Source organism: Achroia grisella, unplaced genomic scaffold (genome assembly GCF_030625045.1).
Source record: "Achroia grisella isolate CSIRO2021 unplaced genomic scaffold, CSIRO_AGI_Agris_v1 utg204, whole genome shotgun sequence".
NCBI lineage: Eukaryota > Metazoa > Arthropoda > Insecta > Lepidoptera > Pyralidae > Achroia > Achroia grisella.
In genome coordinates, this window is record NW_026712703.1 from 3226866 (window position 1) to 3298954 (window position 72089).

The following is a 72089-nucleotide window of genomic DNA, read 5'->3' on the forward strand; positions in this document are numbered from 1 at the left end:
GGGTGGGTAGAGGATAGTTCATAGTAGTAGGAAGGTAGGTGGAATGAAATTTATGGTACTAGTATTATAATAATTAAGAGAAAGAGATAGGAGAGATGAGATGAGGTCCGAACCTCTAGCGGTGTTCTTAGACTAAAGCTGTATCCGTCAGGCGGGGTTGCCATGGAATGCCATGTCCACTCGCCCCTATTGTCCGGTGAAGCTGTAAAGGCCAACTGCGGCCAACAGCATAAGGATAGTCTCAAAAAAAAAAACAATGTGTAATCATACACCGAGCTATACCACTTAAAAAAATAATTTAATTAATTAATATTATACTGTGACTTATTAACAATCACAGTTTACTAATGAGTATAGAAAATATAGTTTTTGAATGCTGTAGTATGTACATGTATGTTGTTTTAGTAATATAGAGCTTTGTGCTACTAGGTATATTGGCCGACTAGACCCCAAATGTGCCCTAATTATGCCTAAAATGTCTAAAAAGTAAATTCACTCTAATGATACGCTAAGGAAACAATATACCTTATGGGTTGCTCCTTGCCATGTTGGATTTCAATATACTAAGCAAAATGTGGGCTTTTGACTGGGGGGTGGGAATTGTTCGTAATAGAGACTAGTGTCTCTGTGCTAGCAAAGTTCCGTGTCAGTAGTAGTAGTATATATGTACCATTAGCGCAGGTAGATAAACCGTACCATTCTCGTCCATAACCATGCTCCATCTGGAATGATAAAAATGAATATATGTATATTTATCACGTACTCAATATCAACGGTATCATTGATATAAAAACTGTATGAATTTTAAGTAATATCCGAAATGAATGTAGACTGCTTTACGAAATTAAAGTCTGCTATCGAATTCAAGTTTGTGCAATGAGTAATACAATATGGTGCTCTGTAATCACGTCTTGATAGACAATCCTTTCCCTACGCGGCGAAATGACCGTCGCAGCGTTGGATCTTGCGTCACTGATGCACGTATAATATTCAAAACAAGTCAATACCAAGATGAATGAGCTCAGAACATCATCTAAACATTAAAAGTAATACAACTATGCTAATTTATAAGTACGTAAACACTTAAAAAAAGATTAAACTTAGGAATCTTCAACTTTTAGAATTTTACTCTATGCAATATTTTTATTTGTCGTCTTGAAGGCCAAAATGTTTCAAATTTCTTCAAAAAAATTCAAAAATTTCACTTAAAGGAAAAGAGGAATTAATTGAGGAAGATGTTCGAAAATATTTAATTTAATTTAAAGTAGATAAAGGAATATTAATAGATATCTCATAAAACAATGCAATAGTATAAATTAATGCAAAAATATTTAGTAGATTTCTAGATCTTCGAAATTACACAACAACTGTTTAATTTTAGCTACGAAAAATCACATTCATAGATAAAAGGTAATTACTTTTATCCAGAGCCGTGACCTCTCTGTGATTGCTCTACAGCATGTTGCGAAACTGAGCATGGTACTGCACTATCCAACGCGAGTATAAAATCAAGTTCGTTGTTTTGTTACTACGGCTTTGTTATATTTAAGGACACTGGCTGTGTCCCACGGTTTTACGTGCCGCTTATATTTAAAAAAATATCGGACAGTCACGTCCCGCGGAGTGAAAGGAATTTTAGTAAGGGCCTTTAGTGGCTTCATAGCTAGTATAGTACCTCGTTAAATCGACCTCCACATGGTCCCTGGAAACGCCATAAATATAATATGCCATAATGTCTGACTTGCCTTCATGCTCATCCTATCATCCACCACTGGTGCCCCGCCAGCGAATAGCTTTAGCGAGTGTATCATTATTATACATGAAAAACCTTTTCTTCTGGTTCACTCCTTCGGTTCCCATATTACTAGTATATGGCCTGCTCGATCTATTATGGTATTTCTACGCTTAACGTTCGATTTTTTTTTTTTTGCGATTCATAAGGGCTTAAGCGTGAGCGTTGTTTATTTGTCTACTAATACCTTTTTTGAGAATTGGCATATAAAAAGCAAATAGGTTTTTCATATAGTAAAAACAAAAAAATAAACAAACTCATCATTTTTATATATGAGTAGAGATTAATATCTACACTTAATCTCAAGTACACCGGCTAATACCTACATTATGGCTACATTTCAGTATCGTATATACAGATATATGATTACCTTCTGCCTTTAATTTTGCAACTTTCCGGCCAACTTCTATAATAAGTAGGTGTTTAACTTACTCTGGACTGGCTGTGGCTCGCGCCTTTGTCCTCGTATACATTTGTAGTTGCCCTCTAATTAATGAAAGAACAAAAAGAAATAATGCGTTTATATTAATTTATTAATAACTATTCACCGTGTATTATTTATGAATAAATTAATCAACAATAGTAGACGGCGTCAAATTCATGTATTTATCTGGCTACACATACATACATATTTATATAGATACATAAATATATATAAACTACATATATATATAGGACAAACACCACGAAAATCAGGTCATCATATGACTGCTCTGGTACTACTCTGATGTTGCCATTCTGGTGGATTAAAATGTTATGCCTCTCTGACTTGTAATTTTATTGCTCTATCTCTATTTTTATTGAATCGAAATACAACTTTAAAAACAAACTTGACGGCTGAAATAGGCGAGGCAGAGTTACCCACGTAGACGGTATAGTCATAGTTAATCGTAATATTAGCCAATTTTATCTTTATTTCAGACGACCAAATCGCATTTATATGTAGGTACTTATTAGGCTGGCCGTTTCTCAATAGATTTAAGTAGCTAGTTACCTATTTACTAAGGTGCACGAAGATAAATGAGATGTTGAAGATTTCGAATTAATATCGTCACACCATTTATTTAATACAGAGTATTATTATGTACTTACCTCTAGTAATTCTAGTAGAAGGTATCTACCTAAAGTAATAAAATACAGAGTCTGTATTTTATGTTTGCTATTTAAATTTATTTTAACCAAATATAAAAAAGTATAATATAGTTATTATACGTTTAACATGATTTGAATTGATTTGATTGATTGTTTGATCCAAAACAAATCTGTATGTGCGTTGTAGTACCCAAACCGTAAAATGTGATATTTTTCATTCGGAATCCGTGATGGTTCATAGTTTTGGTTGATGGTTCATAGTTCATAATTTATGAAAATCTCTACAGTCGTTTGAAGACTATGAACGCATTTTTAAGTTGACGAAGTCATTTCATTAATTCATGATTTTAGGATTTTCCTTAACTTTTTATTTCGGCGATTCTTAACTTTTTAGTAATTGTACCTACTTATTAAACTTACTAGGTACTTCTTGTGAACAGGAATGATTGTAACGAAAAGTGTGTATATTATAAAGTAAATAGTTAAAGAATACCAATTTAAATAGGCATATTAATTCCAGACATGGCAACACAAATATTCATAAATTTTTCTATTACCTAACTGTTTACCACCTACAGCACCGTAATAAATAATAATAGTAAATATAAATATTCAGAACGTGCATCGCAGTACGCTCAGCTAGTGCTGGGTGCGCCCTCACGCACCTGCCTCTGTCATCTCATTCGTACACCTATCTCATTATGCATTTATTTATAATCACCACTTTATATGTGTTCCACAATACCATAGTGCCGTACCTTCGCTGATTGCGTTTGCACAGAATACTTCACCTAAAAGCAGGTTTTATTGCCAAATACACTGACCAATAGGTGCTGCTCTACAACGCCAGGACCATCAGGCTGAATAAGGATGAATGTCGCAATAGAATCAGCCTCCACTTAATGAGTTGGGTCTGAGTCCCTAACGAGGCCATCTCGATATATTCCTACAATAATAAATACTCTACTATATCTATGGTTCTATTGATGGTTTATTGTTATTCCTATTTAAAATTTTCTTTCATCACCTCTATATGCAGAATGTAAAAATGTATTTATACTAACACATAGTTATTCATATGTACCTGGAATGTAAATAATTTATTTGTAGATACCTAATTGTAATATATTCTGGTATATTATTGTATTTATGTGTATTTCATTCTATCTATCTAATAAATTTATGTCACTGATTCAACGTTGCTCGAGGTCAGTTTATAATTTGTAAAATTCCTTTTTTTAAGCCCACCATGTTTAACACATCATGAGGAATTCTCCATAAATTAACGAATATAACATTCAAAGCCCTTGAAGGTTGACTGATAGGTTCTGTAATGGAAGACTTAGACCGCTATTATCCTATCTATATATATCCGCTATTATACTATCCCTATTACTCCATTCTCTGCCCTGCTTCTTACCTGCGGATTGCTTTCGCATTCTGTCATTAGCTCAGTGGCTGCCGTCCGTGTGTGTGCTTCTCAAGTGGATCACCGGTACATTACCATTGATAATAAATATACAATAATACTCAATTAACCTAATTATCATTTAATAAAACGTTGGATCGGTATACTATCGTTAGAATAGTAAATCTAACATTTTGTTTATATATGATACCACTTAGGTACTACTATTGCTACTTGCATTTATAATACCATTATTATAAATGCAATCGATTAAATTATTCCTGTTTGTAGCACATCTATCGTGGTCTTCTTCTAGTAACTAAAATGTACTACCATATTTTTTATGTTATTCCTGAACGTTACATTAATTTACCACAAAGAATGTATAATAAATACCCTCTCGAAAGTACGTATTTGTAAAATTGAAAGCATACCTATTCATCACAAAGAAATCGCAACCATCCTCTAAAATTTCTTGCGTAACTCCCTTTTACCTCAATAATAATGCTCCGAGATATACGGTTACCGATGTGAACTTTATTCATAACAGAACCCAACTTAACGATTGCAACTCTTGACTAAAAAAAAGCAGAACAATACCATTATGTGTGTTGCGTAATTTCCTTTATAATATTTAAATAAAACAAAATATAACATCCAAATATATTATTACCCTTATTTAATCTGTTTCATTGGCAATGGCACTTATACGGACTCGCGGTCTCGTTATTATCTACATGTAGGTACCTATTGAACATAGACTTATTTTTATTAGTAGGTATATAAGCAATTTTTAATGACTTCACCTTTCATGCTTTCTTTCAGATACAATATAGCCTAAGGTCCTTTTCGTGTTTCGCGTTTACCATATAAAAAACAGACAGATCACACTTTCGTATACATAATACGAATATGTTGTTTTTGTTTATGTGACTGATATAGGTATTTTTTTACCGAGATAAATAAAATAATAAAAATAGCTTTCAGAAATTAACTATGCTTCCCTATATTACAATCTTAATTAAAATCTAGTATTTTTTGTTATTACTACACCATTAAGTCTAATTAAACACATACAAGGCGACTGATATCATCCATAAATATGTATTTAGTAGTTTTATATATATAGTTAGTAAACGTCCATAACGTACAAATTTTATAATGTAAAGAAAATAGCTGATCAATAGGCTCTTGAATCAGTCAAAGTACTTGAATGGACACGCTCAAGTAAATAATCAAATAAATATCTCCAATGTCACAGAGCTGCCCAAAACGCGTCTAATTACGGCTACCAAGTATGACATAACGAGTTTGAATACTTTGAGCCCAAGTTGAAGGTACTCGTAATTGGCAAGCTTCTCGAATAGATGAATAAATATAGAGTACAAATCCAAGCATTTAGCGATCTGTCTATAGAAATAGAAAATAAGTAACACCTACTTATAAATAATGACTGTCACGACTGGAAAAACCAAATTAGGGAAACAAAAAGCGTTAAACAAATATTATAATAAAAGTTTTTGGGTCCTAAAACAAATTATTTTACTGATAACACAGTTTATCATATTTTTTTCTGAATTTATTTAAAACTAAAATAACAGTACGTATGTATATTGTATGCAGTACGTTGTGTTCTATGTTTTTATAAGATTGGCATTTGGTAAGTAAGTACCTACTAGGAAATTGCAATTGGTTGTTAAATAATTATAACATAAGTGGTTTTATATATCAGTACACACATGTATTTAGATAGTAATATGTCTGCGGTATCTGTCTTACCAAATGTGATTTCGGTGATCGTCAGTAAAAGTATAAAATAGTCAGTTGTATAACAACATCGAGGTCGTACTGTCACTCAGCAAATCCTGGTTTTTCTTTTGGGCAACCACAAATATCACACGTTTATAGATAATACTAGAATATACTATATATACCAATTTTGTACCTACGTGTTCACTATCCCAACTATCACATTCTATATCCAACATCCAAATCCCACTATCCAAATCGTGGTGATTACAATGCTCGACATGACCATATTTTGCCGGGTATTTTCTTTTAATATATGTATATGTAAATTGCCTTACAGTCATAAAAATAGAGATAGAAGACGTAAGTACTTGAATATATTTAGGAAAAAACGTTAACATACGGTACGTTAAATTACTTTGATGTCAGAAGCCATTATGTTTTATTGATAAGAATCCTACTGCATGTTACAACATCATCAAATCATTTTCAATGCATATTTTATATAAGAATTACGATAAAAAATTCCTAAACAGTTGATAAAGCGGTACCTACTTTAAGATTTTAAATTTACAATCAACAGGCACAGGAATTGTAAACATTTACGCGAAATTGTAGTTGTATCCATATTCCTAATATCCTTGAGCTGCTATCATAACAAGTAGATATCAATAAAATACTTTTTATGTAAAAAAATCTTTTTAGAATGGTAGTCCCATATTTCTAATTCTTCAATCGTTAAACAGCAAAAACCAATGACAATGACATCAACATATTATTGAGAAATATGGTGTCCGCTGAACTGGTATCATGGCTATGATTGCCTATTTGGTTATTTTTGTAGATATTGTCGCTGTACATATTGAAATATGTGTCTTTCAAATTGCCCCCTCAACCGCACAATAATAGCCCTCAACGTAACTTGCATTTAGATTTATAAAACACTAGTAGTCAGTGGGACCTTGATCTCCTTTGTTTGAGATAAATGAGGGTTTATGTCCATCCTCGTAATCTATTTTTACACCAAATTTTATTCAAATTTGTTCAGCCATTTAGTCGTAAAAAGACAATGAGTCGGGAAAAATGTAACGGCCTAACAAACCTGTTTTCGCATTTATAATATTAGTATAGTAGGATTAGCCATAGACGGCGCGTTTCTGTAGCCTTCCTCATAGAATACGTAAATTATTTACCCTTACCTTACTTTAAATTGTTACCAGTCTACCCACTTAAAAGTCGTTGTCTCAAAATTACAGTGATAACGTTATGTAATGTAATGAAATAAAACTACTGACCAAATTTCATAACTAAATAAACATAAATAGCTTCAGTAACTCAGTCAATCGGGATATTAATCTTGATTACGTCATAAATAATTAACAGAATAAAATTCATAAAATAAAATCATAACACAAAATGCGTTTCGTATAAACATGTTTATGTTTACTACATACAACTGCCTCACCTTCCGATGATTGCGACAACGCAAACATTTGTTACAATACTAACATTTGTATTCATAAATACGATTGTTTGATCCAAAACAAAATGTATATACCTCTACAGCTCTTGCTTTCTTTGGACTTTGTAGCGGTATACGATGTTCCAATTTCTACCTATATCTAGTATAATGAAATATAACTAAAGTAAGTACTTCGAAATAATGCTACCTTGGGTACCATAGATTCAGTATTACATTTATAAACAATTTTATTCACAAATAACCTAACACGAAATATGAGATATGAAATTAAGTTATCAAAGTCTATTTATGTACGTATGTTTATTTAGAAAAATATTTAATTAGTTCTACGGAACCATCGGCTTAAAAGTTAAGCTTGCGCCTAACTGCTTTTTTTGTTTTAATCTAAGCCGTCTAATTCACTTTTATACTACCTTCCCACTCTCATACAATCACCGGTTGTTTGCACTACCTAGAACTATTATTTTATGATCAAAATAGATACCTGCAAACTGACGTACATCCGATCTAACTGGATTTAAGGTATAAGTACGTAAGTTACTGAGATGCGTAGAGATCGACCTGTCATGGTTGTCATCTCTAATCCCCATTATTAACAATCTCTCTCCTCTTTTTTGATGGTGTTAATTGTGGGTAAAAGAAAAAGAAAATAAAGAAGTTAGAAGAAAGTATGTAATAAAATAATAGAACTATATCAAATTGGGTTCATTGACTTTTATGGTATATTATATGCATATTCAGTAGGTCTGAGAATCAACTACTATCTAATTTAACAAGTGGCAAGGGTTTTCCACCCCTAACATTTATTTTTTTATCTTTTGGACAAATTGTTTATTTTTGTATAATGTGGCATTAAAGAATACATACAACCCTAAATTTTCAGCCTTCTATCACCAACCCCTATTTCTTAATAGCGCTTTAAATTTATATGGCAAAACAGTTATTAAACTCTTTGCTATAAATTGACAATTGTCTATAAATTCTCTGTTATACTTTTTCATGCCGAAGGTATTATTGTGTTAAATTAAAAACAATATATTACTTAATTAAAAATCGAAATGATAAATTACAATACACTGGGGATTATAACATCGATCTATATTATTGATTAGTCTATTGACCTCACGTTTCAATTTGTACGGAATTCACATTTATTAAATTCAAGTAATTACAACATCTTAAGCCAATTTATTATATTTATCACAAATAAATGTTTAAGTTAATTCTCAATAAAATTATTTTTATACGACAATAGGCATTTAGTTTTGTTTATTAATGCTTACTGATCGAGTCGTTTACCTATTTCAGTTATCAAAATATAATCTACAATTTAGTATTTCATTAAGTTACTTGTTTACTAATTAAATATATTTTTGTATATATAAATAAACACGTACATATAGGTAATTGTCTATATATATAAACAATATTATTATGCAATCTTTACTTAGTAGAAAATAAAATCGCTTCCTCTGTCTGTTCGCTTAGATCTTTTCTGCGCAACGGATTTTAATGCAGATTTTAGCAATAGATAGAGTGATTCAAGAGGATGGGTTATATGTACACTCGTACAACCTCAGCTAGTATAATAATAAACATGCAGTAAAAGCTAAATGGTTTTGGATAAAATACTTGGTTCACATGAATATAAATTAAATATACTTTTTATATATCCACATAATATTTGGCTTTATATTAACGCTTGTATATATTATACGTATTAATCCTCATTAAAGTAGATCATTGTGGAAGTTTTAGAATAAGCATTCACTATTCTGGTAATATTTATCTGATCTGACTAATTATTTTGTTCAATACTTTTATTGTATACGGCACCAAAATGAGTCTTAATAATGATCAGTATTTTATCTATATATCAGTATTGTACCTATTACTTCTGTGGATATCATTAATAACATTATTTCGTGATATTTCAATCAAATAGATAAATATCTACTTATATATGAGACGTTTATTCCGGTGTTATAACTACCTAAGTATGTATTCGATACATCGGGAGATTGTATTGCTTTATGTGCTGTTTATAAAAATAAATTCAAAAGCAATGACCTTATTGCCACATTTGTTTGGGAACCACGCGTAATAATTAGTGATTACACACCTCCTCAACCTTGTCTTATAATCTCAACTTGAACATTTGCGTTCTTTACTAGTCTTAGAGACATAAATAACCAATTGCTGATCTATAGTGCGTTACCTCAGAAAATAAGAATTGCTACATTCAGACTCATTCCAATTTATTTCGATTGTAAATTCATATATTATATTTTTTGTTTTGTTCTCTATTTTTCATTAACTATTATTTTACATACAGTATTAAACGCCAATGCTTACCTTCTCTGCACATTTTCATTCTCCGTGTAATCATATAAAAAGTCACTCAATCAATACAAGCACATGACGCGTTGAAGTCTTTTGTATGCACACATCGTTGCCCACTTATGTCAAACATTATTCTAAAGAATTTTTATATAACATTGATCGGTAACGTGCGATATGCACTGTGAAGTGTATCTTACAGTCAAAATTAAATAGTAGAATTTTTTAATATTGATTTAAACACCGTTGCAGTGACACAACCATTTTATGTATGTCGATATGCCTTATTTAAATAGTTTTACGAAAATTAAATCACATTTCGCTTCGTTTTAAAAATCGTATTTTTTTTTATAATAAACCCAATTTTTATTTATTTCAATCAGTAATGGAACCAAAATACTGCTGTTATACTTTGTTTGTATAAGCCGAACATAATAAGTTTACTTTTTTATTATATTGGAAATACAGTGATTATTTGAAATGGCCTATTTTTAAATATTATTTATTTATTGCAAATGTATGTATGAGCGCTGATGTTGGATATAATATTAGAATTTGAAGTCTGAAGTCTTAACTTTGGCTCATATTATCTAGTTCTATCCGGACTGCTGGGACCGTACCCACGATGCCCCTCGATTAGATTATTTGCAAAATGAGCAAAGCGTAGCAACATAAGGCATCATACGTAGACACGGGCCGTCCGATTCTTATCGGAAATATAAGGGAATACTTATAAGAGAGCGATTGTAAGTTTACTGAATAAATTTTATGCCTTACAGCTGAATAATAGCAGTAGTGTCATCATGTAATTTAGTATGTATCTTATGCCTAATGTTCAAATTCAAAACTGTTGTCATTTAGTTTAGACGCACTCGAGTGCAATGTTTCGCACTGAGCATAACGTTCACACAATGGTATTGTAGCCACCACATAATTAAGTGCTACTAACTGTTACGACAAAGTATTTTGACACTATATTGCAATAATCAAAGCAGAATACACATTTAATATTATATATATAACAGTTAAGAGCGCAATTACTGCATTACTACTCATTATGTATGCAAAATTCATAAAGTTACATGTAATAATGTTGTTGCAATTTTAATTAGTTGGTAAATATAAACTAGCGATTTATTATGTTTATTTTTATTTTTACCACACATAGCATCCAAATGCAACGACATGATATGAAATGCAATAAATTTACATAAGTGCTTCGGGTAATATAAATTTCTTAATATATGTATGCAAGTTAAAACAAACGTATCAACAAAACTTACAATATTAGCTTTCGTTTGATTAATATAAACTAGTAATGCCCGCGACTTCGTCTATGTAAACGGAGCATCCATTTGAATTTTATATTTAATATTTATAATTAATCATTTTATCCTTATGGAACATCATCACATATTAGGTATGATCCAAAAATTTTAAATTCTTAAATTACAGTTAAATAAAAATTCATAAAGTGAACCGTCTGTAATGTAAAGTTTTTTAATTATTTGGAACAAAACTTACTGTTTCGTAAATAAATGTTCCAAGAATGCTTAAATTAAGTTTCATTGAATAAAAATTTATACTTTAGCCAAGTATTATGTCTATACAATCTTCATTTTCCAGCATCACATGCTTCCTATGCGTTTTATTATTTAGTTGCACAGTAGTTATTTTAGAAGTCCAATGCAAACCTTTCTCGAGATAAATTGTTATTATCGTCATCGTATTATAAATGCTACAAACCGTAAATATTGCTAAGTTTCATTTCGTAAATTGTTTGTTTGTTGTGCCTATTTGTTAATGTATACTACGGAGACTAGTAAGATTATAACAATTTATTTGATTTTGATAAATTATTTATAACCTATATGATGTAGTATTTTATCCTTGATTTTACCTAGCTATTGCGGCACAAACATAGGATGCAATGTTTTATGCCTAAATGCATAAGTAACAATACTATATTGTAAAGTAAGTTCACATGCCCTCACTGTAATCTTCAACTGAGTTTCTTATTATCATTAGGTACAATCGTTAAAATGATCAGATGACGATTAAAATACCAAATTAGACGCAGAAATTATTAATTTTGTAGCGTAATTATTTACCTGTTTAAAGCTATTTTCCAAGTTCGTTTAAACATCAATATGTGTAATGGGGATACATTTAATCTAATCATTATTATCTCAGCAATATGTTAACAGACTCCAAAGCAAGAATAAGTGTCCAAGGAAAGTGAAAATGTCGTAGTCTGGTGGTACACCACCTCACCTGTCACAACGCAATCAGTTTCTGGCCATCATGAAAAAACTAAAATTATTTATTTTAGATGCCAGGTACTACATTGCGCAACCTACAGTGCTACTAAGCAGGCTGTTAGTAAGACCGCTTTTGTACTATATTTCGCGTGGTAAACTAATGCGACTATATCAGAACGCTGTCGGATTTTTCTAATTAATTGTACATAGGTATCATATTCAGTATGACCATTTCAAGATTTTGCGAATATCTCCAGTAATAATATTTTGATTTTTTTTGTTCTGACCTGACCTAAAAATTAAAAACGAATTCTTTATACGTTAACTCGTTTTTATCTAAATAAAATACGTCTCAAGAAACCACACTAGGTCTAGCACATTTCTTTCGATGATCACGTATTTAGGTACGCTGTAATCGACCACTTTTCATTCCTTGTGATCTTTTAATAATATGAAGCTTTTTAATTAGCCTATTGGCTTCTTATGATTTACTGAAATATTGATTTACACATTCAGAATACTTATAAACTTAGGTACCTGCTGTCATTTGATACAGACCCGACCACACTGAGCATTTACCCGACTCGATCTTAGAGTGCTAGTTAGAATCCACAAAATTGCTTTAGATTACACACCTAATAGCTCTACTATCTATCCACGTCTACCACTCGACTATGCAGTCAGTCCATTACAAATTGTATATCTATAACATAATACCGTGTTCTGGTCACGAAAAAAGCAACTTATATTTCATAGAATAACTCAAAACTGACCAGTAGGGCCAAATTTATATGCAGACCACATGAGAAGCAGCAGCTTCTAAATAAAAAAGAATCATTAAACCGCCGCATGATATTAATGGTAATATGTCAGTTTCACTTATCAAATAGTTTGTACCTATATTAAGTTTGAAACATTGTATAAGAACATGTTGGGAATATGGTATAGTGTAGTAATAGTATTAAGCATTTTTGATAAATTATCCCCGAAAAGCTGAAAACAATACAAAATATTTAAATATATAAAAAGTTTTGAGTAATATTATTAATTCAACTAATTAAAAGCATCTGACATTTCTGAATTTAAATGTATTTTTATATCTTATTTTGTGTAGTGACTATCATTAATTCATTCACTCATCTAACCTGATCGACACCTATATGGATTGACTTTAGGATTTTTTCAAGAATGGATTTCTTAATAGTAATAGTACGTATAGTAATTAACTACAACATGCCTATATTATATGCACTAAATAATTATTTGATTCATTGCAGTTAGGTATACTTATTCCATCTTAATAACTATATATATATATAGGAATATAACATATAACTTTTTACCTATATATTATAATGCATCGTTCACTACGTAATACAGTGATAATAGGATTAGCCTAAACAACGCTAAGCAGTCACAGGGACAATGGCTTGCATCATTGTCGGCCACGGAACAGCTTCCGCTCGACTCTTCACGGTCCTCGCGGGCCGTCGCAGCGCCTACTGGTGCTGTGCTGCATGCGCACCAAAGGTGGGAGGTGAAATCTCCCGCCATATATATATAACGCGATACATCCTAACATCAGCAAGCAGTTACCGTACAGCTTTAGAATGAAGGTAACATACTTATTACCGAATATCAATTAACATACTTACCGTGTATCCAAACAATCACAATACAAACATTAATGAATTCTAACTTTACTAGTTATAGAACTTATCATTTAATTGTAATTTAGATAGCCTTAATGATTACATAAAATAAAACTGTTAAAAATTCCTGAATTTGCAGGTCTTCGTGTGTGTATTGGCCCTAGCGGTCGCTGTCCATGCCGGTTACATTGGGGGTGGCGGCGGCGGCTGGTCGAGCGGGGGAGGCGGCGGAGGCTGGTCGAGCGGGGGAGGCGGTGGCTGGCCAAGCGGCGGCGGCGGCGGCTGGTCAAGCGGCGGCGGCGGCGGCGGCGGTGGTTGGAAACTAGGGGGTGGAGGTGGCGGCTGGTCCAGTGGTGGTGGCGGTGGAGGCTGGTCCGGCGGCGGCGGCGGCAGCGGCGGACGTAAGTGTTTAACTATATGATTAGCCAATGGAACTATATTCTGTTCACAGTATAAATCCTATAAAGATCCTTGTACCTGTGTCGTACACTGTACTTATATGTAAACAAGAATTAACGCAACATAACTAGAAGTTATATGAAATTATATGTGAGATAGATCTTTCATTACTATAGATACTTAATACGATTGTTCTGTTCCCATTCAGAGGTGAAGATTATCAAAATCATCTCTACTGGCGGCGGCGGCGGCGGTTATGGTAAGTTGCAATGTACTTTCTTTTACGTTATCTTGCTACTTATTAAAATGATAAGATTAGTAGTTCATTACAAATCATCCTGTACATTTATGTAGATATATATTAAATATTGGGTTCAATATTTAACATGTAGATACATGACCTACATTTTACCATGTGACATTTATGATCTTTAGACCAAAAATTACACACACCTCGTAGGCGTAGGTGTACCTACCTACCTACTATTAGCGTAGGCGGATGCACTATTCCATATTCATGAACATAAAATTTGATATGATTTTGAATTTGAATTATATTTGTATTTTTTATAAAAATACAAATATAATTAATCAAAGTTCTGTGAAATTTCAATAAAATTTTAGTTTATCATAATTGAAGGGAAAGGTTAAAGAATGACCTTAAACGTTGATATTGAATTTTACCAATTACCCTAATAACATTGCCTACATCAACTGTACTGTGTAGGTACTCATACTTTAGAGGTCACTAAGTCATTCACATAGGGTCATCCATTCCCCCATTCGAGCGTAATTACCTGCCAATGTCTAACGCAACATCTTATGACACAATGAAATTTACTTAATATCTGTTATTATTTTAATATTAATGTATCTTCTTTTAATTTATACGCTACCATACCTAACATGTTCATCATATTTCGAGAGTAGTCTTTTACTGATCGCATTTTAGGTAATTCTTTTTATACTGCACACAGCTTTACTTTCGATGATCTCAGGTTCGAATCCTCGCACAGTGCAAACAATCATGAATATGATTGTTTGTATCGGTATGGGTGTTTTCTTTGTACATTATGTAGGTATGTATTTACAAAAAAAATATCTAAGTATTTAAATCAGTTGTCTAGTACCCATAACACAATCTCGTCGACTCGACAAATCGTCTCGTCTCGTCTCGACAAATTTATCGTGGGACTAGATGATGCTGTGTTAATTGTCCAGGGTTAATTATTTAGTATCAAACATACCCGCAATAAATTGAATTATAAGTTCGAATACTGTCGTAATGTTGTTATACATACGAAATAATTTATCAAATTAAATAAACCTTATTTATACTTGATGCACTTCTCCTCTATAACATTTATTTATGATGCTTTCATTATTTCAGGCGGTGGTCACGGTGGATGGTCCAGCGGTGGCAGTAGCGGCGGCGGTGGCTGGAAACTGGGCGGTGGCAGCAGTGGCTGGTCTAGCGGCGGTGGAGGTGGTGGCTGGAAACTCGGCGGCGGCAGCAGCGGCTGGTCTAGCGGCGGTGGAGGCGGCGGCGGCGGCTGGAAACTCGGCGGAGGAGGCGGCAGCAGCGGATGGTCAAGTGGCGGCTCCTCGGGCTGGTGGTGATCTCTAGACATGTGATGTTAGTTTAATTTGAAAAAATAAAATTCTTACCTCCTATTTCTTTTTTATTTATTTATTTTGTTGTAATCTGTAACTAAACTCTGTTAGTGTGAAATAGTATCACTATTTTAGTTAATACCGGCTATGCCTGCGATTTCACCCGCGTGAAATTTATAGTCTGTGTTATTCTAATGTATAAGCTATATTTTCACGAAGTTTCATCAAATCAAGTACTTTTTGTGTGAAAGAATAACAAACATCTATCCATCCGTTTATTTATCCACACGTTTCCACGTTTATAATATTAGTAAGTAAGGAAGGGGGTTGCTAGTAATGTAGACTCATGATCCCATTACTAGCAATGTACCATGTCAGGTTGACCTCCACGCGGTTCCCCCTGGAAACCATCGTGATAAATTCCTGGAGAATTTGTCACGATGGGCTAACTGATCTGACTTCGTGTTCATCTTATCATCCTCCACTGGTGCCCCGCCAGAGTAAACCGTTAGCGGACCATTCCATTATCATCCATAAAAAAAAATTAGTAAGTTAATATGTTCTAATTACTCTAAATTCCTTATATTCAAATTCGATTAGTTATATTAAATATGTCTAAACAACTCACATCCAAATATACTTCGCCATTAGGTATATAGTAGGATTCTCAATACTAAACTACAACCACAGATAATATTACAAGAACTACTAACCATTATTGCATATCTACGTAACTTAGTTCCCCGCTAATATAAGTGCTAAATTAATAAAGCGGGTTTGATTGACTTATACCTACGTAGGTACTCGTTACTCGTACGACGCAACTGTAGGATCTGTTTTGTAGTCTCATATATTATTTCATTATTGTAATCAATTTAGTATTTTTCTTTCGTATAACAACGAAGTAAGTACAACAGGTAGTACGAAATTTGTATTTAACCTAAATTATTTCTTTATTATGGACAAATTTCTATAAAATTCACGATAAACACGAAATCAATCATATAAGGCGAGGCATTAACTTTATATATAACTAATACAAATATTAGTTTTTTTTTAGTATAGCACATTACATTATTTATTTATTAATATTATGGAAGTATTAGTACAAGCTGAAATTTAGATAGAACATTACCTTTAAAATTGGATTGATTGAAAAATGTTCAAAACTTAAAAATCATATAATTCTGATTAACATTACAAAAACATAAAATAGACACAACAGAGGCTTTGAGATAATTTAGCATCGTAATAATAATTAAATAAATAATATCAATATTTTTTCTTTAAATCCTTCTTCCTGTATTTATGTCTTTTGTTTCTATTAGGATCATAGTTCTCTTTGTCAGAAGAATCTGTGCTGCCTGGAGTTGTTCCACGCTCTGCACATCTTTTTCTTATATTAGAATCATTTGGAGGTATTTCGGTTAAAATTCCATAGTCCCTGTCAAAAAGAAATATTCATTGAAATATTGTGACTAAATATCTTAATAAACAAACACAGCCTTTTGGATACAATTTATTTTCATCAAGCCCTTTAGTAATGAAAAGGTAACAAATAGACAATAGAACTGACAGACACACTTTCGGATTTATAACATTTAATTATAAAAGGAATAACCGTAAACGATACAATACAAAGTTTGGACTTAAATCAGAAAGTATCATCATGTAGCAGTATATCATACTAACTGTAAAATGTCTAACCATAAGTAAAAAATTTAAGGATATGTATATATATATATATATTCAGATAGAGCTAAAACAATGGGAATATAATTTTTCAAAATATAACTACATTATATAGAGTTTATAGTTAAAATAAAACAATTTACCTTGGTTCACAAGATCTATGTACTTCAGCAGTGACATCTAAACTAATATATTTTGAATCCACATCTAAGTCACTGTCTGACTCTTCTATAATTAAACTTTTTTTTTCAGGGATTAGTGGTTTATTTTTATATTCACTACTATTAAACTTTTCTTCCAGGGGTGTAGTTTCATGTCTATATGCTGTTCCACGATCAAATTTATTTGGCTCATCTATAAATAAGTCTTGGCTTTTCCTACACAATTTTTTGTCTGTAATACCAAGTACATCATTATTTATTTGTACTATTTCACTAATGTCAGTTTGCACTGCAATAGAGTCTTTAATATTTATTGTGTGTTCTATTCTAGAAACTTTTACATCAACTACAAAATTATCATTATCAATGTGAATTGAAAAATTATTTGAGTTCCTATTTCTTGCATCTGTTTTATTTAAATCATATCTACAAAACATGCATGATTCAAAGAATAGTCCCTTCTTAATAAATGGCACATTAACACTACCATCATTTTTCTTATATATAAAGTGACTACAATTAGAAAGATGTTTATTTATCTCTGTCACATTTTTAATGTTAATTGATTTTAACTCAGGAATATAGTGAGATTGTTCTTGTTTTTCAGAGTCTTCAACAGCCTGCAATGCTACTTTGTCTTTATCAATAATTTCAGTTGGTGTATCCTCTATAATAAAATAGTCATAATCCATTACAATTCCACTTTCATCATTATCGTATCGATTTAAATTATCAGATATTAGCTTCTTACTTTTGTTTAACACTTTATTAACAGTACCTTTTCTTACTTTTGGTTTGTGCTTACTAATTACATTAGTAGATCTACTTTTATTTTCTGTAATAATGTACTTTTCTTTACTTTTTAAGTTGCTTGATAAATTTGTTTTCTTATTTTGACTTTTTAACTTATCTTCTCTTAATGTAATATTAACATTATTATTAAGTTTATATACTTCATTTGAAACATTTTGGTTCTTGATATTTAAATCTGATAATGGCTTCCGTAGTGAATTAATTTGATTATCTTGAAACCACTTTTCTATATATTGAGTTTTATCCATTTTAAACTTCCTTTTATAGGATATAGTTTCCCCACGATATACAGTCTGTCTTCTGTTTTCCTTATTATTTAATGAAGTATTAATACTTTTTTGTTTGTTATAATATTTTATAGGTGCTTGTATGCATTTAGGAAATACTTCTTTTTCAACTTTGAGCTGTTCAGATATTCTATGTCTCCTGTACACTACAAAATATAATTAATGTCAAAAATTTATTTTGAATACTATACACATTTTAATAGCAATTTACATGTATGAATCAATCATCATTGTATTGTGTAAATAAAAAAATATAAATGTAATAATAAATAAATCTTTTCATCCCTAGCAAGTGAAAAAATACGACTATGATCTAGTGAATTTATATATTGTAAGACAACTTAAACTTTTTACAATACAGTACTCCAATCCCTTTTTAAAGAAAATCTATAGTTCCTTATAAGAGGATTTAACGCACCATCTACATTCATACGACTTACATACATCCACACAAATAACTATATTATCTTTTAATATTGTAATAATTCTTACCATCTGTGTTGAAGATTTCTTGAAACACATTTAGAAGCTGTGATATATTTTCTACTTTTTGAGACAGATGCTTATCTGGGACTGAAGATTTACATGGAGTGGAGTTTGTAATAGTCATGCACTGTATACATTCCTGTACTTCAGACGCACAGGTCTCACAAACAGAAAACCCGCAGGTGTACCTTTGACGTAGTCCATTTGACTTGTCACTGTTTATAGAAAAAAAATCTTTTTCAACATTATTGTAGTACACTGAATTACTTACTTACTGAATTCTTATAGTTTCATAGGAACCAAATAAATATGAAATTAAATTTCAAGAACTACTAGATAAGTATTTATAATTTAAAATGTTTACCAAACGCCACATCGATTATTGTCGACAATTTCACGAATACATTCAACTGCTACATCTAAAAATTTGGACATGACATTAATTAAAACACAATATTATCACATTTATTTAAGTGATACACAATTACATTTCTATTCTAAACAATCTTGTATTTTATTTATTGTTTATAAAAAAACATATCTAAAAAAGGACAGAGCATATACTGTTCAATTTACTAAAGAATAGTGAAGTGACTTCAAGTGACTCGAGTCAAAAAAATATGATTTGTCTTTAGTTCGTTTCGACTCGAATTACCAAGTCAACTCGGGCCGCGGCGGTTGACAAAGTATTTTCGAGATTTTTTGTCAAAAAGTCTTTAGTCGATCACTACTTTGGAATTTAACAGGTATATGCGTAGCACCTCTTCATAGTTTGGTATGGGTAAGGGTGGATCATAAAGTATACATAATATATAACTCTATGATAAAGATCGGTGGGCTAATTATCTTACTTCGATCGCAACGATTTTCTTATGATGGTGAAAATGACGTCATCTATCAATAATGCGATTCTATTGACGTCATTTGACACTGTCAAATAGCATTGCAACATAAACCCAACTTTACATATCGATAAAAATTCTCTATATCAAATGTCGATTCAGTAACCTCGTTGCAACGTCACGGAATCGCTATTTCTGAAACTGGTTGGTCCAATTGGTTTAAAATATGTAATCGTTAATTGGCTCTAATTAGTCTTAACACAATAGCCTAAGGATTCTTACCCCGACTTGACCTTGAGCTGTGAATTCGAATTTGGCCGACACAAAATAAAACGTTAGCAATTTAGGTACTATACAATATAGGTATTATGGTATATTAGCTAGATAGAAACACCGATATTCCTCTAACCGATCTGGGATCAAGGTCGTAATGGCTTTCCCGATGGTTTTCCCGTTTTTTTAGACAAACTTCATGAATATCTGTTAATTATTACCTTTTCACTTTTTTAGAGCTATTCTGATGCTGTTGGCTTCATCTGGCCTTTACAGGATCGCCGAATGATATGCTGACGAGTGCGGAAGATACTACAAACGGGCGAAAAGATTTATAGAACGGCTGAAACCCAACTCCTCCGCCTGACGAATACAATTTTAGTCGTTAGGTCGCCACTCAGTATTTAAATTTCCTCTCAAGTCGTCGTAATTTCGATCCCCGTTTGAATGGCATAGGGAATTGATCGGAGGATCTTACCTTTTCACGACTGATCTAAATGGATCTTACACAAAATTTGAATGGATTGAATCACGAAACTGGACATACATGGGCTTATCTCTTATAAATAATAAGAGATAAGCCCATGTATGTCCATGTAAAAGAGTTTCCAGCGTAGACTTGTTACCATTTGTTTTTAAACTCAGCGTGGCCACATATACAGAAACTTCAGTTTAAATTACCACTTTCGATAAAAATAACGGCAATATGTCTGGAAAAAGTAATGCAGAGATAAGTATAAATATTTATTGTATGTCCGAAGAACAAAAATATATTAACACGTGCTATCCTTTCTTTACATATTACATTATTCAACGTAAAATTTACAATGTTATAATCAAGTATTAATTAGATTATTAATTACATACATAGAATTTCATAGTATCTTACGGAAACAACTATACGTTTCACATAATTATGTTTAAATCACTTAATTTTCGAAATTATATGCTAAAATAAGGAGATCAAAGTATTATGACATCTTTTAGGGGGCGGGTGACTGAGCGTGTATGTGATGCCAGTGTAACATACGTTGATTAGCATAGGCACTGTGCGGCGGTAAACAGAAGCGTTCATCGTGGTAGGTAGTATGGCAATAAATTTTAATAACTAGGACGATCGTATCATGAACTTGATGTGTACTTGTTATATCAACATCAATTAATCGATCTCTATTCATTGATTTCTTTAAGCCAAAAATAATATAATATTCAGTCGTATTTATGATATGGTAAGGATTATAATTTGATCACTATTCACCACTATATTATTAAATCAGAGATCTTCTAAAAAACTCGTTCAGGTTGTTGAATTTTTATGAAAATACTTACTATATTTCTTTAAATTAACGCTTGCTTTAAATTTGATGCATCTATAATCACATACTAATAAAAAGCACAGATCTCAACAACTGCTCTCTAATAAGACACCTAGTCTCATACCTAGTGAGTTCGTATTATAATTATTACGATGAATACTTATTAATAATTAATAACTATTAAAGTAAAGCTTTTTAATTAACGTAAAATGATGTCATTTACAGGTGTTGAGGATAAATAACAATACTTTGTTGGTTTACAAGGCTACTTGACCAGTTATATTAAAATAGTTACATATTATACAAATCATACTCTGGTTCAACATTAAGTTTCAAAACACGCTTCTACCTATAATTTCTTATACCCATTTATCCAGTCTCGGTGAAGAAGTAGGTAAAAAGTTTACATTAGCGAGTAATATTAAATGAAGCTTATACAATTATTTGATTAACAATCGCAGCTATAAACAAGACAATAGTAAGCAAGACTAATATATATTTAAGTACTACTCTAAAGTCTTAAAGTGCAAATAAACCTCTTCGAAATAATAGCAGCTTTTGAGAAATGAACAAGTAACTACAAACCAAATTAAGCGGTTCAATCTTACAGATAAATATGATCTAAACCAAAAAAATATATTTTAAGATTTAATTCTTATAGTTTTTCAGATTGGGAAACCTCTGTGTGCTTGATTTAATTGAATCGAAGACTGTCTATTTTATTCGTATAGCTAGGATATAAAGCTAATAATTATTGTTTATTTAAATTATATACAATTAAATTTATTATATCCATTAAATCTAAGGGTTTAGAAAGTATTTATTATTTCCCTTCTCTACTGACAGTGAAGTTCCAGATACGAATTATGATAAAAATCATAGTACAGATTGACTTGAACAGTAAATTATTTTCTAGCATCCCATAAAATTTCTAACTTTAATACATCTTAAAAATCACTATAATTATTTGAATAACTTTAACAATAAAGTATTATAAGTTGGGAAGTATTATTAAGTACGTACATATGTATTTTTTTGAATAAACTTGTGTAGCCTTCTACGCTAACGACATACGCTGACAGGGTGCCAGTGGAAGATGATATGGGGAGGATGAAAGCCGATTAGCTCTTCATGAGGAATTAACTACGAGTTTTCAGGGGGAACCGACTGTAGGTTGACCTGACGCAATACATTGCTAGCGATGGGTCCACTAGACCCCATTATAACAACACCCCGTCGTCCTAATCGGTTTGTTCAAGAACAAGAAAGAACCTAAATACTTTATATTATTATAATGTACTTATATACAATAAGTTTCTATATAATTGAACTAGTCAAGTAACAATGTCTATCTACACAATCTTTCGGAAACATCGAAGATATCGACGATAACGTCCTAATACAGTAAAGAATTGTCTTAAATAGTTTGTCATAAAGATATCAGATTAACACCCTCGACATCATTGATGTGCGTCAGTTCACAAGTATGTTTGGAACTCCTTAATATATTATATTTAGGTATCTAAAAAAAGAAAACTTATTTCTAAATAAAAGACTGTGAGTGTCTTAGAAAAATAGTGTACACTTATTTGGATTGTTCATAAAAAAAAATGAATACCTACATATTTGTAGGATATAAGACTTTTTTTTACTCACACTATAAGACTCCTCTTTTTTACATATGATAACATAAAAAAGAGAAGGCCTTTAATTTAGTGTGAGTGTTTAAAGTAAGGAGTATTGACATACATACTGTGATAAAAATATTAAAATCATATTGATCGGGGGGAAAGGGCATTGTTAGTAATATGGACCGATGATCTTATTGCTAACAATGTATCATGTCAGGTTGACCTCCACGCGGTTCCACTTGGAAACCATCGTGATGAATTCTTGGTGAATTCGTCACGATGGGGTAACTGACCTGACCTCATGCTCATCTTACCTTCCTCCAATGGTGCCGCGCCAGCGTAAACCGTTAGCGCTGGCGACTGCACCATTCCATTATCATAAACCGTATTGATCGGCAATGGCAGTACGGTCGGAATTGATGTAGTGCAAAATCTGTATATTCAAAACACAATATAAATAGTTATCATAAAATTTTAGACTATTTGTTATCTACGCTAATGGGCATAATATGGTCATATGAGACCTTTGAAAAAATAAAACCAAGCACTAGAATGGAAAGGAGTTTCATAACAGAAGCTGATATTCCATATTGGAGATAAGCCTAATATTTTCCAAAGCTGAGACGAAGTAAAAAAATAAGGATAAATTGTCCTACATGAATGAATTATTTTTGATTTGATTTGTATAATAAAAAATAAGAGCCGACCCAAGTTTTTAATTTGTTGTTAATAAATAATTTTCATAATTTAATTTTATAGAAACGTGTCTTAAGTAAAAATATTTAAAAAAGTAGATACTGTTAATTACAATTAAAAGTATGTTCTTCATAAAAAAATGTGACTCATATTAAACAAATTTTAGAGATTTTCTATCCAGATTCTAGAGTCAGTAAATAAAGTTTGTAGATTTTAAAACCAAATTTTGTATTTTATAATTGGCAATGTGTTTAGATTTATATTTATAAACATCACATTTAGATAATATACCATATAAATATAACATAAATGCCTAATGAACTTGGCTATAATATATGGCCTAAGTGGCCAACATTTTAAGAACGATTGAAATTAAAAAATCATAAAAGCTATATAGTATATTACCTTTCAATGTAATTACTCGAAGTTTTACTAAATATATACAATACCTATGTATTTACAATAGTGCCTGAGCGAGCTACGCTACAAGATAACGCTTTTTATATAAAACAATGCTTAAAAAAATATATCTTTTTATTTAAAATAGTATTTCTAGGGATATCTACACAGATAAACTTTAAAGCAAAACATTATTAAAGTACAAACTTTTACGAATTAATATCTGGGAAACGACGTTAACAAGTTACAGGGTTTAAAATGCATGTATATTAATTACGAAATTATGTTGTCATATTATTTTACTTGTATAATAAATACCATGTCTAATTTAATATTACTAGTAATAATATACATTTCAAATATATTTGTTAAACAACCCTTTATATAATTTACCTCTAAAGGAATGTATCATAATTATGAATAAATATAATGTAAAAATAATTAAGTATAAAAATACTGATAATCACCATTAAATGTTTGCTCTTAATAAAAAGATGTATCTATATACTATATTCAGATTTAATTTTCTTCTATTCAGATTTCACATCAATGTATACAGATTTAAAACTTATTTCTACACCTACTAATAACATTCGAATGTTAATACTTGAATCTATTTTAAATATATACATTATTTCAAGAACAGATATACAATAGGTTGTCAAAATGTTCAGTATCCAGCTGTACCCGCGTATATTTTATTTATCCCCGAAATGGGTAAAATATTTATTTTGTACACTATCTATTGTCAAATAGAATCAATTACTCTACATGTCAATAAATAATATTATATATTTTTAATTCTTATATTCTATAATTATGTATACAATATACAAACAGTTAAAAATTTCAAAAGCCAGTGTTTTCACTATATATATTTATAAACTATGTTCCTAAAAATACTTAATGTACAATCCTGATTTATGTTATGACTTTTATATGGAATGATTATGCAGTCACATACCGGATGACATTTATTTGCCTGTAGGTAATTAAATCTATACTAAGAATTTGCATTTTTTTCTGGGGTAAAAGCTGCGAGAACGCACCAACCGTCAGAAATTTAAGAGAGCACCAGGGAACTAATTCAACTTTGTTTCTTCTGTGGCATTTTTGCCATCGACATTAACCACTTACGTATAATTATTTTTTAGTAGTTTTGATTGGTAATATCAATAACATTTAACTTAAACTAAGCAGAGGTTGCACGTGTACGGCCGCCTGGCACAGGTCGAACGGAATCTGTGGTGAGGTCTGTGCGTTTATCGTCGAAAACAGTTGGAAGACGGGGGAGACCGGTAGGGGATCATAGTACTCCGAGCTGGTACTCTTCATTATTAATAAACACAGAACACAATTCACAAATGATGTAAATATGAAGAAACAATCTACTTGAATTAAAGAAGTGTTTCAAGGGATTAAAAATTGTAGATAACTACTATGACGTCTAGACGTGTTTTTATACGCCATAATTACAACTCCTTCATTTCACTTTTGATAAAAATGAATTGATAATAGTCAACCTGAACTGCCGCAGTGGTGGAACACCCCAGCTTGCCTTTCATAAATGAAGTCCTATATTTTATTTTTGGATAGAACTGATTTTATTATTTCTGCAGACTTGGTTCATTTTGCTTGTGGGTTGAAATTTCTTGTCTGATTAATTGGTACCTATTTAATTATGGAGGATAATGGAATGTTGTACCCTTCTGTGCTAATGGTTTACGATAGCGGACCACCAGTGAAGGATGATAAAATTTGCATGAAGTCAGGTCAGTTAGCGCATCTTGGCAAATGGCAATTTACCACGATGGCTTCCAAGGGGAACCGCGTGGAGGTCATCCTGACATAGTCCATTGCTAGCAATATGATTATTAGTCCATAGTCCATATTACTAACAATCCCCTTCCCTATTTGGTACATATTATTTCATATAATGGTGTAACTATTTGGTATCAGAATTATTGATATTTTTTAGACTAATATCAATTGTATCACATTCATGTACCTATTATACTCATTTTTTATCATACGAAATAAAGTCATCCGGTATATTTATTAGCACTTAACAACAACATAGTTATATTAAGAATGAAAATAATAAGTAATTTTATCTGTAGTTTCTTGTGAACCCCATCCTGTATGTTTACTTTGATTATAAAGTATGGTATTCATTATCACATACAAAACTTTAAATAATATAAGTAATTACTGCATAGCAGTGAAGTATCTATTTAAATGGTATTATTATTGCATAGTGGTCACAAACAGGTAACAATCATGTACCTAACTAATAAAATATTAATAATAAACCGAGAAAATAACAAGTACCAAAAAAATCACATTGGTAGACTGATTCTCGAATTATTAATAACCAAACAATGAATCATGGTAACACCACAACTCTAGTTTGCCTAACCTCTCAATTCATTAATCGAACCTGGGATAAAGTTTACGCCAAAGACCTACAATTAACTGCACCACCGCAATAGACCAAATATACATTAATTCTAAAATTAAAAACTTAACATATATATATATATACAGTACATCACAAGTTCAAATTAAGGTAGCTGAATTTGATTACAGCCCTAGAAAGCGTATTTAGTTTAACTAAACCTGATATTTATTTTACAGACGTACATCAACGCTCTCGGCGTGCTCGTTTAGCACGAGGCGTTGGTGTGCATGGACTGGGTTCGTCATCATCTCGCCTCTTTGTTGGAGCTTGTGGACGTTGTAGTTGGCTCTGAGCTGTTAATTGAAGCTGCAGTGCATGGGTATTTAGCCTCTCAGCTAACAACAGAGGCTTTAGTGCCGCCATTTTGTGGCTATAAAGTGTAACTCGAGGTCTACTGTTAACAGCTGCTGTTAGTTGTTCACGCACAGTCATCTCAATATTTTCAGAATTATTGTTCCACTTGTCATTTTCATTAGGTCTTTCTTCTTTGACAGAGGAACCTTTTGATTTATCACTTTGTTCATCTGTATCAGGATTACATATAATATGGACCTGTGCTCGAACTTCTGCATCAAATTTAGATATCGTGCTGACGAGAGGCTTAGCCCATCCGATATGGAGAATTGGCGTCTGACTGCCTTCCTCCCATTTACAAATGCCGTCATAAAATCTGTAAATATAAATAAGAAAGAAAAAAATAAAAGATACAGCTATATATATATTCCAATAAATTCACTTGTATGCAATCATACTAGTTGAACCCACGCTTTTGTGGCTTTGCCCCATGGTATTCCCGATATCATGAAAAGCAATAGCTTTCTTTGTTAACCAACCAAATGCAAACACAAAATTTTTAATGTAGAGTTCACCCACACCCAAATCGGTTGAGCCATTTCTGAGCTGTCCATACTGTGCACAAACATATTGACAAACATAAAAATTCTATCACTGTTTTGAATACAGTAAACATAGTTCTCCAGTATACAATTTAAAAGAAATACTATAAATTGTACCTAAGTAATGAAGCGAAACACTCTGGATCTTTTAAAATGGATCTTGCAGAGTGTCCAGAACTTTCTGCCTTCATCAGTTGAGGTATTATCTCATTGGCGATTTCTGAGAATTCTTTATATATCTCTTCATCATCACGGGAATAGTTATAACTGTAAAAAAAAAATCTTAAGACCCAAGCCATCAGTTTTACACAGAGAGCTCTTATAGTACAGCATTATTTATTATGAAGAAATAAAATAAAATGTGTAATCCTTCATGTTGTACACCAGCTCTCTATAATAAACTAAAATAACGGAGGTAATAAATAAATAAAATATACATTACAACACTTACTGTCGAATAACATCACCAGCACAGGCCCAAGCATGGAATGCTTCTTTATACATTTTTTGACGATGGTAATAACCACCTTGAAATGTGTATGGATAAACATGCCTGTCTTCATAATGTGTACGGGATGATCTTATAGCTTGAACATATAATGCAGCTGAGTCTGGCCTTGGTGTTCCATTATTTGAATGTATGTAACTAATATCTGACACTGATGAATCACTTGTATCTTCTTTACTATTAGATATTTTCATATACTCTACTAAGTCACCAAGGTTTCCAAGTGCCATTGGATATGCGTCTAACTGTCCTATGGAGGAATAAAAATATAATTTCTTTGAAGTACTTCTTTATATTGTTAATCTTTGTAAAAATATCTTGAGTAACCTGTAAACCTTATATATTAGCTGTTTTTTTGTAATATATGTTATACATTCTCTGCTATACTGTGCTTTAACTTTCCATAGAATGATTATGACTGCAGATTCATTTTTAAAACAAACCAGTGGTAGATACTTTAATATAGCACTCATTTAGTTATATTATTAGCTGTGTGATAAACAATGAATAATAATTATTTAAATACTTCAATTTCTTTTGAAATATTTTCCTGCATCTCTTTGATTACAGGCATGCATACTGATAAGACAAACAACACAAGTTCAAACAAGGATGACATTTCTAACGGTATTCAAGGGCCAATAATTTATTGTATGGTAAAATTTGTGTGTAAAATACAATTTCTCTTACTTTCTCCAAACAGAAAAAAGTTATTCAGCATAATCCAAATGTCTAGATCACTATGGGAATAGCCCTGACTCACTTTTATCCATACACAAGAAAACAAGATTACTCACCTTTATCATACAGCAACCATAGTAGTGTGTATTGCATTAGAGCCACCTCATGTACATCAATGGTAGGTGTCAGTGTGGGGTTAATAGAAGACACCAATGCTGCCAGTTCCATAATACGAGTACACACTACAGGTTTACCAGCCACATATAACCATGAACGAGCTGAAACACCATCACCTACTGATCTCCCTCTTTTGTCCTCATTACCTTTGCCATGCCATGTCACCTGCAGACAAATGCTGGTCATTGTTTACATTTATTGATGTCATAACTATTATTCAAACCAGTATTTAAGTATGTCATACAAGAGACTTAACTTTTCTTCGCATTTGCATTCTTAATTTAGTTGCAACTGTATTTAAAGTTTTTGTATATTTAAATATAACTTACATATAATGTGTATTTTCGTAGTACACACATTATACAACACTACCAAGATAATATATATCCCAAGATTTTCATTACTTACCTCAGCAGTATCTGATCCATCCTTACCGAAAACTACCCAAGCATGATCTTCAGACAAAGCTAGATGAACATCACGTTTCCCCAAAACTTGACAACCCGCAGTAACAGCGAAAGCGACACCAAAACAATCCAATTTATTACCAGTCAAGAAACTGTAGATAGATTGTAAATGGGCTCTATCTTTATAATAACTTCGAGTGAGCGAGTTCCAGACGACGTCTGCAACTCTTTTGACGAGATCGCGTGTTGCGTGCTCTCCATTCAGCAATTTGGCATCCACTCCTCCTTTCATCAAAGACACGAATTTATCGTGAAGAGACTTCACCTCTTCCCATTCAACACATGGAAATTTCATTTTGACAAACTTGTTCGTTGATAAATTTACATCTTTATCGTTGTTTTTTACATTAGTTAAGTTATTTTCAACTGCTCCAATAATTATAGAAAACAAAGCCAAATCAGGCTCTTTTTCGCTGCGTAGTTGTTCATTAAATAAATCACAAACCCTCTGTACACTGTCAATAGGGAACAAATGTTTAAATTCTGCTACACCAGACATAATTGTAATTGTTATTTACATAATTTCAGAGTTAATATGGAATTGTATTTTAATAAACGCGACAAACACCGGCCGGACAAAAAGACGTTTATTTATGTATATATACTTTTTTATGCGTATATTTTTAATAAATAGTCTATGAATTAATTCTCCTTCTATGCGCAGAAAGTCGACTTACACGATAAGTCGAATATTTTAATCTCTGCGAAAAATGTTACTGCTGAATACCAAATATTTGTATATATTATGGTTCAGTTTACTTGACTAACAGGAGTTCATGAGTAAAATGTTCACTATAGCTAAAAACTTTTATCGAGATTGGATTTTGGAAGAGTGATAAGTATCTATCTAGATACTAGTTCGCAGATCCTCCTTTTAGTTCGTTTGATAAAATATTATTAATAATGTGTTCTTATATAACACATATTTCCAGGTTAAAATAATACAACAAAAGAAAGAACGTACTACATGTACCACATGAACATGGCTTAACAATCTCTCCTCACTGGATCTGAGCCTATTTTTCAATCTTAAAGTTCAAGTTCATTCGAAATATGCTTGCCACACTTACTGTACGACATGACAGTAGACGTCAGTAATTGTCACTATTGTTTATTAAATTTTCTTGTTTTTTTATTATAAAATAAATAGAATTTAAGCATGAACAGGAAACGAAATGTAAGCTATATAAAACCGGAGGACCCAGAATTTTTGAAGGTGCTAAAACGACAAGCTGGCTACGATGATAAAAATCATAAATTTGACAAACTTGAAATTGCTGAAGATGATTTTGTGGACAACGAAAGCGAACAGCCTCAAGTTGTAGTTTTGAAAGAAGGTGATCTTACAGCTGAAGAAGCCGAGATTGAACAAACGAAAATAGACAAAATTGAATCACAAACAAAAGCAGATTTAAATGAAAGGGTAATCTTTAAAAGTAAAAGTAAACAAACCTCAAACTCCACCAAACAGTCTAAACCTGATAAAAACATAGCAAAGGTATCAAAAAAGAAATCAAATAAAAAACAATTGTTATCTTTTATAGACTGTGATGATGTTTCTGATAAAGAATAGCTTAATTTTTGTAAACTATTCATTAGATATAATATTGTATAAGTATTTGCTTGATGTTAAAATTAAAATTTATTTGTTATAAATAATAAGTGAAAAACAAAATTATGAGAATCAAAAACATGTTTTTCTATCTTGGGTCAAAAATAGTGGTACATTTTTAAATTTATTTTATATAGTTACATTATTCAATATGAGATGATTTTGACTGTACACAGACTTTTAATTTGCTAACATTCATATTAAATAATTATTACAATACAATTTCTTATTATATAATAAACTATTTACTAAGTAAATACTAATTAAGTGTAGTGGTAATATTGTAATTTACTAGTAAATATATTATAAAATGCATGAAAGATAATATCTTTATTTTTAATACATATAATTATTATTATTGACAACTGTTTTTCGCCTAGAGACAAGTTGACATATGTATACTTCTTCACATCTCTCTAAGTATTAATAAATAGTAAGTAAATTTTGATATAGTGCAGTGGAATATTGTAATATACTAGGAATATAATGCATGAATAACAATATTGTTATTTCTACTTTATATTTTTAACAACAAAATTTGTTGCCTAGAAACGAGTTGACATAGCCATATTACTTTTCACACTAATCAGTCCAAATATTACGTGAATAATTTTCTATACTTAATTTATTAATATTCTATTTATTGTTCCCCTCACAGAAAATACAGTTACATAAACTAATATGTAGAAATAGATAAAAACAATATTACTAAGTGTAAGACAAAGGTAACAATGGAGAGCTGTATAGCTAAATAGGGATTCCAGGAATTTATTGTATTATATATATATATATATATATATATATTGCACCACCATTAAAATAATAGAAATCTTATAGTAATCAGTGAGAAGTCAGTTAATAATATAATAAGTTATCATTACTAATGTTAATTATAGTAATGTTTTACATATAAATCAGTCATATTATTAGTACATAACTAACAGCTCACTGCCATTTTGAATCTTTATAGTCTATTTTTGAATATTATATTCCTTCTCAGCAGCAATATTACCTTAAAAAACTTATTTCGTAAAGGTTGAAAACACTAATAAGCAGTCTATATATTCCCACCAGTATCTATATCCTTGTGCTTTATGGTGGAAATTATCAATTCTTCATCACTATACCTCCATCAAATATGCTTAATTATATATCCTTCATAACACTGCATTATTATGGTTATTATCAGTAAATTCTTTAAACAAGATGGTAACTGTAAGTCCTTGTGCCTTGTCAATCTTGATTATAATAAACACATAACATTATTATGTGATTTTAAATACTAAGATGCAGAAACAGTTTTTCCAGCATCTTCAATGCTTCTCCTTTTCTTTACTTTTCCTCTTGAGCCATTTAATGCTACCACAGGTTCGTGATGATAAGTTTGAAACTCAGTTTCATTTTCATACTCTAACAATTTACGAAGCAAATATTTCCTTTCATCTTTTACAATAAGAATGGTCTCCTGGATTTTTGCTACTTCATCACATAGTGCTGCATTTTCCTGTAAAACAATCATGAGTGTATTTATTATTAATATTAATAATAAATAAAAAAAAAGTGAATAAGTGAGTCATAAATTATGATATGCTTTGTATAATAAGATGTGTTGTCTAAAATATTCTACAAGTACAGATATTAAAATTATTAATTTAGAGGATATGTCAATCTTAGTTAATACCTATGTGTATTCAACTGTAGAAAAGTGTATAATTTGACTATATACATTTAGATCATAACTCATTAATGCTTCTAAGCATTACCTTGTTCAATATTCACATAACAACAAAAATGGTTTTTGGTTATTAAAGTTCATATTTAATTATGTATTTTTAGGGGGGAATGGCATTGTTAGTTATTGTGAACTAATAACCCCATTGATACTACTAGATACTACTGCAAGATACTACAGGTTGAGCTGTGTTTTCTCTGGAAATCTTCTTAACAAATTCCTGGTGGATTTGGCATGGTAGAATAACTGCACAGACCTCATGATAACCTTATCATCCACCGCAGCCGCACCGATTAGCGGAGGCGGGTGTACCACACGGTAATATAATATCATCATAATCATCAATTATAAAAAAATATCCTAACTATATTTCGACCAATTTTGACCAGTATGCTTGATAGCGATCAAGCAAACTGGTCAAAATTGGTAATTAAGTGGTGAAGGGTAAGTAGGTGTAGAATTGGCAATTAACTGAAATTATTTAGGCCGTTAATATATTTTGCAATGTAATTGTAACTATATAAGGAAAAGTTTACTGTTTCAGTATTTTACATTAGACTAATAATAGTATACTGAGGAATTCATGATTCCAATCTGTATTGAGTTGTAAAATTCTACTTACATACCAGTAATAAACCTTTTACTCTTAGTTTTAAATATTTCAATTTATTTTTATATCTTTTACTCTGCTTAGTATTTTGATTTAAATTGATATTCATAATAATAAAATTCTATGTTAATCTATCTGTGAAGAAAATTAAAAATGACAAGTATGTAGATTTTTTTTATCCCATAGACTAAATTGACAGCTGTAAATGTCAAATTTTGAAATAATGTTACCACCTACAGCGGAATTGTGGTGTACCTGAGTTACCGATTTGTGTAATCGAGAACTGTTTAACTTTAACATATTACTAAAGCTTTAATGACGGTTCTATAAAAGATTTTTAAATTTGCGTACATTTAGTAGCGTTTCCATTACCGTCGTTGTATATACAACATAAAAGTATTGTCGTTTCCGTCTAAATAATAATCTTTACAGTATTAAGCTACAATTTTTTTTTTCAATCACAAAAAAATCATATCTTAAATAGATGTATATTTTATGATATATGACACCATGAGAATGTCATTTGTCTTATAAAAAGACACGTACCACGTTCCACAGAAACCACAACGTGGATATGATCGTTCTGCTCATGAGCCCTTAATTAATGAATATAACATTCCTGCGCCCTCAAATGGCTGTGCACTAAGTAATAATAATAATACTAATAATCAATCAGTTGCTGATATTATGTTTATGTTAATTAAATTCTTGACGCAATCTAATATGACACAAACCAATTTTTCACCGTCCAACGCTGCCAACCTGAATGTTATATCTCAAATTTTATCAACTCACAATGGACAACAAAGCCCACATTATTCAGTGGAACTGTCGTAGCATAACAAATAAGAAATCTGATCTATTTTATTTGATAAACAATTTTTCCCCTTTCATTATAGCTCTTCAAGAGACGTGGTTAAAACCTGGATATCCATTTAAGATTCCAGTTCATGACTCATGTTTTCGTGGTGATAGAGCTGACGTTAATTTTTTTTAATAATGCTTTATTCATGACCATGGATACAAGTCCTTCAGTCGAATACATTTTTATAATGAATTTAATACAAAACATAAGAAATAAACTATTATACAAGCTTAGACAGTACAATTTTAGTAATTATTCATTAATATTAAATTTTTTCCACAGTATGTACAATGTAGTTATATATTGGAATAAAATATGCAAAGTGAGATAGCAAATCTTGAACGCGGCGGGGAATACTTTGTGAGTGTTCCTTTGCGATGTCACTAATGTCACTGACAAGAATCAACCGTTGTATGTTGAAAACTTGGCATTCAAATATAATATGGTTTATGTCAGCATTTATCTTGAAACAGTGGTTGCATCTGTTGTCATTTGTGATTTTAATTCTGTTGAGATGGGATGGAACTAAATAATGGCCGAAACGTAGACGATTGATGATAGTGATAAATTTTCTATTGTAATATTTGAATTTGCTGTACCAAGGTGTCACTGGTAAGTCTGGTTGTAATTCTGCATACCATTTTCCTTTATTTTCTGTGGTTATGTTCCAGTACTCTTTCCACACTCTTCGTAAGTTACTTTTAAAATATTGGTAGTAGTCGGTAAATGGCACTTTCAAAATGTCTGTCTGATCTTCATCGTATTGTTGACGAGTTGCCAAGTCTACGACCTCATTTCCAGGTATGCCACTGTGTGAGGGTACCCATACAAATTCTACATTCTTATTTTTACTTAAAGTTATTAACCTATTTTTTATTTCATATATAATATAATTTTGTTTATATGTACAATTGCCACTGGATAAAGTCTCCAATACACTCTTGAATCAGTAACTATTAGTATATTTACATTATTTACAAGGTTATTAACATATAACAAAGCACTTAATATAGCATAACTTTCGGCTGTAAAGATGCTGCAATTACTTTTGAGTTTAATACATTTAGTATATTTCTTTTGTGGATCATAATAAGCTGCTTTAACATCATTTAAATTTTTAGAACCATCGGTATAAATAACATAAAATTCTGATTTCTTATTTAAAAATTCTGCAAAGTCATATTTGTTATATATTAAATCTAAATGAAATGTAGTGTCAAGGAAACAGATTAGTGAATCATATGGACATTTGTATACTGGCCATTTGTCATTTATATATATTCCACCTGTAGCATTTTTAACATGTGTCATTATTATTGAAATTTCAGGTAATGATCCTGAAATAATAACAGATGCTGATATGGGGGAACCTACAACTAACTGAGAAAGCTGTGCAGGATATAAAATATTTTTAAGCACAATACTATTACTGGAAGATAATTCCTTTATACAAAATCTTTCTGCCAGTTGCAAACGTCTTAGAGACAATGGAGGTATACAATTTTCAACTTCCATACTATTTATAGGCGTGGAACGCATAGCTCCACTAATGATTCTCAACCCTATATTTTGTATAACATCTAATTTCCTCAACAACGTGGTACTAGCAGTCATATAGGCTAAACTACTATAATCAAAATGACTTCTGACTATGCTTTTATACAGTATATTGAGTGTTTTGGGATCAGAGCCCCAGTAAGTTCCTGCTAAACATCTCAAAATATTTATGCTCCTCATTGCATTTTGACAAATGTAATCTATATGTTTATCAAATTTTAATTTATTGTCCAAAACTATACCTAAAAATTTGTGTTGATGGACAATGGGTATTATTTTGTTATTATACATAATTTTAAGATTAGTTTGTGTGAATGTATCTCTACTAAATACTAACACAGAGCTTTTTTCTGAACTGATTTCTAGTTTTAGAATATTTGAATAATACTTTTGTAATTGATTTAGTGCAGTATTTATATTATTTATAGCCAAAGGCAAACTTTGACTCTCAGTGTATAAAAGCAAATCATCTGCAAACTGTAGTATGTTAACTTTTGTAGTATCCACATAATTGAGGATTTCAGATGTATACAAGCCATACAATAGAGGGGACAGGGTTGCTCCCTGCATTGTTCCCCTGTTAACATATTTAGGTCCATGTAGGATATTATTATACTTAACATAAACAGTTCTGTTTTTTAAAAAATTAAAAATCCAGTTTAATATTTTGCAGGGGAAATTTAAATTATGTAGCACATGAATTAAGGATTCTATATTTACATTATCGAAAGCACCTTTAACATCTAAAAATACACACACAACATTGGAATGACTTAATTTTGCTTTTTTTAATAGGGATATAAGAGTTACAAAGCTTTCAGAACAACTTTTGCCTTTTCTGAATCCAAACTGAATATCTGGCAACTTATTCTGTGTTTCAGTAAAGTAGTCCAAACGTAATTTTAACATGTTTTCAAATAGTTTGCCTAGACACGATGACAAGGAAATGGGCCTATATGATGATGCACAGTTAATATCCTTATTTGGTTTCAAAATTGGAATAACACACTGGGTTTTCCAGGATTCCGGTATTATTAAATTCTCCCAAAGTTTATTGTATATATCTAATAGTATTTTAATTGCATTTGGATGTAGCTGTTTTATTAATTTATATGTAATATTGTCCAAACCTGGTGTTGTATCTTTCCTACTCTTAAGCGAAATATGAAGCTCGGCCAGTGTAAAGGGTCTGTTGAGAAAGGAGTCACTGTCATTTTTATCAGATTGATTCAATATATCAACTAAATTTGCATCATTGCATTGTGATGGAGCTGTCAACATATCTAAGAAACTTTGTACCCAGTCATCATTAAAATTTTTGTTGGAAGATGTACCTATCCTTTTAAACTTTTTAATGGAACTCCATATTTTTGAAATAGGTGTCATTCTATTGAAGCTACTGCACAACTCTTGCCAGGAATCTATGCGTTGTTCCTTTAGAATTCTTTTTTTTTTAGCATCAACTTTTTTATAATTTATGAAGTTAACAATTGTTGGGGTAACTCTATATTGTAAAAGGGCTCTCTTAGACTGTTGAACAGCATCATCACATGTTTTGTTCCACCAAGGCACTGGTTTTCTTAAAGTGTGTATAGTTTGTTTAAACTTTGATTTTGGTACTGTCTTGTCTCTGATGTCATATAAAATATTAACAAAATTATTATAAAATTGTAATGGTGTGTCATTATTTACATTATTATGTACATTTAAGTGGGAAAAAATACTTTCTGATAAAGAAAAATATTTCGACCAGTCTGCTTTATTATATAAAAATTTTTCTTCTACAGGTCGGACCTCATACACTGATGGCCTCACATTTACACTTACCTGAGTTGGATAGTGATAGCTGCCCATCGGGTCATCATGGACTTTCCACTCACAGAGAGGAGCTATTCGGGGACTAACTAATGTTATATCTATTGCTGATGCCTGCCTGTTTGGTGATTGAATGGTGGTTGGACTACCATCATTTAACACACATAAGTCAAGTTCATCTATGAGATTGTATATGTTATTACCTCTACTATTGTTTGTATGACAACCAAACAAAATATGATGTGCATTAAAATCACCCATAATGAGACATGGCTTAGGAGCACTAAGTAGAACTTTTTTCAGTTTGTTGGTATCAAATCTTCCATTAGGAGGACAATACACACATAGTATGTTTAATTTGCCTATGGATGTTTCTATTGCAATACATATATTCTGAACTGATTCATAAAAAGTAGTAGTTATGATATTATATTTAAAATTTTCTTTTATTAAAATACCCACTCCATTGTGTGTATTTACTGAGTTTTTGAATATGAAATTATAGGATGTAAATTTAGGAATTTTACTGTTACTTTTAAGCCATGTCTCATTAATGAGACAGATATCAATATTTTGTTCATTCATGTATTTTTGCAACAGAGCTTTTTTACTCTGTAAGCTTTGTATATTAAACTGGGCTATATTTAAGTATGTATTCATTAAATTAAATTTGACAACAATATTTCTTTTATTGTCTTATTAGTTATTGACATTTTCTCTTTGTTGTTACCGAGAGCAACAAGAGATTTAACTAATGCATTAATTATAATTTCATTATTTACAATTTGATCTGCATTGAATGCAGTATTATTATTATTTACATTTTGTTTAAATTGTGAATTATATACATTTAAAGATTTCTCTAAAGTGGGATATACTTTTGGGGTTGTACTACTTGAGGGCATACTCACAACAGCGGCATAGGAGTGATTGACATATTTACTTCTTTTTTCTTCAATTTTCTTCTTTTTAATGGGACAATCTCTCGAAATTGCTAAGTGGTTACCACTACAATTGATACAAACGATTTCTTCTACATCACATTCTTTGTATGAGTGTTGACCAGCACATGATGAGCACATCTGTGAGCTACGGCATACTTTAGCTGAATGGTTAAACTTCAGACATTTGTAACATTGGACTAATGGTGGAATATAAGTGTGTACAGGATATCTAAATAATTGTATGTAGGCATATTGTGGTAAAGTGGTAGCTGCAAATGTGACGGCTACAGTGCCCAATGGAGATAGTTTTCCCTCTACTTTTTTCATAAAACGTTTGATGGATATCACTTCGGTATCACAACTAATACTTTTATAAATATCTTCGTTGGACATGTCTGTCGGTACGTATCTTATGATACCAGTTTTTTCTGTGATATATGCTGGTACAAAAGCCTTGAATTTATACTTGTTTAAAAAATTGTCCATTTTTAAAAAATTATTGGCTGGTGCGGGCTTTCGAAAGGTCACACCTATTTTATAGGCGTTTACTCTGTGTACACCTGCAATGCCTTTCACATTTTCGGTGAATAACTTTGTTAAAGTAATGGGGTTTTTATTCCCTACTTTTTCATTTTCTGTAGATTCTACATAGACAACACAATCTACACTATGATTTTCAGGAAACTGTCTTTTGTAATTGGGTTTTGTATACATTTTATAGTCCTCGGATATAATTAAATGATTCGGCGACATCTTCCGTTTTTTGCCGCGTTGACTTTTTCCACGGTCGACGGGGTTTCCCCCGTCGCTACTATCACTCATTTTCTTTGCTTGATTTATTATTTAGGTATTTACAATAAGATATACAATATTTACAATAAAATTACAATTAAAATAAAAAAATCAAAAAGGAGAAAATTTAAAACACCCGCTCAATTTGACTTCCCGCCAAAAAGTCCCAGAGCTGACGGATATGGCGATGTTGCCATATTGGTCAAAAACTCACTTTCATATTTATTATTTTCCCTTCCTTCATTTAATGGAATTAATGCTATTGCATTAATAGTAAATAGTATTTGTTTTGTTAGTTTATATATTCCTACCCCCTCTTCTCAATTATATTCAGAATTAGAAAAAAATATATCTATTTTACCTAAACTTTTCTTATTATGGGTGATTTTAATGCCCAACATCAATCGTGGGGCAGTACCACCTCTAATTATTACGGTGAGAAAATTATAAGTATAATCGACAGTCATAACTTATGTATAGTTAACTCGGGTGTACCAACACGTAGAACTGGCCCAAATGAAGGTGTTAGCGTCCCTGATATTTCTCTGTGTTCTTCTGATTTAGCTTCTTCGCTTTCGTGGTCTCCTCACTACTCATCATTCGGAAGTGATCACTTCCCCCCTTATTTTATCTTTACCTCATTCCATTCCTCCAAATCGGAAAACCGGTCCTCGTCTTAAATATAACTTAATGAATGCAGATTGGGTGACGTTTAAACAATATGTAGGCAATAGGATTTCAAAACTATCTCCTGTTTCTCACGGAAATGAGCACCAATGTTCGAATAGTTAAGTAATGGTTATGAAGGAAGTTGCTGATATGCTATTTCCTATAAAAAATAGTGCTTCGGTTCGTCGTTTGGAATAATATTAAAAGATTTAGATCTGTATATACCGGACACACATCACTTTCCATAATGGATTCAAAATTAGCAGACGAATTTTTAGACCGCCTTGCACCTAGTTACGTTCCAGAATATCATAATCAGCTTTCTCCACCAACCCAATTATCGAAACTCGATTTCGCTTTTAGTCTTATTGAATTTAAAGGGGTATTATCACATATTAAAGATTCTGCACCGGGAGAGGACGGTATACCCTACTCATTTTTTAAAAATTCTAATGATACAACACTAGTTTACTTTTTAGATTTAATTAATTCAGTAATGATATCACATCGTGTGCACACCGTCTCACCTTTATAAACTTGGTATTGTAGAAAGTTCCTGTTGTACCTGCGGTACTGAAGTGACTGATCTAAATCACATTTTTTTCTCATGTCCGGATCTTGATCACTCCTCCTTTTTAAAACATCTCAGATCCATCCGTATCCCTTTCCCTACCTCTATTACTACTCTTCTTTTTTCCAATGATCCTATTATTTATAAAATTTTAGCTGAATTTATATATTTAAAGAGTATTAAAATTTAATATAATGTGTTCCGTATTGTACGTATATTTTTGTAAATATCGTATCCTATATAATTTCCGAACCTAATCCTTATTCCTTTTCTACAAAATTTTCGTCACTAGATATAAATTAATGACGTCTCCCCGTTTTGTTTTTGGCGAATACCCTAAAATCGGGGTGAATGCCATACCACAAGAGAAAAAAAACAAATTTTGACACAAGAAACACATAAAACTCAAACGGAAAGAGGTAAAATAGGTCATCCCATAAAAGACCTATTTATTTATATAAACGAAAATTGGAAACGTTACTTGCAAAAAACTTTAAGATGTTATCAACTTTGTCGTCATTTAGAGTGAACGGTTTACGAAAATAATCCTAGAAATGAGCTCATAGTGCCTCAAAGTTATGTTATCACTAATTTTGAGAAATAAATTTTATCATACGTAATATATGAAGAACGTACACTCGTAGGCATAGAGTAGATTATATTTTTTAGATTTACTATGTACACACCTCCGTATAGGTTCTTTTAATTGCAGTGTTGACAGACGAATCTTACTTTCTCCTCAAACTTTACTAAATAACAATTAAAAATTTAGGCTTTAATCAAAATTGCCCCAATAACCTTAAAGGATTGAACTTTTTTTACCTCGTGGTTGGGATTTGAGTTTAATGGAAAAGAATCGATTAAATAAAAATCGAATTTTATTTAATTTTATTAATCGATATGTCAACAATTTATTTTTTTCAAATGATTAATCGATTTTTGCGAAAATATCTACATCCATTTCATATTCCAAGATTATCATATTAACAATTTATTAGATCAAAAATTAAATAAACTGATATAAGTAAAAAATTATAAATTCATTACTAAAAATCGAAGTTAATGGCACTTTAATTTGTCAAGGTAAGAAATAAGGTAACGAAATATTATTTATACAAGTTTTTAGTACCAATTAACGATTTAATATAATAAAAATTAAACGATGAGCATCCTAACAAAATGGCAACCTTATTGTCTCAAAAACTAAAACATAAATCAAATAAAAAAAATTGCTATAAATGTCCAGTACTATTTTACATTCATCATCATCATCATCAGCCCACTGTAGTCCACTGCTGGACATAAGCCTTTCCCAAGGCACGCCACTGGGCACGATCTTCAGCTCTTCTCATCCAGTTACTACCCGCAACCCTACGTATGTCGTCGCTCCACCTAGCTGCGGGGCGTCCTACACTACGTTTGCCAATTCGCGGTCTCCACTCTAGAGCACGCCTACTCCAGCGAGCATCGGTTCTGCGACAGATATGACCAGCCCACTGCCACTTCAACTTACAGATGCGAAGAGCTATGTCGGTGACCTTAGTTCTCTGGCGAATTACTTCGTTTAGGATTTTATCCCTCAGAGAAACTCCAAGCATAGCTCTTTCCATAGTTCGTTGAGCGACTTTGAGTTGGTGGACCAGTCGTGCCGTTAGTGTCCACGTTTCGGCACCGTAAGTCATAACGGGTAGGACGCACTGGTTATAAACCTTGGTCTTAAGGCTTTGTGGTAGCGACGACGAGAAGACTTGACAAAGTTTCCCAAATGCCGCCCAGCCTAGCTGTATTTGTCTCTTGGCCTCCCTCTCAAAGTTGTTTTTACCTAGTTGGAGCGTTTGCCCTAGATAAATATACTCCTGAACAACTTCGAGAGAAACTCCATTAATGGCGACCGGTTCCGACCGAATGCGATCATTGAACATGATCTTAGTTTTGTCCAAATTCATTCGAAGACCGATGCGTTGAGACGATTCAGCCAGGCCGTTCAGCATCTGTTGTAAATCCTGCAGCGATTCAGCCATGATGACAATGTCGTCAGCAAATCGTAAGTGAGAGATGCTCTCGCCGTTGATATTAATGCCGTAATTTTTCCAATCCAGCATTCTAAACATATCCTCCAACGCAGTTGTAAATAATTTAGGGGATATAACATCCCCTTGTCTTACACCACGTTTTAGGTGTATTTGCTTAGTCTGCTGGTTTTGTACTTGGACGGTTATTGTTGCAGCGTTATAGAGACATCTCAACACTTCGATGTATCGCCAGTCGACTTGGCATCGCTGCAGAGATTCCAGAACAGACCAGGACTCGATAGAGTCAAAGGCCTTCTCATAGTCAACAAAGGCTAGATACAGAGGTTGATTGTATTCTTCTGTTTTCTGTATAATCTGCCTTACTGTGTGAATGTGATCTATGGTGCAATAGCCACTTCGAAACCCGGCCTGTTCCGGGGGTTGATACTCATCAAGCCTTCGCGCAAGCCGATTCGTGATGACTCTTGAAAACAGCTTGTATATATGATAACCCTATTCACACTGGAGATTTCTACAACATTGTTTATTAGGGTCTTATGGACCAAAAACCCGACACCACCTTGAGAAGGTTGTTCTCTCTCCCTGAAATACATAAGATGGCCAGATTCCAGAGTCATGGTGTCCTCCCCCTCTCTTCGGACTTCACAAAGACCAAGAATATGCCATCCTATATGTTTCAGTTCTTCTTCCAGTTGCACGAGGTGTTCATCCAGTCGCAATGTGCGTCCATTATACGTAGCCAGGTTCAATGAGTATTGGCGGCCTACCGTAGCCCGGGGCATTCTAAGCACCCCTTGCTCTGCCGTTACCATGACCGCCGCCTTGGCCAGGAATAGCAGAGCGGCCGGGAACTAGGGGCCATGGTTGTGTAGGACCTGTCATGGGAGGAATGTGCCATAATCGCTACGCTGGGCATGCGGGTTGGCGATCGCAGTACACAGTTTCTCGCACCGATAACGCTGCTGCCCATTATCAGTTTGTTGGATTTGAAACTGTGTAGATAGAATGGTTATACCGCCATTTGTCGGTCGTCAGAGCCTCGTCTGTTATTTAGCAGGATGTACCGCGAGCAGGTGAGGTTGACTTAGAGCACTGGGCTGGTGTTCGCGCTCCCATACATCCCACATTTTACATTTTACATTCAACTAATTTTAAAATAAAATACTGACAACGATAATTAAAAAGTTACGACTACGTTGTAGTCTCAAAAACTAAAGTATAAAACAAATCTTGCTTTAATTTTTAAGTTTAAATAATCAAAAGACAAAAAATAATTACTTGCACTAATTTTCAGTCTTGTTTTACGTAAGAATAATATTAAAATAAAATGAAACGATTAGTGAAAACTTTGTTTATGAACTTCGATTAAAACCCGTAATTTATTAAATCGATTTATTAAAAATCGATTATTATTACTATGAAAATCGATTATTAGAAAATAATAATCGATTTAAATAAAAATCGATTATTTTTTTAACATCCCTACCTCGTGGATGTGGCCAATATCTTTAATTTGTTCGATGATGTTTTTAAAGATGATCATTGGGCAGTTCCGTTTCAGCCTGCTAAAATGAACTCGTAGTAAGCATCCAGTAGGTGATATTATACTACGACAAAAATTCAAGCATCTCAAAAAATATAAACATAGATGGCGTTGATTTATTGCGTGAAATAGCATTTATTCATGAATTGAACTATTTTCTTAAAAAAATATTATCTTGGATCCTTTAAAGCTGCTGTTCATATTATTTTTAAGTCAGGGACCACTAGCAAATGAAACATAATTAGAATATTATTTTATAACTCTTATGTAGTTTACTGATCTTTAAACACATACCTACATACCACATATTTACGCAGACCTATAGGACATCCTGCTAATACTTAAAATTATTTTTCACACTGCACATTTTATTTAGAAGTAGTCGAAAAAAGTATTCCACCATAGTTGCTCGAGGAAAATTTCTCACACTTAAAAATATTAGCAAATTACAGAGTATGTATGATTAATTAATTTATAGCAGACATCAAACACGAGTACAGTAAGAGGTTGAAGAGTCAATATATGCATTTTAGCTCCATTGTCCTAGCTTTCTTTCTTATGGATGACTGCTGTCTCGCTGTACTCGCGACTTCGTCCTCGTGGAATTTAACTTTATTTTTCAAAAATAAAAGTAGCCTAAGTTACTCTTTATTACATCAGCTACCTGCCAAAAAAAATCCCGTCAAAATCGGTCCAGCCATTACAGAGATTAACCGGAAAAAACAGACCGACAATAATTGTAAAATTAAAAATTTTGGTGCATGCACCGTATTTATATTCATATACATGTAGTAAAAAACTGTTATTTCAATATTACAAACAGACACTCCAATTTTATTTATATGTATAGACAAAGAAATTGTGCATCCGTCTACGCTGTGGGGCACCAGTGGAGTAAAAGATGAGCATAAGGTCTGGTCAGTTAGCGCGTAACAATCCCCTTACCTAATTATTCGAATTCAACTTTTATTAATTTAGAAATGTTTAACGCATACAAAGAATGAACTTAAAAAAGGGCGTTGAATAATGGTGTTATGGCGCTAGGTAACCAAAATAAAAAAATATTACATTTTTAATATTCATAGGTTTATTCAAACACAAAATTGAAAGACTGACAGTTAATCGGACCCAAATGCATTTGGAAATCCATTTAGAATATTTAGATTTCCAAATTCATACGAAAGTAGTTCTGACAACATTAAACATAACATAAAAAACGTTACTAACAGCAATGCACTTAACAGATTTTCTAGGATCTACTCAGTAATACTCAAATTCCGTACCGCACATGTTGAACATCCGACACTGGTTTCCATCACAGAGATTTCATTACCTACACTTGAAAATTACCTTAAAAACATAGATTTATTCTATTTCTGTTATCTAGCAATGTAAATTGATGCATGATTTTCAGCTTACAATTAATAATGATCAACTAAATCTTGTCCCAGCAAAATATACCGTTATTGAAAAGGTTTTGTGGAACCTCTCACTTGCATTCATCACCTTGCATTGTTCCATACGGACCTCTGTACAAACTGGCATAAGAAAGGAATATTTTGGAGGTACAAGATCCTGACCACCACAAATGATAACAGTTCATTAAAAGAGACCCATATCCAAAATTTCAATAGTCTATATATAAGGATTACTTCGCGAGTTTATATTTTGCAACTAAAGAAATAATCATAATTATATTTCTATTAGAACCATTATTATGCTATTCTTGCTACGAGCATAATTCTTGTAATTCTGAGCAAATGATTTCCTATTACAATTTATGACTATGTATATCTTATATCAATTTTTAATTTAATCAGACTAAATAAATTCCCATACGCTATTGTCCAATTATTTCAATATTCTTTTAGAATACATATTTTTACAGTCTGTTTCTTCATATGGTATCACAATATCCAGCGTGGAATAGAAACCCAGGATTCTCTACAAGTATTCAGGCTTCAATGTATCATTTAGCTAATGAATATAAGCATAACTTATGTTTGAACAAGAATAACATAAAATATAGTATGAATAAATTAAGTACTCGCTTAAATGTAATTTATATAGGTTATGTAAGTATTAATTACATTTATTTCTAAGATATTTCAGTAAAAAATATTTGGATTTGTTTAGTAATAGTAAGTAAATACTAGTTAATTCGTATTTATTATATGTCAGGGTGACATATAATAAATATGTACATATATTTTAAAATCTTAACTGCTGTATTTAAATTTGAAATGAACTGTTACCATATAGTGTTTTGTTTGTTAGTAAGTAGAATTTAATCTTGCATCTCCTCTGGTAATTCATGTGGATTAAGAATGCCAGGCACAGATAACTGAACCCTTCGCTTCTCTTCTTGGGCTTGGCGGAGTGCAAACAAACGTTCCTCCAAATACAGATCACTATCATCTTCACCAGTGTATTCCTGGAACAAAATAAAACATTAATTACAATCTAAATAGTTAATTATAATTATATTAATTATTATCATCCTTTTTTTTAAATACATTACCACTGTATGTAAAAACAATCCTATCTATTCTTTTGTATTCATTACAATTATTGCCAACTATTTGACGGAGACCAACCGACAGTACATTACAAAGTAAAGTACAAAGAAAGCTTTTCAAATGATAATTTTTTAGGCGGGACTAATTTTAATATTTGTAGTTTAGGCATGTATTAAAATACTCTTGATAGTGGAAATATTTTTAAAATTAAATAAGTAGGCAGAACTTTTGAGCCATCTCTTGCATGAACATTGGAGTAGCAAGTCACACATATAAAAACTACAATATAACTATTGAGAAATCTCTAGCATGAACAGTGATTTAAAAAGTAAAAAGAAATTCTCTACTCTATATTAGTAGGCAAGGATACCTTAAAAATTGCACCTTCTGCAAAAAAAACTGCACCTTTTTAAAATATAACTAAATGTTTTCACACTTTTCGTTCGTGGACGAGCTGCCGAGAAGAGGATCTGACATGGTGGTAGCAGACCCCCTCCCGCTTTTACCATTATCTTCTCGCAATTCTCTTTGTCGAATCCAGGTTGGATTCGCCAAAGATCCACCGAGATACAAAACCAAAGATGGAAACAAACCACTGATTGTAAACAATGAAAAGTGGCAATTCCAAAATCAAACCATCAATTGACAAAACGCCTACTGAGGAGACTTCTGCGTTTTTGGGAGGAGCTTGGCTGGCTACTTTAGTAGCCTGGCTCTACACGCACAACGGCCCAGATGAGAGACTAACTGCGTTAAATGGAGTCCAACTTACATTAGATTACACCACATTTCGTTTTACCTATTTTGGTCTGGTGCCCGAAAATGAAGTAAACCTCCTGAAATTTTAATGGTATATTTGAATACACATACCCTTATTTGCACTAAGAAATCTCTGAGGTGATCTTTGAAAGCAGGAATATCTTGATCCAAGTTAAATAATCCTTGCACAGTAATTTTTATTTGGTTGTCTGTTAAATGTGGGAATGCTGTTTTAAGAAGGTTTGCCACATATTCCTGAAACAAAAATATGTTTTAAAATACATAAATATTTTTTTCTCCCATATGTCATTGGAATATGAATTTTAATTGAGGGCATCATTAGTAATGAGAACTAAGGACTTCATTGCTAACAATGTAACATGTCAAACCAAACAATGGGGAACCAATGTGGTCAATAAGTGACAAAATGCTTATCCTATAGAGATACAGCATTAGCTCAGGCAAGTACACCATTCCATAATTACGTATTGTAAACATGAAATGGTGTTTTCATAATAAATACTGATATAAAAATTACTATAAGGCCTATTATTTTAATTAAAATTTTGTTTAAATCTGCTACATTGAGCATATGATAGACAACAAACATTTAGTGCAGAAACTTGACCACTGCTACTGGAAATGTTATGAGCTTCTTTATTAGTACCGTTCTCTATTGGAGATCAAATTCTGGCCATTATCAAATTTACAGACATATTGGTTCACATGTCTGATAACAACTACAAGACTAAGAGTCATACATAGTTTGTCACCAAACAGTCCACACTAGGCATCCAAGCTATATCTTTATTAATTCCATAATGATGCCTCATTCGGAAGCGAAACACGTGTCGCAAATGGGTGTACATTAAATAACGGTCAGAATTTGATTACTAATAAAGAAGGTGGTAACCCTTTCAGTAACGACTTTGAGGTTTCCACACTAAATATTAATATTTGTGGTCTCACACAAGCTAATGGGAGGGATATTATAATAGGAGTGGCTGTTTGTAATATTGAAATAACCGTTTTTTACTACTTGCATATGAATACAAATACGATACATACACCAAAATATGTATTACACTTTTTACAATTTTTGTCTGTCTGTTTGTTCCGGCCTAATCTCTGAAATGGCTGAACCGATTTTGACAGGACTTTTTTTTGGCAGGTAGCTGATGTAATAAGGAGTAACTTAGGTTACTTTTATTTTACAAAATAAAGTGAAATTCCATGCGGATGAAGTCGCAGGAACAGCTAGTACAAAATAATGTTATATAATAATAACCTAGTTTAATAAAATACAAAGCAATTGAAATAGTATTGTTGAAAATATTTAATTGAATTATTTTATGAGAAAAAGAACATATTATAAATTAGTCATAGCGAGACCTGCTCTCTTTGTTGCTGTTGTGCGTTTAGCAATAGAGTGAGAGACATACATTTCAATATGACATTTATTACCTGTATATACAAGACATTGTCAGGTGTGGGTCCAAGGGCTACTGTAACGCGTCCAGCTTCGACCAAAGAGAAAATGTAAGCTAATATTGTAGCATGCATGGTGAGGCCTGCACCATGGGATGTGTCAGTCACTACACTGAAAACATGCTCCAAAATGTCACATAGATATGTCTGGTAAAAACTTTGTGCTGCCTGGGGATGCTGTTCTACATTTTGTAGTAATCTATATAATATTTGGAGGCCTGTATCAGCTACATTTCTCATTGTGTGCTTAAAAGCCCAAATTATAGAATCCAACACCAACTTAAATTGTGCTGGTGGTATACTTAGGAATGCCTTAAAACAGTGTGTATTGACAGCTTGCAAAAGTAAAAAGAACTCTGTTCTGTGTTCTGGATACTCTTCAAAATCTTTATTGATCATTTCAAGGGTGCATTCAAATACAGCATCAAATATTTTTGGAACCTCTGATGTTATATGCCCTCCCAGTTTATAGACAATTGCAGCCATACAAGACAAAACTTCTGGCTCTCGTGCTTCTGGTACTGTAGTTCGTTGATAATCCAATAGGACAGCATCAAGTAGTGGTGGAATAAAATTTTCGAGAACCATACTATTGTCAGTAGATCGTGATACCCAACTTGCTATCAGTTTCAGTGTCTCTTTTTTAATTATTCTCATGTTCTTAATGAGTGGCTGTTTAGTGACTGCAACACCATTCAAGGCAATAGCTTGACTGATATTCTCAGACATTACCTTGTATACGTTTAACATGTCCAAATATATTCTACCCAGCTGCACAACATATGGATGTGCTAAAGCACGACATGCACGCACATTAGTTTTAAGAATACTGACAAGTTGTTTGACAGCTTCTGTATCTTTAAGTATATCCACATTATGAGAAGCTTGTGATATAATGTCATCCCAAACTTGATTGGGAAGCAGCATGTATTTTTCAATTAATTGCTCTTGAGCAACTTGATCAATCTGAGCACTGATCATGTATCCCACAGCCTCATAGAATGTATGGACTTGAAGGGTTTGTAAGTCACAGATAATAGTGCTGATTGTACTTAATATTTCTTCAATAAAAGGGCAAGCTTCTCCAACTTGAGTAGTGACAAAGTGACGTCGACATTTGAGAGCAATTTTTATAAATGTGTCACATGCCATATCTTGCACACCATCATGAGTCTCATGCATGAACTCAAAAAGTTTATTTACAACAGTTTTCAAGAATTTCCAGTGAGCACGTAAGAAACGAGGATATTGACCAACAACATACATAATATTGCTGGCAATAATGGCTTTATTGTCTTTGCCCTTTTTCTGTTCACATAAACCCAATAGCTCTTTGATAACAACAACCAAAAAACGTTTCTCATCTTCTTCCATCATGGCTCCAGAAATGGAACCTATAGCCCAACACAGTGTATTTAGATTTTTCCATGACCACTCAGTACCATTAACTTGATTCTGCAATTTTTCGGTCATGATGCGTTCTGTGTCCTGGTAATCCAAATGGGTTAAATAAACTAATGTTTCTCGCATATTCTTATACAGATTTATTGAGTCAGTATCTTTCATGAATTCTCTCACAACTTCTCCATTTTCATTTTCAACTACCAATACTTCTTCTGGCTTTGCCATTCGTGATATCATTATATAACGCACACTACTGAGAACTTCGGCATATAAAGCTTTTCTGCCCACACTCTTACCCATACTGTATAAACTGGAGGAATGTGAACATGGAGACATTTTATATAAATCAGTAGCTAATGCATTCCAGTACTCCAAACAAATTTTAAATATTTCCACTTCTTCTACTTCTGATATTAGAACCAGATAGCGAAGTGCATTCATCAGAGTATTTGTGAGGCCTCTTCTTTCAATAAGCTCTCCATGCTCTTTTAAATATGTGCACAAAAACAAGGCTAAATTTTGTATAAATACTTGTTCTTGATGTCTACCAGTTGCATAAGCTTCACGAATGTTGGTTGTAAGTGGAAGCATTACCTCTAGTTGTTCCATGGTTTGCACAAGCAATGCTACAAATTGTTCCTCATAATTGCTAACTATAACTCCAGCAATCTCTGTCAAACAGCTCAATGTGACATTACGAAACATAGGCACATTCAGAAATTTAAATATGAGAGTGCTTATTAATTTCATTTCAAATATATACCCAAGAGGTATCCAATTCAAAAATCGTAGCAAAGTGTGAAGTGTTGCATCAACTAATGGTGCATTTTGGGAGTTTTCGAGTACAAATTGACATAGCTGAAAAATTTGACTGAATTCTGAGCACATTGTATCTTTGAGATGTTTCGCTTTTGTCTGTGTGAGTTGTCCTGTACTAAACACAAACACTTCTTCACTTAATAGTTTCAAAATTACCATGTTATTTTGACAAAGACTCTCATTTGTCTTAGAAGCACCCACAATGTCACTAATGAAAGTTTCCCAGTTGTGGGGCCATTCTCTTTTTAACACCTGAATCAATATCATGTTGAGTTTCTTCAAATATACTTTGTTGTTTTCCATAACACTAGGGTCAGATGAATTTTTAATAATTAGACCGACAATATATTTTTTAATCCCTTCACACTGATTTCTTGGTAACACTTTCCATCTAGTCTGTATGACTTGCTCCAATATTTGTAAAGCATAATATTTTGTTTCCTGATTCTGAGAATATTCTAATATAGTATCAACACGAGTCCAGGCATCAGGATGTTCTTTAAGAGCGGTCAGTATGTCCTGGGCAATGCGTTGCTGCTCTCCTACTGATGAATACAAACATCCCACGATATTATCAAGTAAATTTATGTCTAATTTCTGATTAAAGTCCAAGAGTTTAGAAGCTTGTTGCTCTAAACTATCCATTCTGACTTTGTTGCAACTTAAATAAAATTTGTTCCCCTTTTAGCCACTTAAATTGATTTATTCACATTCATTCCTCACCTCATACGGTACTGCAAAGAAAAACAAATACAACAATTAGTAATGAATTCTACCTTAACCTATACAATGTCTAAGTACAATTAAATGCATGCATTGTTTTGTTATTACAATCTGTTTCTACTAACATCGTGGAACATATTACAGGTGAATTACGTTACATACTATAACAGAATTAAATAGTAATAAATTCGCATACAATTTCGTGAGAAAGTCAAATAAATAGCACACACCCCGTATGATATTCACTACGATTATTGGAAATACAACGAGTAAAAAATAAGATAAATGGGATAAACGAATCCCATTTTTGCTGTATACAGTTCACATTTAGAAGAAAATAGGACAATATAACTTACCACAGAAAAATTACTTGCGGCGCAATCAGTCTAACACACTTCCATACACACAGCACTAGTCCGTTGTTTTCGTGAAGCTTGAAAAAGCTTACATACATGACATTGTCTATGCTTGACACTGTAATTTAAAAATATTCATTAGTGGTCGTTTTGTATTAATCTTATAAACAAGTGTAAGTAATGTTAATGCTTATTTTGTATTATGTAACAAAATTGAGTAGTGAAAATGAAGGAAAGAAAAATGTAATATTTTTTTATAAATATACATATATCCATTACATGTATAGTTGCTTTAGCGAAGCAATGTCCCCCATTTATTTCACGCTTCACTCTTTGCAGGGTTGCCAACCGTACTCGGATTCTCTTACCTACAATTTTTTTTTTCAATGTTTTCGCTGTGGTCGTCGGTATTTGGAAATTATTTACTTTTGTATTCGTACGAACTTTTGGCCTATGGTTTATAAGTATTTTTTACAGTAAGCTAAATTTTGTAGTGCATGAATATACATAATATTTAAACCAGTAATTACTTATACTACTACGTACTGTGAACAGCATTTGCAAGGAACTTTATTTACAATAATTAAAATATAATTTTCTATGTTTTAAATTTTAGTGGTGATTACCAAAATCAACGAGAATTAAAAATATATTTAAATAATGTGATGAAATTCCGTTTCGAATATTGATCAGTAAGATAATTGTAATGCAATATTTAATCGTAAATTAATTTATTGCATAGACCACTGCCTTTGTTTTTATTTAATATATAGATATTGTAATCAGTATGTATTAAATTAGTCCTTTATCTGACTTCTTGGATTTCCTAACTTGGACCAATTAAAACAATGGATTTTTTACCATAAACAATACTGTCAATTCCTGTCAATGATATCATCTGTGACTGAAGATATGTGACTTGTTGAAAAATTCAATATCAATCTATTAAAATTTGCCAATCATGAGTTTAATGTCGCGCAAATAATTTAGTGTTCTATTATTTTGTAACAACAGGCAATAATAGAGCAATATTGAAATGTCTAATGTGAATGAGGAAACTACCGGCGAGGTAGGAGAAAGCAGATTAATTCCTTCGGAAAATACCACCCATAGCCCCAGAGCTCTTTCAGAGGATCATCCAGATGTAAGTTTTTTTTTTACACTTAACAGTATGCAGTAGCATAGTCTCATAGGTTCTTTTATTTAACTTATAGGATATACCTGAAGAAAAAAATGGCATTTCGTATATTTACTTGAACATATAAATTTGTTCCAGGTCAATGCTCAGATTGATGAACAGCGACGTAGAATGCAACCAACGAAATTAGAATCGTTTTTTGCAATAACAAAATCACTTATAATTAGAGCATTAGTAGTTTATTTTATCACATCTATGTTCCGTCAACCGTCTGCACCGAAAACAGACGTTAGTAACCCTACTGCCGCTTCTCGAATTCCAGCTGTTAATATGTTTATTAATGGCACTGTGTTAGACATGTATTGTTATGTGTCAGAGAAAGAGTTCATTGGAAATTTGCAAGCTGAAAATTTAATTTGGAAACATACCGGACTTGTATATGGCGATTGGAACGCAGGACCGAATGGCGATGGTACATATACATATGCAACAAATATTGCACCATCTGTAGTATTACAAAATAATGGCTCAATATATCTACATGTATTTGTGGTACCATCTGGTAAATCACCGGATCCTGAGAATAAACAAGAATATGCTGGTCCCTATGTGACATATGGGAAAAAAATGTTAAACAAATATAAGAAATTACGTTACTTAAAAACTCATAATTTATTAACTGGTCAAACTGAGAAATCAGAGGAGGAAATAAAGAAAGCTGAAACATTAAAGGAAGAAATAGTCTCACACTGGCATCCAAATTTAACTATTAACATAGTAACTGATCAAACTAGCTGGATGCAAGGCAGTGTACCACCACCATTGGATGAATTTATATTATTCCTGCCAGATGGAAAACAATATAAGCCAGCAGTATTTCTAAATGATTATTGGAATATGATGCGTGACTATGTACCTATAAATAAGACTACTACTGATTTAAAATTACAATTGACATTTCAACCATTGAGTCTTTTCAAATGGCAATTATATACAGCGCAAGCAATGAGAGATAAACTAAGTATGTTCTCAGCCTTAGGTGCTGATGAGCAAGATGAGGAACAGGATACAGTTAAGGAATTGCTTTTAGATACATCACCTTATTTGTTGGGTCTAACTATAACTGTGTCAGTATTGCATTCTATATTTGAGTTGCTGGCCTTCAAGAATGATATCCAATTTTGGAATAATAGGCAGTCTTTGGAAGGGTTGTCTGTGAGATCAGTATTCTTCAATGTCTTCCAGTCTACAGTTGTTTTATTGTATGTCTTGGATAATGAAACCAATGTAATGGTTAGAATATCATGTTTTATCGGTTTGATGATAGAAATATGGAAAATTAACAAAGTAATGGATGTGAAGATAAATAGAGATGACCGTATATTTGGTATTCCAAAATTGACATTCACTGATAAAGGATCTTATGTAGAATCTAGTACTAGGGAATATGACACTTTGGCATTCCGTTATCTGAGCTGGGCTTGCTTTCCACTTCTGATTGGATATGGTATATACTCCTTGTTATATCAAGAACATAAGGGATGGTATTCATTTATACTTAATATGATGTATGGTTATTTATTGACTTTTGGTTTTATAATGATGACTCCTCAGCTATTCATAAACTACAAGTTGAAATCAGTTGCCCATCTGCCATGGCGAATGATGACATACAAGTTCCTAAATACTTTTATAGATGACATATTTGCATTTGTTATCAAAATGCCAACAATGTATCGCCTGGGATGCTTCAGAGATGGTGAGCATCAATATCTAAACAAAATATAATGAACTCAATATAGCTCTCCAATGAATCTCTTGTAATTTATCTTATCTTCTTACAGATATAGTTTTCTTCATATTCTTATATCAGCGCTGGATTTATAAAGTAGATCACAAACGTGTAAATGAATTTGGTTTCTCTGGTGAAATGGAGCAGCAACAAAAACAAACAAAGAATGGTGCACCTGCTTTAACAGAAGCAGAGCAACGGCCGACAGATAAGAAGAATGATTAGAAAATCTTTTCTGATTTATAATAAAGAATTGTAATTTACTTATATACCATTTAGCAAATGTTTTATGTTGTGAAAGGTATGTGATTAGTGTTTGAATTTCTTTATTAATAGTTGAAAGACCTCTAATATATGGAATAGATGTAATGGTGTTTATATACTTAGTAAATTGTTGTTAGCCAAATTATATGCTTACTGGCTACATTGAATGAATGTCTAAAGTTATTATAAATTACTTTGATATACAATTCTTGAATTTTGGTTGTCAAGTAATTATTGTCTGATACTGCTCTACCATACATGTGGCATATTTTTTACTAGCTACTTGACCTGGCATCGCATGGGTGGGTGTATGTGTATTATATATATAAACCTTCCTCTAGAATCACTCTATCTATTAAAAAAACTGCTTCAAAATCCGTTGCGTAGTTTTAAAGATTAAGCATACATAGGGACAGTCAGCAACAGTGACTTTATTTTATACCATACTATGTAATGATTTGGTACTTCTAATACATACATATAAGTTTCACCATTATCCAGAGTAGCACTAGTATAATTATCTGTGTATTATTTGAATTTTCTCTTAATTAGTTGTACAGAGACTATTCAATTGAGGAATCCTTTATGTTATTTTAATAAGTAGTTTTCTCTTCAACACAAATATCTGTTACAAAAAGTAATTGAAAAGGTTATAATTCCAATTTGCTTCCGTTCATGTTTATTATGTATTTACTCAGTACAGTCTGTTTAGGTTATTCAATTTTTATGATTTACTCATAGACATTTTAAATTACTGAGAATTTTTTTCTTTAAAAATATTTTAATATATTACTATACTTCTTACACAGTAATATGGAATAATATCTATTGCTTCTTCAACTATGTATGAACCGTCATTACACACTTCACTAAAACTTTAGTTTCTTGAATTTTCCAACTTGTTTACTAGTAAATTTTTTACTATGTTTTGTGAGAAAAATTGTTATAAAAGTAAAAATATTATTGCAAGTTAGTAAGTAGGTTGCATTGCCATAGAATTTAGAAAGATTAAATATAGTATTGTTGATATCATAGCACCATGTTTATGAAGATATTAAATTGTTGTCTCAATATTTAAAATTTAATTTGTATTAATATTTTGAATAATTACATTCTTATTAGATTACATATATTACGCACAGATATTTTATTAATTGATTAAACTAAAAAGATCTTATAGTTGCGTATTTCTTAAAATTACTAGATTTATATTGTCTTTTTGTTTTACAACATTACTGCTTTAGGGTTACCTTATTTCAGAGTCACCCTTAGGCTGAGAACTGGGTTTGTTGTGTGATAATTTTATTCTATACATTATCTACGATGAGATACTTCCAGTACTCGTGCCCAGCACTTGAACTATTGTCACATATGAAACACACCTATATATGGAAATGATTGGTGATTGAGATTATCTCGGTTGAAAAATGTACTTGATGTACATGTGTAGGAGTAGACTTCTGTCAAAATGGGCAACTCCTACATGTTGTAAATATGTTCTAGAATCTGGCAGATTGGTTACAGTAAGGTAATAAAACAACTGAAATATCCTCAAATTTACTTTACTGAGATCATACAAAAATTGTTGCAACAGAAATATTGACTTCATCTAAATCCATGTTCATATTCCTCCACTATTGTGAGATCTGTGAAAACTGGATTGCTAACAGTTATTTTTAAACTTTCGTGTTTATTATACATTATTTATATTATTAACCGGGTCTTAACACGGATAATTTTGTGGTAAATAAAGGTATTTACCTCTCTCGACGATAGTGGTAAATACCTTTATTCTCATATTATTTGTCTTCAGACCTAGTTAATAATTTGTTATTATAAATATAATGTTTATGTTATTATAAATAAAGTTCACTGGTAGTTAGCAGATCTAGCTTTTTTTGGTTATTTATACCAATTTGCTTATCGTAGTGATCAGACAGGAAGTATGTACGTATACCAATATTGATTATAGTTGGCAGTTAATTAATTTTAATTAATTAAGACATTTATTGTTTGCCTATGACGTGCAATTACCGCGAAAAAGACATTTGTTGTGTAATAATACACTTGTTCTTGATTTTTCTCAAGTATGGCCGCCCTTACAAACTGCTATATACCATTGAGAATTGGTTTAAAAATGTTTTCAATCATCGATATACCCTAGGCCCATTATTGTTTCTAGTGCAGGAGTCTTGTTTTGTTATTTACTTCACGGAATTTCTTGTCGTTTCAAAAATATCGGTCTTCTGTAAGGGCTCTATTTACTTATATTTTTTTAGAGAAACCGTTTGTTCAATAATATATTTATATTTCATTCATTCCTAAATATTTGTGAATGTGTTTCGAACTATGATAATATTTTCAGGTATCTGAAATATATTTCAACCGTTAAAAGCACAACCTATTATCAATATAGAACATACAAGTTTGTAAGTATTATAATAATAAATTTGTTGTTTCTAAATATTTAAGAATTTATATTATTTCATCCAATCAACATCTTTGAGAGGTTTGTCGAACACCTCGTAACTATTGTACTATATTCCACAATCTTCCAACAGAAACCTATAATGTATTGCTGTCTTGTCTTTTGTTTATGTTAGATTAACACCAGATTACAGATTAAGCTAGAGTTGAAGCTTATATTCGTAAAGTGCGTTGTTCTTTTCCTTACAATTGTATTTATAATCATCAAAGTATTATTTATGAGAACCTCGGTGGTCTAGCAGTTTAGCACACCACCTTATTTCCAACGGTCGTGGGTTCGGTTCCTCGCACTATGGAAATATTTGTAGGTAAAAATATGTATAGGTATCTTGTATGTTTTTTATGTACATATATCATGAATGTATTTACAGTAAAGAAATATATTTATATATTTCTATCACTTGTCTAGTACCCAAAAAAACAAATTGCCTAGTTTGGGAGTAGATGGCGCTGTTAGACCCAGAGTCAGTGGTTAATTTCCTGAATCATTACTACTCAGGCAAACCATACCATACATCATTTAAACCATAATACAACAACTTAGTTGTACATATCATAATATCTTAAGAGATTCCAATTATAGATGATTGTTAGTAATGGGGACTCTACTGTCTTCCAATAGTAGTCTAATTGCAACATACGATTATTGTTTTTTTATGAATGATGAGGGAATTAGTATTCCCGGGTCATAAAGTAATATATGGTCAGGGTACTGACTGAAAATTATAGTATGGGGAATGGAGTCAGGTGGTCGGATAACCTACTATCTGAATATAATTAAGGAGCACGCACGATGGTTTTGAAGATGGACTATGTGGAGGTAGAATGGACGTTTGTAATTTAATAAAATAAAAACTATAATATATGAAAATCATGAAAGGATAAAAATTTGAAATAAAAATATTAATTTGAGATTTTTATCTCATATATTATAAAACGATGATACGAGTGTCTAGCATCTTTAAAAATGATAGCATTTATGAATCAGTAAGGTATTTTCCAAATATTTTAACATCCTTCTTTTACAATCGTTTACGTTGGATGTTATAATTACAACAATGGATTGATGAATGGATAATACAAAAATATTCGTGACAAGTACAATCTTCAGAAATAAAACAATTACAATGTACAACACATTAAAAAAAATACATAATCGATTTTACGAATACTGACTTAGAACAGCTTATACTTTTCATCCTCAATCTGACACACTGACGAAAAATTGAGTAAAAGTATGGATAAAATATTCTTGTGTGACCAAATTATCGTTAGGTATTCATTATATTTTATATAAAAATAACTCTCTTCCATTATTAGAGCCAACAAAAATGTATCCATGCAAGATCATTATATTCTCCTGTTCGCCAGCGAGAGGAGCGAAACCTTAATCACTCTCTACACTCACTACATTTTCAAACATCGCCAACATTTAGGTTTACTTAGTTAATCCTCTAGTTGGTTTCTTCATAAAAATTCAAATTTGTTTCTTGAGCATTTTGAAAATAAATCAACTCCTAATTTGTAATGTTATCTGAACGGACATCCAGGTGCCCAGTGGCCGCGGGCGCCGCAACTGTAGCAACGTCCGTACCCTCCGTAGTAGGAACCAGGTACACCTGGGACGGTATTGTTGCTGTGCCTGTGGTTTGTACTTCCAGATTGGTCTGCATCTGTACACATTTAACAAATAAATTAAATTGATAATATTAAACACCTAAATTCGAACTCAAAAGGCCACCAATTTCCAATCTATCATGTATCATTTCAATAATTCAGGTATTAGGAACCTATTATAAGACAATAAATTACATTGTTATGGTAATTTATGATTAGGGAACTTACCACCATTGAGGCCGGCAATAGGAATATCTGCGGGGGACTCCTCGGTATCGGAAGCATCGTCATATCCACTGTTGGTATCTGATGATGCATAGTACCGCCGTCTTCGATATGGCCAGAAGTCGAAATTGTAGTCGCTGCAAAGTTAAAATGAAACAAAATGATTTATGAAATATATATGTACGCGTGAATTAAATACGAAAAGTAACATGAAATAAAAGTAATATATAAAATGTATTTATTTCAAAACCGATAAAGAAAATTATATAATTATATATCTAATGTCAAAATCGACGTATAGATTAGTTAAGCAGGCAATAAAATATTGCCTTTCATGATGCTACAATTACTTATTTTTTGTCCTGGGTAATTCACAGCGTTATCTAGTTCTAAATTAAGCAAATTTCATGACTTTTAGTCAACCGATAATAATAGAAAAACATACAATACAACAAACAAACTAATACAATAGGTGATACAAAGGATCGAACCTGCGTCCGTTAGATGCAAGGGAGTGCGCTAAACCACTAAATCACCGAGGTTATCGAATCATCGACAAATGATATCTTTGCGTCTGAGATTATCATTTTAGCTGGTGGATTATTTTGTCCCTTTTTATGTAATCAAAATTATTTGAAAGAAAATGATATAATCAATCACAGCAATAATTATTGATTTACTTTGAGATTATAAAGAATACGATTTCTTTGCTTTACGGGATAATAACATTATTTCAAACAAATTTTCTAATTAAGTATTCTTTGTATCCTAGATGTCGAATTAATTATTATCTGGATACACACTGTACTTCTATCACTATTTTTTATGAATATTTTCATTACCATGCTAATAAAATAGTGGCAGTGAGCATAATATCAAGAGACTCCATTTATTACGAATCGTCTCTTAGCTTGAAGCAAAATTTCTACTTTTTTTATACAATTGCATTAGTTGAAGCAGACACTTGCTTACTTTTTAATTACTAGCATTAGTATCAAGCAAACATTGTGAAAATTCAATCTTACGTGATTCAAGGTCTATGGACCTCAAAGTAGACGGACTGTCCGTGGGGAATTGTTACCAATGGTTATAAATTACAACAATACAAGTAGCCTCAGAAATACTTCGGTCGATACACATATCTCGTATACATACGTGCGTATTTAGGTATATACAATTGCTTCGGACTTTGTTTCTCCTTGCTTGGTTTGTTTTTTATAATATAATTTTTTCCTTTTTTTATACGATTTACACAATTTAGCGCGTGTTATGTTCAACCTTAAAAAAATGCGCATATAAAGAGAGGTTTTTAAAGAAACGGTGAATATAGATTTATCGATGAACTGTAATAAATATATTTAATATTAGGTATGATCAGCAGTCCAGGCAGCAGTCGGAAGATTGACTCTTTCGGAAGCCTAATCTTGTGTCGCACAATATCTCTATCATATATATTGTAACGGTACTCACTCGTCCTCGTATTCCTCCTCCTCCTCCCCCTCCTCGAAGAACTCGGAATCACTGTCCGAGTCTCCATAGCTGTAATCTCCGCTGAAATACAATTATTGGAATATTATAATATTAAAGTAAAAAAAAAATTGCCCATATAATATAGACGGACGAAGCAAAATTTTAAAACTTTTTAAAGAATGGTAGAGACAAACGAAAATGATTAGTGATTTTTAGTTAGGTAACAACTCACTTACATCTATATAATTTTCCCTTTAACGTTAAGTTACATTTTTTTATATAAGTCTAATAAAAAGGTGACGTTGGGCAGGCGGTCTGTCTAGAAAGTGTAAGCAGAATTCTAGGTAATATTGGATTTGATCATGTTACACCCACATCAAATCACTATAATGAGGACAAGACGATGTTGAGTTACGGGATACCCGTATATACTTATCTACTAGCTGTCTACCGCAGTTTTTTATTATCACACCGAGTGCGATGTGGAAATTAATAAAGTATTGTCTATTATAGCAAGGAATAATATGGCTTCCCATAAGAAATAAATGCTTATGGTACCATTACATTCATAAGTTTTCCCATATTTTGGTGAGGGTATTTTATATGTAGAAATATAGATAAATGATGATCATCATCTATGTTTTTTGTGATTAGAAATTAGTAAAACTTTACACAGATGGAAGCATACCGACTGGTCCCTGCGCTGGGCTGACGCTCTAGCACTGACTCGAGTTCTGCAAACAATACAGCTTCATAAAACTACTCTATTAACACAATTATGACGGCCTCGGTGGTCAAGTCGTTTAGCACACCGCTTTACTGCCGATGGTCACGGGTTCGTTTTCTCGCACGGTACAAACATTTTTATTCTATGAATATTACGTATGTATTTAATTATTTCTATTAGTTGCCTAGTACCCATAACAAGCTTGCTTAGCTTGGATCTCGATGACGCTGTGTGAACTGTCCTGGGTTATTATTAATATTAATTGTATTTTATATAATAGATTTCTCATATGGCAACTTTACACCTTTGAATACATAGTAATAGACCTTTTCGGCAGTATTTCATATTAGTAGAACCTACTTAATTTAAAAAATCTCAATTAATTATTATTGGAGTGTTATTACGTTATACAGTTAAATCAGAATCAATAATAATCTACATAGCTTGCGACAATTTAAACAGAACTTGCAAAACTGACACAGTATTCCTACTGTAGTTTAATTACTATTATACTACAGTAGGAATACTATTCTATATAATTACTATACTATTAGATTTCTGATTTTCTTTTATTTTCCATTTTTTAATCTGTTTACTTTATCTAATCGTTTTTATTTAATTCTTTTCACATGTCAGGAAATTAAATTATGAAGCTGCATTGTTCACATACGTTTAAAAAATATGTTAATGGAATTTCTGATTTCTATTATATTATTAAACATTGTATTAAATTTTCAAATGAATATTGTACACTGGCAAAAACATACACAGTAACTAACTAGTTAGAAACAAATACTTTGTTTTTCAAAACTTTGAATAGCCACTTAATAAAAAACGCACTAAACATATAAAATTATTTAGACAGCCAAGTTGTTCTACTGTGCTAGTAGAACAACTTGGCTGGCTTCACTAGGACGAAATCAGATCTAAACTCATTATAAACTGTATCGTGTTACTAAATGATGTAGGAAGCAGGAATAATATTACGTTGAGATAGCTCCACGGACACTATAACAATCAAGACAATCAAAATGCTGACTACCTGGCAAATTTAGGTGTTAAACAGTCCAACAGAGATCTGAACTCTTCTATAGAATGCCTCAATGCCTAAAACTGGGACACCTCAAAGTAATAACTAAATAGAAAGCACTGAATTACCTGGCCGAAAATGCCTGGATTAGTACTAGACATTCAAAGCTATAATAACGCGATACTCGAATCAATATTCGAATAGACTAATGCTATTGAGTAAAATGACATATACAATATGTTTAGGGACTTGACACAAATTAAAAAAATGCAATTTTTGCAAAGTAGAGAAAATAGTAGCATAGTTGTAGCCCACTCATGCATAAACGAAATATCTCCCATGGAATGTATAAGATACTCCATTCTGAGCAAATAAAATGCATTGCTCCTAAGAAAATCCTTCAATTCTTGTCCTGATGGGTACTTGAAAAAGGGCGAGCACAATATATTTCGGTAGGTCGCAGTGCTACAGATCTAAAACACCTAGCAATAGGCCAAATAAAACATAGAGTAGCTATTATATATATTATTATTACTCCAAGAAGTATTACTTTATTGATTGATATTTATTATTGGGATCTTTGGGGGAGGCCTATGTCCAGCAGTGGACGTCTTCCAGGCTGCGATGATGATGATGATGATTTATTATTGACATATTATATACTGAATTATGCATGCCAATTAACTGAGATATCAGTGATATATTTTTGGCTTGAAGTGTGGTGAATTACTCAATTATACCATTTAGATGGAAAGAAAATTAAATAGAAGACAGAAGACAAAAATGAAAGTATCTTTTTTAATTTACAACAGGTTGGATTAACAGCATTTGACTGTCATCGGCATGTTTAACATAACGCCTCCATCAAATACGCTATATGTGGATGCTGAATGTATAGTAAAACTTTAAAGATTGCTTCAGAGTCATATTCAGAAGTAGAATTGTTAGCCACACAAATGCTCTAGACCAGGTGAATTACATTCAAACAAGAAAGAATACAAACTTTGATTTTACCTTCTCTGTTCTTGAGTAAATCCTGTCTCTTAGTCTTCATTTCCTCTGTGAGATTCAAAACGATTTTATCAATGAATGAATCTATTACTAAACTTTTACATTCTGAAGTAATAGGAGCCCTGTAAATTGTCAAATGCATTAATTACTAAAAAGAAATTCAATTGTGTACTTTATCCTGGGGAGTGGGTAGCTGTGATTGAATAGTATTTTCATTCTCATTTCGTAGTTGATACTGTTATTAAAGTTGCTACAATATAAAAATATATAAATAGCCTTCTTTTTTTTTTATGGATGATAATGGAATGGTGCATCCACCTGCGCTAACGGTTTACGCTGGCGGGACACCAGTGGAGAGTGATAAGATTAGCATGAGGTCAGTTAGCCCATCAACAACATTGACAAATTCACCTAACAATCCCCTTTCCACTTCCACTTTTGCTTTTAACCTACTATATTTGTGGATCTAGAAATTAGATACAAATGCAGTACTACAAATGAAATTATGTACCTGCAAATAGGACAATCCTTTTTCTTCTTCTTCCAAGATGTAATACAATATTTACAGAAGGTATGCGAGCAATTTAGAGTGATTGCGTTTATAAAGAGTTCAGCGCAGATACTACACTGCAATTCACTTTCTATGACCTCTCCAACTTCAGCTAGGGTGCTTTGTTTTGATGTATCTTCCTTCACAGGATCTGGCACACTTTCCATGAGATTTTTATTCTCAGTTTCTACAATTTCTAATTGCTTTCTCATCTAATAGGAAAAAAAAAGAAATCCCAATATAATTTGTAATTTAGTGTTGTAGCCATTTTATATAACCAGATGTCACAATAAGATTAATGTGATGTCTGGTTATATAAATCTTCAGTATGAAGATATTAACTTAATCTGGTTAATTTGTTAAGATTACATTGTTAGTCTGACTGTCTAACATTACCTTCTCAAGCTGATCTTGCAAAGAACTAATGACTTCACCAGACTGCTCAGCTTGTTTTTGGATCCTTTCAGCCGCTAGTGCTGCTAATTCAGTTTCCCTTTGTGCAACTCGCAACTATAATTGCACAAATATATCAGTTACATTTAGATTAAAAAATATATTTATGTGGAACAAACTACTACGGCGCGGCGGCGGTCAATGGCAACTGTGGATGAAGTATATACCAAGATTAATGACTGGCCGTTTAAATTAGCTATTTATTTTCAATAATATTAGGCTATAAAGTTGGATGAAGAAGTATTTCCATAACAGGAAATAAGTAATTTTTACTTCAATTTTGCCCATAAACAGATTTGGATGTGTTATCGAATGGATAATGAATTGGTATAGATTTTTTAAGAAAACTATGGTTGTTAGTGGATATTAAAATGTATATTAGTTTGTCCTCACTAATTTAAATATCAAGCTCATGTAAAATCAATTCTTAATCTAATTAATCAAACTCTCAAAAAGTATATCTTGTAAAAAAAGGATTCAAACAGCAATGAAGGGAATAATGAAATGGGAAATTACATTCTCATTAGACAGACTCAGATATATTACAATACAGAACATAAGAATTGAAAAATTCACATGTCTCAAATCAAAAATATCTACTTAAATAATAATTATCCAGGAAATAATCGTGTGTCAAGAAAATAATGAATAAAGTAAGAATAACATAAGGAAAGAAAATTATTATTAAATAATTTTTACAGTCTAAAAAAATGATACCTTAAGTTCTTCCAGAGACTTTTCAGAATTGACTTCCGCATCAGCTAGCTTTTTTTGTATTTCCTCTCTTTCTTGTATCTATAAAAATATATAATATTGAAATATCTTACTAATATTATATACATGAAACTTTGTTAGTATGAATGGATGTTTATTACTCTTTCATGCAAAAACTACTCAATGGATTTTAATTAAACTTTACAGTAACATAGAATTTATATCAGAATAACACATAGGCTATAGTTTAAAGAGATTTTATGATGATAAGAGATATTGTCTCTTATCTCTCAAAGTAAATTGGGCTAAATATAATGATAAATGTCAAATAAGTGTGAATTTAACTAGTATTTTACAGTAAAGGCAAGATACATTATAGAATTATAATAAAATTGTAACTATAAGATATTTCATATCTTGCAGTATTCTATATATTCTTTTATTCATATCATTTATGCTGATATACAAGTCTTCTTCTCTTTTCACTGTCTCGACTGAAACCAAACAGCCTGGATTGTGGAGAGAAAAGCAATGAGTGTGGAATACAGAGATTGTTCTAAATATATATAGACAATGGAGAACTTACCAGTTGGTTCATTTTGACTTTCTCATCATTACTTAATTTCTTCATCTGTTCCATTTGTTCATTCAGATATTGTTCAGCTTTTATTTTTTGTTGTTCAGTTTGTTGAACTTTCTCTTCCAAAACTTTTTTTATTTTCTCTAGTTCCTGTTTTAATTCAGTTTCTCTTAGTTTTTTCTGCTCTTCTAGCTCTTGTAATTCCTGTTGATTATATATACATACTATACTCAGTTAATTTAAAAGTCAATTAGAGTTTAAGGGATTTCTAAAATATTCTACTTACCATATATTTTCATGGTACAAAGAGGCTATGTATTGAAACTAAGTATGTTTATTGGTTACAGAAACAATTTAAAATAAATTTAGTGAATGAATGTAATTCTGATTTTTACATGTAAAGATTCTAAATTGACAGTGAAGTCTACATGTGAAGTCTAAATTCATCCCATAAATATCATTTATTTACATACATTAACAGCCTGTAAATATTAATATAAAGTAATAAAAAATCATATACTGATTATTATCCTGTCAGTGGCATGTAACAATTACTAATTCATACTATTTGATATCATACCTTCTCTTTGGCTATCCTAAGTTGCTCAGTTTCTCTCCGAAGCATTTTTTCCAATTCTTGTTTCTCTTTTAACCGAACTTCTTCCTGTTCTTTCATTTTTGCAGTTAATTTCTCTAACAAGTCCTCCTTTGACGAATTTTTTCTATTCAACTCACTAAGGAATTCCTCTCGCTCTTTTAGTAGTTTTTCTTTGAGAGAATTATTTTCTTTTATCATTTCAGACTCTGCTTCATTATGTTTATTTATTTGATCCTGCAAATAAACATGAAATTATACTTCAAACCAATTGAAAAATATACCTACAGGTAGGGCAATTTTATTTAATGCATATCATATATAGAAATATAGATACAAAAAAGCTTAAATTACTGTAAAAAATCTTAGAATCAGTAAAAAATGATGTCATGCTAAATGTATAACAATAGTAGTTAATGCTTTTGGCTATCTTAATTAGGGTTACAATATTCATACCTATTATTAAATAAAATAATGTAGTAACCCAAGAATCCTGTGCTTTGAACGAACAAATACTTAAATTGAAATATTAACTCATACCATTAACTCTAATATTTTCCCTTCCATCTCTTCCTTGACTGTTGCTAGTTGAGCATCACGTTCAGCAATTTGTAAGGCTTTCTGTTCCTCAACTTCATTCTTTTCTCCCTTTAAATTTTCTATTTTAAGGGCATATTGAGACTCAAGATGTTTAATTTGCCTGTCCATATCAATTTGCAATTGGCTTTTTAACATCCTAGTTGTAGTTTGCATTTGTTTTCTATTATGAATTTTATCCTCTAAATGTTTTATTTCACAATTTTGAGACTCCTCAAATTTCATTTTAACATCATTTATAAAATCATTAGCATTATCATTAACTTCTAGTTTTATGCGTTTCCTTGGTATTATGACTGATTCAGGTTCAAAAATGAATTTGTATTTAAATTCTTCTGAGGGCTCTAGTACAATGATGTCTTCATTTGTCAGTTTTCTAATATTACCTTTTCCCACTTTATGGCCATTAACTGATATTCCAAAGGTACTGCTATCTTCAATAATCCATTCATTGTTAAATTTCCTAAATGTACAATGTTTTCTAGAGATTGCCAAAAATGGTATTACAACAGAATTTTGAAGTCCTCGTCCTAGTGTGAACTGTAAATATAAGAAAAACAAAGAAATAATTTTAGTTTTTGATATAATGCTAATATTAAAAGTTATGAGTAAACGCTGGAGCCACTGCGCCGACTGGAGAAAATCTTTATTTATGCTAATATAATTAAATACAATACTCAGAAACTTATGGGTCCACTAGTAAAATACATGTGTTAAACTAATGTAAAATATTAGACTTACCTCTGAAGAAGTAAACGATATTTCTTGGACATTATTAAACTCTGATTTTAGAGGGCTACAAGATATCAACAGAGGAACAGTTTCGTCCATATTTTAAATTTTCTTGTAAAAGCTAAATAATAAACATTAAAAATATCAATTTGATATATTCGATATTTGAATGGTTTTTTTTATTAAGAAATTTTACGGACTTGGAAAATCTCCAATGGCCAAATAATTATATTGATATAGATTAGCTATTACAGGTAGTGTTGTCATATCAAATTTACATTTTAAACTTTGTTCAAATATTATGATAAACTATTCTATAGTGTAGTGATACGCTGCGGCACCAGCTGAGTGGAGGCCCTTTCAGCTCATAGCGAAATATTAATTTTTAAGTTTTCTTTTTTACTCTGTACTATGATGCTGAATAAATGATTATTATTACTATAGGTACTCTGTGTTCAAAACTGGCGCTATGACGTTTTGATTTAGGTCTTTTGTCAAAGAGAAAAATATTTAGCTTTTCAGCGGCTGTATGGATGCAGTTCCCTTTGCCGTTCCGGTAAAGAATTAGACGTGGAGACATTATTTAACTTGGATGAAGGAGTATTCTTCATCAAAGTTAGTTAATTAAGAATTGAACTGGGATGATAATGAGGTATTTCTGGGATGCTGATGGGGTTATACAAAAATTAATGTAATAAAATAAATCGGTCAAGTCAAAGCATGTCATGTCATTGTAAACGTATTTCTAGGACCCATAACTACGTACTTTATATGCTCACATTTCGCTTAGTATAGTTTTAATTCAAATTGATAAATTTAGTGTGTTATAGATGTTTCCATCATCCGAGAGACACGCTGTTTTATTTTTTTCTCATTTTCTGATAGCTTTCACTTGTGAATTTAAGCGGGCAAGGCAGCCCGCGCATTTGTGTGTGTAAATGTATTCTTTAGCTTCAACTTTACTTTTAGTCTGTTAAAAGTGATTGGGAGTGGTATCTGAATGATCAGTGGTGATGGAAGACCAAGGTCAAGAATCCGTAATCCATGAAAACGATTATGTTATCCCGAATAATACCGAGAATAATGATGACAACTCTATGGATGATATTGAAGAACCACTACAAGTAGTCGAACCATTAAGTGACATGGAGTCTAGTTATAATCTAAGAGAGAGAGAGCGACTATACTTCATTCCAAAAAGTATCAAGACAATGTGTGCCACATAGGTACAGAGAGTTTTCCTGATACATACAAAGAAGCTATTGAGAGAGAGGATAGTTCTGAATGGAAAAAGTCTCAAAAAAAAGAAGGCTCAAAAAAAAAGAAGAAAGCTCAAAAAGAAGAAGAAGAAGGCTGAAGAAGAAGAGAACTCCAATCCCTTAAAAAGAACGATGTGCGGACATTGTGTGATTTACCATCTACAGAAAGCCACTTCCGTGTAAATGGGTTTTCAACATAATCCAAACGGAACCATTAATAAATAAAAGCTATGCTTGTAGCTATAGGATTTAAGCAACGAAAGGGCATTGACTATTATTATTAACAGACCTTCAGTCCTGTTCCTCGAATGGCCGCTATAAGAGCTTTGTTAGTGCTAAAGAAAACTTATATATAACACAATATGATGTAGCGTCTGCATTCCTGAATGGCAAGCACAAAGAAGACCGAGTTTTATATGAAGCAGCCAAATGGATTCAGTGACGGCATTTCAAAAGATTGTCTTTTAAATAGAAGTCTTTACGGCCTTAAGCAAGCACCGCGCTTTTGGAATTCTCGCTTTGACGAAGTTCTGTTAGAGAAGGGTTTCACACAGAATAGTGCCGATTGTAGTCTTTTCACAAAGAATGTGAAAGACAAGAAAATAATAATAACTTTGTATGTGGGCGATGGCCTCGTCGCCACAATAGACAACGCCTTGGCAGACCAATTCCTTAAAGAATTAAGACAAACGCTAAAAATAACAAGCAAAACAGCAAGCTACTATCTGAAATTGGAAATGCAAGATTGTAAGATGGTTTGCATTCCTAATTGATGAATATTGAAATATTCATCAATTAGGAATGTTCGCTAAAAAGATTTTAGATAGATTCCGGATGTTTGAATGCAATACAATCACAACACCTATCGATAGGACTTCTGAAACAGGGAAAGTTGGAGACCCTGAAGAGAAAAAGTTCCCATATCGAGAAGCTAGGTGCACTTGCATAACTGATGATAGGCACACGTCCTGATATAGCATTGTATACAGTTGGGCTAGTTTCAGAAAAATTAGGGAATCCATCTGAAGCTGATTGGCAAAGAGTGAAACGGATGTTTAGATATTTGAAAGGAACAATATCCTATGGCATAAAATATCATAGAAATGCCAAAGCCATAGTACAAGGCTACTGTGATCCAGGTCATGGAGACGATGACCTAACACGACGCTCTACTACAGGAGTCACCCGTTTATTTTCCGGAGGTGCCGTTTCGTGGCTCAGTCAAAGACAAGCATCAGTTGCGATATTTACTACTGAGGCAGAGATAGTTGCAGCGAGGCGTAGGCGCAGGCGAGCTAGTGCGGCTACTAGAGAGGAAGTGTAATGAGGTCTAGTAGAAATAAGGAAGACGAGTTCTACTGACCAATGAGCTGATCTTTTAACTAAGGCAGTTCCTAGACCAAGACTTGAGAAGATACGAGATAATTTGGGGCTGCGAGACATTTCTAACTAGTGAGGGAAAGTGTTAAGGTTGAATAGCACTAGTATAAAATCTAGGACTAGAGTGGTTACTAGGGAAACCCTCCTTGTTAATTGTCTCTAAAAAAACTGAAAATGTGTGTGTCATATACGTTTTTTATAAAGTATAAATAATAGTGTTCGTGTCGTGTCATGTAGGTACCTACTCGCCCTCTCACCTCACCTCACTTCCAGTGTGTAATACCCGTATCTGCTTCCATGGTTCCACGTAGCCATGTACTCATATACTTTTTGTACATCCCTGTCTATTGATGATAATCAAACAACAACAATAAATAAAGTAGCTCTATACAACGCTTTCAATTACTTTATAAAAAGAAGAATATGATTTAACTTGTAGGAGGCGTAATAAAAATGTTCACAAAATTAATTATTCTATGTTTCTCCTTTATCTTTGGAAAGTTTAATACAAAATAATGCCCGTTCATTTGCAAGCATGTTCTTTCAAATCGAAGAATAGGAATAGTCAAAATATTGGTTTAAAAAATATATGGTTATAACTGTGAGGAGAATGACGATGAAAGAATGACATATCTAAGGCAAAATTCTGTTTTCGTAAACCAACACACGAACCCTGCCTGCGCGTTAAAAATTCAGTGTGTACCCATCCGCTACGCTTGCATTTTTCGAGAGTACTAAAGTCTGCTTCGTTTATATTAAAGACCTCTATCTATTCGTTTTATCCGCCTCGAAATATGCTTTCACTCTCGTTGCCTCTTCATTCTGCCGGAGTCTGGGACTCCTAGCGCCATTTCATGTAAAAATGAAAATCTTTTCTCTAGAATTTTTATACACATAGGCATATCTTTTGCTAGTCGCTCAGAATTTTTAAATTATTTAATAACCTTATTGTGATCAAAGTCTTGTATAGTTATATAGTCTTAGAATACTAGGTACTCTACCCACGGCTGATAAACATAATATTCTAGTAGTCAAAAAAGGCTTCTTATCTATAATGAAGATTATGACAATATTTTTAAAG

General features: G+C 32.1%; 8 protein-coding genes across 12 annotated transcripts; 3 read left to right on the forward strand and 5 right to left on the reverse strand.

Moving 5' to 3' along the window:
* Nucleotides 1-13550: 13550 nt before the first annotated feature.
* LOC131842030 (loricrin-like) lies at nucleotides 13551-15796 on the forward strand. The gene is made up of 5 exons (XM_059190463.1): nucleotides 13551-13655; nucleotides 13917-13977; nucleotides 14029-14178; nucleotides 14385-14435; nucleotides 15567-15796. The coding sequence occupies exons 1-5, from the start codon at nucleotides 13551-13553 to the stop codon at nucleotides 15794-15796; spliced, it is 597 nt and encodes a 198-aa protein (XP_059046446.1).
* A 1185-nt stretch (nucleotides 15797-16981) lies between these two features.
* On the reverse strand, nucleotides 16982-19800 carry LOC131842001 (uncharacterized). Its single transcript, XM_059190433.1, has 4 exons — nucleotides 19594-19800; nucleotides 19236-19444; nucleotides 17626-18889; nucleotides 16982-17234 (listed from the first exon to the last, which is right to left on the reverse strand). The coding sequence occupies exons 1-4, from the start codon at nucleotides 19662-19664 to the stop codon at nucleotides 17063-17065; spliced, it is 1716 nt and encodes a 571-aa protein (XP_059046416.1). The 5' UTR covers nucleotides 19665-19800; the 3' UTR covers nucleotides 16982-17062.
* A 6176-nt stretch (nucleotides 19801-25976) lies between these two features.
* Nucleotides 25977-30087, reverse strand: LOC131841980 (menin). The gene is made up of 5 exons (XM_059190406.1): nucleotides 29518-30087; nucleotides 29049-29274; nucleotides 28195-28501; nucleotides 27861-28010; nucleotides 25977-27517 (listed from the first exon to the last, which is right to left on the reverse strand). Exons 1-5 carry the CDS (start codon nucleotides 30073-30075, stop codon nucleotides 27031-27033), a joined length of 1728 nt encoding a protein of 575 aa, XP_059046389.1. The 5' UTR covers nucleotides 30076-30087; the 3' UTR covers nucleotides 25977-27030.
* A 597-nt stretch (nucleotides 30088-30684) lies between these two features.
* Nucleotides 30685-31175, forward strand: LOC131842063 (uncharacterized protein KIAA1143 homolog). The gene has a single exon (XM_059190497.1). The coding sequence runs from the start codon at nucleotides 30736-30738 to the stop codon at nucleotides 31147-31149; it is 414 nt and encodes a 137-aa protein (XP_059046480.1). The 5' UTR covers nucleotides 30685-30735; the 3' UTR covers nucleotides 31150-31175.
* A 1037-nt stretch (nucleotides 31176-32212) lies between these two features.
* LOC131842049 (transforming growth factor beta regulator 1) lies at nucleotides 32213-33700 on the reverse strand. The gene is made up of 2 exons (XM_059190483.1): nucleotides 33547-33700; nucleotides 32213-32692 (listed from the first exon to the last, which is right to left on the reverse strand). Exons 1-2 carry the CDS (start codon nucleotides 33637-33639, stop codon nucleotides 32471-32473), a joined length of 315 nt encoding a protein of 104 aa, XP_059046466.1. The 5' UTR covers nucleotides 33640-33700; the 3' UTR covers nucleotides 32213-32470.
* Nucleotides 33701-46498: 12798 nt separating this feature from the next.
* Nucleotides 46499-52496, reverse strand: LOC131841934 (exportin-1). 2 transcript variants are annotated; one of them, XM_059190331.1, is made up of 4 exons: nucleotides 52388-52496; nucleotides 49062-52042; nucleotides 47709-47852; nucleotides 46499-46753 (listed from the first exon to the last, which is right to left on the reverse strand). In XM_059190331.1, the coding sequence occupies exons 2-4, from the start codon at nucleotides 51951-51953 to the stop codon at nucleotides 46607-46609; spliced, it is 3183 nt and encodes a 1060-aa protein (XP_059046314.1). In that variant the 5' UTR covers nucleotides 51954-52042; nucleotides 52388-52496; the 3' UTR covers nucleotides 46499-46606. The 2 variants fall into 2 exon arrangements, with proteins under 2 accessions (XP_059046314.1, XP_059046315.1); XM_059190332.1 differs by lacking the exon at nucleotides 52388-52496 and adding an exon at nucleotides 52262-52351.
* A 762-nt stretch (nucleotides 52497-53258) lies between these two features.
* On the forward strand, nucleotides 53259-56089 carry LOC131841977 (putative lipid scramblase CLPTM1). The gene is made up of 3 exons (XM_059190402.1): nucleotides 53259-53531; nucleotides 53664-55284; nucleotides 55370-56089. Exons 1-3 carry the CDS (start codon nucleotides 53424-53426, stop codon nucleotides 55540-55542), a joined length of 1902 nt encoding a protein of 633 aa, XP_059046385.1. The 5' UTR covers nucleotides 53259-53423; the 3' UTR covers nucleotides 55543-56089.
* A 3386-nt stretch (nucleotides 56090-59475) lies between these two features.
* Nucleotides 59476-68587, reverse strand: LOC131841925 (E3 ubiquitin-protein ligase RNF8-like). 4 transcript variants are annotated; one of them, XM_059190319.1, is made up of 12 exons: nucleotides 68379-68584; nucleotides 67581-68177; nucleotides 67026-67277; nucleotides 66452-66649; nucleotides 65869-65946; nucleotides 65095-65208; nucleotides 64660-64910; nucleotides 64152-64270; nucleotides 62069-62114; nucleotides 61381-61461; nucleotides 59914-60047; nucleotides 59476-59741 (listed from the first exon to the last, which is right to left on the reverse strand). In XM_059190319.1, the coding sequence occupies exons 1-12, from the start codon at nucleotides 68466-68468 to the stop codon at nucleotides 59599-59601; spliced, it is 2103 nt and encodes a 700-aa protein (XP_059046302.1). In that variant the 5' UTR covers nucleotides 68469-68584; the 3' UTR covers nucleotides 59476-59598. The 4 variants fall into 4 exon arrangements, with proteins under 4 accessions (XP_059046302.1, XP_059046303.1, XP_059046304.1 ...); XM_059190321.1 differs by lacking the exon at nucleotides 59476-59741 and adding an exon at nucleotides 61066-61188 and having other exon boundaries at nucleotides 59960-60047; nucleotides 68379-68587; XM_059190320.1 differs by lacking the exon at nucleotides 62069-62114 and having other exon boundaries at nucleotides 68379-68583.
* Between the last annotated feature and the right edge of the window lie 3502 nt (nucleotides 68588-72089).

Excerpts from the sequence above, each read along its gene's own strand:
- LOC131842030 (XM_059190463.1), top strand. The coding sequence starts at position 13,551 with ATGGCTTGCATCATTGTCGGCCACGGAACAGCTTCCGCTCGACTCTTC. Across the intron at positions 13,656-13,916 it reads GTGCTGCATGCGCACCAAAG|GTCTTCGTGTGTGTATTGGC; the intron begins GTGGGAGGTGAA and ends CTGAATTTGCAG. Across the intron at positions 14,436-15,566 it reads CGGCGGCGGCGGCGGTTATG|GCGGTGGTCACGGTGGATGG; the intron begins GTAAGTTGCAAT and ends TCATTATTTCAG.
- LOC131842001 (XM_059190433.1), bottom strand. The coding sequence starts at position 19,664 with ATGTCCAAATTTTTAGATGTAGCAGTTGAATGTATTCGTGAAATTGTC. Across the intron at positions 19,445-19,593 it reads AATAATCGATGTGGCGTTTG|TGACAAGTCAAATGGACTAC; the intron begins GTAAACATTTTA and ends TTCTATAAACAG. Across the intron at positions 18,890-19,235 it reads AGAAATCTTCAACACAGATG|TGTACAGGAGACATAGAATA; the intron begins GTAAGAATTATT and ends TATATTTTGTAG.
- LOC131841980 (XM_059190406.1), bottom strand. The coding sequence starts at position 30,075 with ATGTCTGGTGTAGCAGAATTTAAACATTTGTTCCCTATTGACAGTGTA. Across the intron at positions 28,502-29,048 it reads ATGGTTGCTGTATGATAAAG|GACAGTTAGACGCATATCCA; the intron begins GTGAGTAATCTT and ends ATTCCTCCATAG. Across the intron at positions 28,011-28,194 it reads GCTGGTGATGTTATTCGACA|TTATAACTATTCCCGTGATG; the intron begins GTAAGTGTTGTA and ends TTTTTTTTACAG.
- LOC131842063 (XM_059190497.1), top strand. The coding sequence starts at position 30,736 with ATGAACAGGAAACGAAATGTAAGCTATATAAAACCGGAGGACCCAGAA.
- LOC131842049 (XM_059190483.1), bottom strand. The coding sequence starts at position 33,639 with ATGAATATCAATTTAAATCAAAATACTAAGCAGAGTAAAAGATATAAA. Across the intron at positions 32,693-33,546 it reads GAGTAAAAGGTTTATTACTG|GAAAATGCAGCACTATGTGA; the intron begins GTATGTAAGTAG and ends ATTGTTTTACAG.
- LOC131841934 (XM_059190331.1), bottom strand. The coding sequence starts at position 51,953 with ATGGATAGTTTAGAGCAACAAGCTTCTAAACTCTTGGACTTTAATCAG. Across the intron at positions 47,853-49,061 it reads ACAATGTCTTGTATATACAG|GAATATGTGGCAAACCTTCT; the intron begins GTAATAAATGTC and ends TTTTTGTTTCAG. Across the intron at positions 46,754-47,708 it reads ATTTCTTAGTGCAAATAAGG|GAATACACTGGTGAAGATGA; the intron begins GTATGTGTATTC and ends ATTTTGTTCCAG.
- LOC131841977 (XM_059190402.1), top strand. The coding sequence starts at position 53,424 with ATGTCTAATGTGAATGAGGAAACTACCGGCGAGGTAGGAGAAAGCAGA. Across the intron at positions 53,532-53,663 it reads TTTCAGAGGATCATCCAGAT|GTCAATGCTCAGATTGATGA; the intron begins GTAAGTTTTTTT and ends AATTTGTTCCAG. Across the intron at positions 55,285-55,369 it reads CCTGGGATGCTTCAGAGATG|ATATAGTTTTCTTCATATTC; the intron begins GTGAGCATCAAT and ends ATCTTCTTACAG.
- LOC131841925 (XM_059190319.1), bottom strand. The coding sequence starts at position 68,468 with ATGGACGAAACTGTTCCTCTGTTGATATCTTGTAGCCCTCTAAAATCA. Across the intron at positions 64,911-65,094 it reads TGCAAGATCAGCTTGAGAAG|ATGAGAAAGCAATTAGAAAT; the intron begins GTAATGTTAGAC and ends TTTTCCTATTAG. Across the intron at positions 62,115-64,151 it reads TTTACTCAAGAACAGAGAAG|AACTCGAGTCAGTGCTAGAG; the intron begins GTAAAATCAAAG and ends TATTGTTTGCAG.